Here is a 72,089-nt window from a genome sequence, read left to right as displayed (position 1 = left end):
GTTACCAAAAAAGATATATATATGTTTTGCCTCTTAAATAGTAAATGCTTGAGAACTAATGCTAGCATTACTTTACTAGTCTAAAAATGCAAAGGAAAGAAATGAATATAACTTATGGTCATAGCATCACTGCTTAGGAAGAGGCCAAATGAGACAGAAAAATGCATTTCACTATCGAATAGCCTAAAAACTTTGGTTATTCGTGATAGTTGTGATAGTAAGCAGCTAAAACTAATATTAACCCCGCCATTTTGATTACTATAATCCCAGTCATGTTTTCGATAGGGACTAACAAGATAGTGATATTGCATTTCACATAGTGATATTACATTGCACGAGGATTTTATGGCCTACTACTCAACGAATGTCAAAATTGAAACATTTATTCTCCTTCCATAGTGATGTCAAGGAGTATTTTTTCCTTCCTAGATGTCCAAATTTGTTGGTGTTGAATTGTCTTCTTCACAATATTGTTGGTGATGTATTGTCCTCTTCACAACAACAAATGAAGTGAATATATTTAAGAGAATCCTGCTTTCAATTAATTTCTATCCTTTAAATATATATTGATGTTATTTCTTTTACTAGTTAGGTGAGAAACATTTTATATAATTAAATACAAGGATGGTAGCATTGACTTCATTAATATGTAGTGAGCATATTAAGTTAAATTTGCATTGCGACACATACCATGTTATGTCAACGAGCTAATTTATGCTTGTGGATAAAAATCCACACCCTCATACCTATGAACCCACTTACTTTTATTTTTTATGTTCTTTATCACAACAAGGATGGTAGCATTGACATCCTTAATATGTAGTGAGCATATTAGGTTAAATTTGCATTGTGGTCCATACCATGCTATGTCAAGGAGCTAATTTATGCTTGTGGATAACAATCTACATCCTCATACCTGTGAACCCACTTACTTTTATTTTTTATGTTATTATAATAATTCCATATCTATTGATCCGTAAATTGTCGTGGATATTCCACTGGACCAATTGTCACAACAAATCTAATAATAATATATTCAAATTTTACACTATTACAATTTTATTTAATTTCTATATCTGTAGATTTTACTGTAATTAGTGCATGAATGCGAATGGAAATTATATAAAAAAGTAGAGAATGATAAAATAATATCACACACACATACGACACAAGATATTCTCTCTGTGAAACCTTTCCAGGAGAAAACCTAGCTAGAAGGTGAGGCCACTTCACTCTGTTTCTCTATCTGGAAATATGGATGCATGTACAAAGAAGTATTGCTTGTGGTCCATGGACTTTTACAGTGAATAGATCCTCTCTATGTGCTCTACCTCATATTTCTCCTGTCTATCTTTGCTCAGCTATGGAACAAAATTCTATCGAAAGAATTGAATGCTTATTCCTCCTAGTTGGTCAGTTATAATGCAACCTGATAGCCTACTAGTGGTTAAGTTTGACTACATCAACTCTTAACTAGAGTTAAAATATAGTCTCTTCTAGAATCTTTTACATCACAAACATGCAGCTATTCCCTTTCCATGAATAATGGGGGTCACGCGGCATCCTTCGGAACTATAGGTGTGAAAACAGGAAGTTCAACTTTTGAGTGGCATAACTTTTGCATACGGACTTCGACTGATGCGATTCTTACGTCGTTGGAAAGATATCTGTGTGTAGAATAACATAAAAGGTGTGACACAAAAGAAACAAATTTTTACCCCCAAAAAATGTCATTTGATGCCTCAAAACGCTCCCGGAGGGTTTCCGACCCTGTTTCGCCAAACTAGGTCCTGTCGGTAAAAAAAATCGCATGATTTGGTTTCTCCACATTTTCCACTCCAAATGCATTGAGATGGAGGGAAAACAATATAATGATCTAATTTGGATCACAACTCCTCATTTTTGGAGGCTTTTGGTCCCCAGATTATTTTACTGAATAAGGTGAGGAAATGTTTCCTCCACCTTCTCCCTGGTGTACCATTTAGCTTTGCTTGGAAGTTGTCCCTTCAAACCAATCTACCAAAGGTCATGTTGCCCCTATCTTGTAGTTTTTGACCTCTTTTGAAAAACTGTATCTTCTGTCAACTCTCCTTGAGCGTATGGTTCCAAATCCTCCATAGAAGGTAGGACATGTTCCTCTCCCTGATCTAGCATGGAAGGATCACAAAGTTTCAAATTCTCTACATTCACAACTGAGTAAATGTGCATATATTGTGGTAAACTGAGTTGATAGGAATTATCACCAACCTTTTCCAATATCTCAAAGGGACCATGCCTTAGAGCCTTGATTTTCTTACTAGGCCTCTGGAGCCTCTCCTTGTTCAATTGTAATCATATTCTGTCTCCCGCCTTGAATGTTTTCTCTGTTATGTGTTGATCATGCCTGGCATTATACTTCTCTTGTGACTTCTGTAGTGTTTCTTGTACCTATAGATGGATCCACCTGATCTTCTCTATAAAATTTTCAGCCCTCAAAGCATCGTCTAGAAGATATTTCCTCACTCCTCCTTGCTGCCCATATGCAATATAAAAAGGCGAAGGTGGAAAGTATCCAATACAAATGGGGATTTTCCTGTAGAAGTGTGGACTGCTTTGTTATAAGAATGTTATATATATACCATATTTTCGTCCCAGGTATTCGAATGCTTCTGGTTGTATCCTTTCAGAAGTTGCACCAAAGTCCTGTTGACTACTTCTATCTGCCCATCTATCTGTGGATGGAATGTTGTAGATCTCTTCAAATTTGTGTCCATCCTCTCCCACAATTTAGTCTAGAATGCACTAAGAAACCTTGTGTACCTGTATGAAATTATGCTGCTTTGTATCCCAAAGTGCACCCAGACTTGTTCAAAGAACAAGTTTGTTGCTTCTTATCCATTGATGGTCTTTTTATAGGGCATCAAAACACACATCTTGTTGAACTTGTCAACCACCACGAATAGGTGGTCATGTCCCTTCCTAGTTGTTGGTAACGTCCCACAAATTCCATGGAAATGCTTTCCCAAGGATGAGTAAGTACATGTAAGGGATGATATATATCCTATTTCCTATTGCTAGGCATGATGGTACAAAAAAGCATGCATCCTCTTATGAACCTAGCTACCTTCTCTTACATCTTGGACCAATACAAATACCTCTGTAAGCTAGCCACGGTTTTCCCTACACCAAAGTGCCCTGCAACCTTGGAGGTGTGAGCCTCTCTAATCAGCAATAGACACTCACCTTTAGGAACACATAACTTGTCCAAATTGTATAGTAACCTATCCTAGAGATGGTGGTCAACGGTGTTGTTTCCATTGTGCACATGACTCTGACTCTCCAACTGCTGATACACCTCCTTAAATTCCTCATCTTCTGAATATTCTTCTTTGTATGCATCATAGGTGAATGCTTCATGTGCATAAGAGTCCCCAAATCTTTAATATTTGATGTGGGTGGCCTTGAAAGCTTATCGACCAACTTCCTTTTGTTTCCCTTTTTATACTTGATCACCAAATGAAACTGATGTAAAAACCACATCCACTTGTAATGCCTAGTCTGTTGTAGCTTATTTTGGGCTTGAAAGTATTGTAATGGATGGTGATATGTGTGGATTAATGTTATGAAACCAGCTCATGAAAAGATAGAAAAGATAGATCAACGCCTTAGAATTCAGCCTCTTCGAGGGGGCAACCTCCTTTACATTACATAAATGAACAATTCTTGGATGATTCAAATGACAAAACCTCCTTTCTATATATAGGAGTCTAAGGAGTCACAATATAATCCAACCGACCTAACAATAATAATATAAAGCCACAAAAATAACAATAGAGGGATTCTATGGGCACATTAATAACAATATGGGGGCAATGGGGGCACAACAATATAAATAAGGGGTATAACTACAATAGTAATGGGGTAATCACTAGTATTATAGGGACCCAACATGCCCCTCTCCTTCAAAAAAGTGTTGTCCTCAACGCTTGAGTAGTTTTGGATACTTCTGCATAAAATTCTCATCCTCCCATGTGGAATCTTCAGCGGATAAGTTCTACTTGATAAGGTACTCTGAAATTGATCGATTTCGTAGCTGTCGAGTTCTTGTTTCTATGACTGCTTCCGGTTCCAATATAATTTTTCCTTCCTCATCAAGTTCTGGCAATATTGTTTGAACTGGGAGCTTGTCGCCTATAACCTTCTTTAAGCATGAAACATGGAAAACTGGGTGCAATCGAGAAGCTGCAGGAAGCTCCAATTTGTATGCCATAGTACCAATCTTTTGCAACACCTTGTACGGACCATAATACTTTGGTGATAATTTATTATCCTTCTTAGCTTGCTTAAGGGACATTTGCTTATATGGTTGTAGCCGTAGGAATACCCAATCACCTACATCAAAACTTCTTTCACTGCGATGTTGATCTGCCTGTTGTTTCATTCTATTCTGTGCCAACACGAGGTTATCCTTTAAGAGTTGGAGGACTTGTTGTTGATGTTCGATGTGATGTTCCACTGCCTGAACCTTAGAATTTTCTCTTAAATATGATGTGATGGATGGTGGTTGATACCCATAAAGTGCCATAAATGGGGTCATTTTTGTTGTTGTATGGAAGGAAGTGTTATACCACCATTCAGCCAGAGGCAACCATTTGACCCATTGTGTCTGTTTATCAGATACAAAGCAACGAAGATATCCTTCCAAACATTTGTTTACTATCTCAGTTTGCCCATCAGATTGAGGATGATAAGATGAGCTATGAGCTAACTGAGTACCAAGACAAGAAAATAATTCTGTCCAAAAATTTCCAGTGAAAATGGGATCTCTGTCACTTACAATAATCTTTGGGTTTCCATGTAGCTTTTGAATTGTTTCCATAAATGCAGTAGAAACTGTACTGGCTTTAAATGGATGTGATAATGCACAAAAGTGTGCATACTTGGTAAGTCTGTCAACTACCACCATGATGACACTCTTTCCCTCAGACTTGGGTAAACCTGTGATAAAATCCATTGAAACCTCCTCCCAACGTTGGCTTGGAATGGATAAAGGTTGTAATAGACCCGGTGTCTTAATTGTTTCAACTTTATTTTGTTGGCAAACCAAACATTCTGCCACAAACTTTTGAATATCTGATTTAAGGCCATCCCAAAAAAATTCCTTCTTAACCTTGTTAAAAATCCTGAGTGCCCTCCTAAGGGAGAAGTGTGCAATTCCATAAGAATCTTTTGTTTTAGCTGGGAATTCTTACAGAGGTATAAGCGATCTTTGTACCATAACGAATCATTTTTCCAGCTAAATGTATCAGACGTACTGGAATCTTGTTGTAGCTTTCGAATAAGTGCCCACACTTCTTCGTCATTCTTCCATTCCTCCCTTGCTTCATTTATCCAATCTGGTTGGATAATAGAAATGGCGCACAACAATGCTTCCACATCCTCATCCTTTCTTGAGAGTGCATCTGCCACCACATTTTGCTTCCCTTTTTTGTAGATGATTTCAAAGTCATAACCCAACATCTTTGTGACCCACTTTTGTTGCTCTTCAGAGGATAATCTTTGTTCTAAAAAGTATTTAAGGCTATCATGATCCGTTTTTACCTTGAAGTGTCTTCCCATTAGGTAGGGTCGCCATTTCTTAAGTGCATGGAGTATTGCCAACATTTCCTTCTCATAAATAGCTTTGCTTAAAAACTTTCCCTTGATTGGACGACTTTCAAAAGCAATGGGTCTTTCATCTTGCATTAGAACAGCACCAATTCCATTTCCTGAAGCATCACATTCCACAATAAAGGTTTTTGTGAAGTCCGGTGTAGCTAAGACCGGTGCTTGGCACATTGCCTCTTTAAGATGTTCAAAGGCCTTTGTTGCTTCCGAAGTCCATGAAAATGCATCTTTCTTCAATAATGTTGTTAGAGGTGCTGCTATTCTCCCATAATTCTTAACAAACTTGCGATAATACCCTGTCAACCCAAGAAATCCTCGCAGATGCTTTATGGATGTGGGGATTTTCCATTCCTTAATGGCTTTAATTTTGCTAGGGTCTACCTTAACTCCTTCATGAGATACAATATGACCCAAATATTCCACCTCCTGGACTCCAAAGAAACATTTGGATCTTTTTGCATATAATTGTTTCTCCTCCAATAGTTGTAGCACCCTGTCAACATGTTCAACATGATCCTTCCAAGACTTGTTGTAGATTAGTATATCATCAAAAAATACTAACACAAATTTTCTAAGGAATGGTTTGAAAATTGAATTCATCAAACCTTGAAATGTTGAAGGTGCATTGGTAAGGCCAAAAGGCATGACCAAAAATTCATAATGACCCTCATGAGTTCTAAATGCCGTTTTCGGAATGTCTTCAATCTTCATTCTGATTTGATGATATCCTGAACGAAGATCCAACTTGGTGAAGTAAATTGATCCATGCAATTCATCCAGTAATTCATCAATGACAGGAATGGGGAACTTATCTTTAATAGTGAGCTTGTTGAGCTCCCTATAATCCGGACACATGCGCCATGATCCATCCTTCTTGTGCACCAATACTACTGGAGCGGAGAAAGAACTTTGACTCGGTTGAATTATACCAGCCTCTAGCATTTCTGCAACCATACGTTCAATTTCACTTTTTTGGACATAGGGATATCTGTACGGCCTGATGTTTGGAGGAACACTTCCTGGAATCAGATGAATAGCATGATCATGATCACGCATAGGTGGGAGACCTTTGGGAGTCTCAAATACCTTGGAATGATTGTCCAGGACTTTTTGGAGATCTGGAGAAATAGATGATTCCAATGTGGAAACATCTAGCGAACATAATTGTGCAATTACACCTCTTTGCTCCTTTTTTAGAAGCTTTGTCATACCATTAGAGCTGATTATCTTTCCTGGTTTCCCTGCAATACCCCTTAATTCAACTTCCTTTCCTTCCGTAGAAAATTTGATGAAAAGTTCTTGAAAATTAAAAGCTATTGTACCCAAGGATTGTAGCCATTGGACTCCTAGTACAACATCAGCACCTCCCATTGGAATGGAAAGCATTGGGCTAGTCAATACATATTCTCCCATGGATAGCTTGATATTATGGCACTTTCCAGAGCAATTTATTGTTCCTCCATTTGCAATCATCACTTGACACTCTGGTGCTGGATATAGGAAGCAATTCAATTCTTTTGCTACCCTACAATGAATAAAATTGTGGGTGCTTCCTGAATCAATCAACACTATTACCTTTTTCTTCTTGATTTGTCCTTCTATCTTGATGGTTTGAGGAGTGGTAATTCCCGCCAATGCATTACAAGATATGGTCGGATTTATTTGTTCTTCATCTAGGCTTTGTTCCTGGAGTATATCTTCTTCTTTTGACCTTTCTTGCTCCTTTTCTTCTTCCTCTTCACAATCTATGTAGAATAATTTCTTCTCAGCACACTTATGACCTTTAGTGTATTTGCTATCACAACTGTAACAAAGCCCTTTTGCTCTTTTTTCTTCCAATTGTTGTGGTGTCAACCTTATAGGTTGTGGAAGACTAGGGGCAACAACACTTCCGTCTTTATAGTTGTGAGTGGTATGCTTCCTGGTTGCCATAATTTTGCTTTCCATTTTTCTTGCTAACCTGAATGCCTTCTCTAATGAATCAGGTTCCCAAAGGCGAACATCATGTTGGATATTATCCTTTAAAGACCCTATGAACACATCAATCCTATGCTCCTCTGGAATATCTTTTACCCTTATGTTCAATTTTTGGAACTCCTCAATGTGCTCCATTATTGAACCCTTTTGTTTGAGACTTATCAATTGGCTAAAAAAAGTGTTGCTTTTTGTATCCTCATAATGTGCTATCAATTCTTCCGTAAAAATTGCCCAAGTGATAAATTGTTTACGAGAGCAAAGCCATTGATACCATACAAACTGATTTGGTTCCAAATATAAAGTTGCCATACGTACCTTTTGTGTGTTTTGCACATTATTGAGATCGAAGAATTGCTCCATCTGTAATATCCATGTGGCGGGATCCTTGCCATCAAACTTCCTCATATCGATTTTTGGAATATGGTGGGTCTTCGATCCAACATTAGAGTCTATGGAATCATGATTAACATTTCTTTTGTTCACATCATGAGTTTCCTTTACAACCTTTTCACCATTAGTAAGTATTTCTTGTAGAAAATTTGTCAAATCTGTCTTCAAATCTGCCATGTCTGTCTTCAAATCTGTCCTTAAATCTGTCTTCAGATCATCCATCTTAGCTTCCATGCCCTTTATCTTAGATTCCACACCATTTATCTTAGCATCTGTTAGCTTTTGTGAGCGTGACATTTGTTGCACTTGTTCTTGTAATTTTGATATATCATGTAGCATTTCTTCCTCTTCTTCATGAGTCATGCTAGAGCTTTCAGGTTCCTTACTAGGTGTTTGCATTTTCTTTCCTCGGGGCATCAGTTACCGATAATAATGCTTTACTATGCCCTTTGAATTCCTTCAAACCAAGCTTATGCAAAAGTTAAAAAAAAAAACTACACACCTTTTTTTACTTTGTAGAAGCCTGATATTGAATCTGATGTATCTCTGTAATTTCGAATCATCCAGTTCTGAAATTGTGACCTGTAGTAGCCTTCTATGTCCTCTTTCCAATGCCACTAGTCTGATCCAAATTGGATTCTCCAAGAATGAGTTATGCACAATCTTTCGCAGTGACCTGATTATAGACTAGTTCAGTAGAGAGAACTTGTATGAAGTGCCACATGTCACTGTTTCAACCTTTGACTCTGAAACATATATAAAAGAAAACTACAGTCCGTCCTCTTTCTGTACCTTCTTACGAAATTTCAATCCGATTCTCAGAAAGAAAGTTATGACGATTTTCCCCAGGTCACCTGTTTGGAGTGTAATTCAGGAGTCTGCAAAAAGACCAACTTCCTCAGATCATATCTCCGAAAATATCACGCGAAAAGCTCTGAAATTCAGACCCAAGGTTCAGCACGATTTCTTCTCAAATGGGTTTTTTTTGTGACTTCTGAAACGTCACAGAAAAAAAGTTATAGCGAAAATGCCACGATGACCTGTTTGGAGCAGCGAAACCCTAGAATCCAAAGCTCTGATACCAAATGTTATGAAACCAGCTCAAGAAAAGATAGAAAAGATAGATCAACGCCTTAGAATTCAGCCTCTTCGAGGGGGAAACCTCCTTTACATTACATAAATGAACAATTCTTGGATGATTCAAATGACAAAACCTCCTTTCTATATATAGGAGTCTAAGGAGTCACAATATAATCCAGCCGACCTAACAATAATAATATAAAGCCACAAAAATAACAATAGAGGGATTCTATGGGCACATTAATAACAATATGGGGGCAATGGGGGCACAACAATATAAATAAGGGGTATAACTACAATAGTAATGGGGTAATCACTAGTATTATAGGGACCCAACAATTAATGTATCCTTTCCCATCAGATAATGCTTCCACTTCTTCACAACTCGCACCATGGCATAGATCTCCTTACCATAGGTAGGGTAGTCAAGAACTTCCCCATGAAATACTTCAGAATGGTAGCAAATGAGTCTTCCTCCTTGCATCAAGAAAACTCCCATAACATACCCACTCACATTTGTCTCCTTGGAAGCCTTCTGCTCACGTTTTATCCACTGGAAAATCTTGCCACTTGTTGTTATGGCGTGAAGTAGTGCTGCTACCCCTGAAAACAAGGCTATGAATCTCCTTAGGTATTGTGTTGCCCCAATGAAACTCCTGAACTCATAAACATTAGTAAGCATCGACCATTTCATGATGGCATCCATCTTGGAGGGATCTATCTTCAACTCTCCTCCACTGATCACATACCCTAGATACACGAAATACTGTTGTGCAAACTCCCACTTATTGAGATTTTCTAGCACCTGGTGCTTATTCACTATTTCTAGAACCTACACCAAATGTGAAATATGCTCCTCCCAGGTAGTACTATATACTAGTATATCATCCAAATAGACAATAACAAATGAATCTATAAAAGGGTGCAGTATATCATTCATTAATCTCATAAATGTAGTTGGTGCATTACATAGGCCAAATGGAATAACTAACCATGCATACAAACCTTGCCTGGTTTTGAAGGCGGTCTTCCACATATCTTCTTCTTTGAGTCGAACCTAGGGATATCTAGACTTCAAGTCTAGGTTGGTGAAATAGTTTTCTTGTTGCAACTTATCTATAAGATCATCTATGTTGGGAAAGGGGTATCTGTTCTTGAGCATGATTTTATTCAACACCCTGTAATGTATACACATCCACCAAGTCCCATCCTTCTTTGGCACAATGATGATGAGTGACCCACATGATGATGTACTCGGTTGAATGACACCATGTTCTAGCAGTTGTTGCAACTGTTTCTTCACCTCACTTGCTTCTATAACAAACTACTTCTACAACCTAATATTTATCAATGGGGAGTCTGGCAATAGCTAGATCTCGTGCTCCACTTCTCTCTTAGGTGGTAACCCTTTAGGGTCTCAAAACACATCCTTGTATGCCTATAAAAACTCCTCCAATTGTTGTTTTTGTTTCTTAGTACACCCCTCCAGGGATTCCTTGTCGCTTATTGACTCCTCTTCAGACTAACTTTCTCTTAAAATAAAACATACTTGTTGTTGAACTGATCAATTTCTTGGCTTGGTTGGCACTTACCAGGGAAATTTTCAACTTGCCTTTGTGTGCGTTGATGATGAATGATTTTCCAACCTTGATGAGATAGTGCTAGTTTTCTCTCCTCATGAATATTGGATCACACATGTACAAGTATGGACTCCCAAACATGACTCCACATACATCAAGGGGAACCACATCCAGATCTACTTCATCAATAAAATCAACACTAGTGGCAAATCTAATTTTGCACTATTGTTTTACCTTCAGCTCTACATCCTTATTTACCCATCCTAGTGGATATAGGTTTGGATGATCATGAAATTCCAGCCCCAACTTCTTGAAAAGAGCTTCTTGACTTGTATCTTTATATGGAAGAATTTGGTCATTTCATTCTCTTCTTGTTGTTGAAGGCTACTCAAATCACCTCCTTCTACAATGATGTACAAAGAATCTTCCCATCCATGTCTGAGTTGCTTTCAACTTGGTTTCTTGAATTAGTGGCCATGAGATTCTTCTTCTTATTATCTTTCTTCTTGTTCTTTGGGTTTCGCTCTGGATGCAACTTTCAACACTTCTCCTTTGTATGGCCATCAATTTTGTAGTGGCTGAAGTGGTTGCTAGGATATTTGCAATGGCATGTTGTGGCTTCCATATTTTTATATTTCCCCCACTTTTACTTCTTCTTCCCCTCCTTAGAAGCTTTCTAGTGTTCCTTCTACTTTGATCCACTTTATTGTGCTCTTTTCAAACCTATATTCTCTAGGTATTGTTCCTATACACAAGCCTCGTCCACTGATTTGGGCTTAAACAACTTCACTTTATCACGCAGATGGAAGTGAAAACCCCCCAAATACTTGAGGAGTACATTTGGGTTTTTGGAGAGATACCCAACATTATAGCCATCTTTCTAAATTTTGTGGTGTACTCCTACACGCCTTGGCCTGACTTTTTGTTGAAGTAATGCCACCGGATCCACTAGTCCTCCTCATACCCAATGGGATAAAACTGTGACTTATTGAGGGTTTTGAAATCCTCCCACTTAGTCACTAGATGTTCTCCCTCCAACCTCATGGTTTCTGTGTTGCTCTCCCACAAAGTCAGTGCATGACCCTCTAATTTAAGTTGCATGAATGAGACCTTTTGCCCTTCCTTGGTCTGATGGACGCTGAAATAAAATTCCAATTGTTGCAACTAGTGGTTCAACTTCAAAATGCCAATCACGTTGTGGTACGACTTGATATTGGATTTTTATTGCATTTTGAACAGGGATTGGTTCATGACACTCGAAATGGGTTGATCTTTTCCAGGTTCTTTCTTAGGCTGGTTCTTCTTGCCTTCCCCATCTTCTAATCCCCCTTCTGATTTATCCTTTGCATTCAATTCCCCCATCTTCTCCAAATATCCCCATCTCATTGCTTAGGGCCGCTATGAGGAGGTTTATATTGTGGTTTATATCTACAACTTATTGTTCAACCCGTGAAAACCTCACCTCTACGAGATCATGAGGTTCATTTACAGATTCGTTAGGCATGATTAGGGTTTTACAATTTTTGACCCCACTAACCTAGACCCCCTACAAATATCCACAAATACCCAAAGAAACCTACTATGATACCAAATGATTTGTAAACTTTTGTGGATATTCCACTAGACAGTTTGTCACAACATATCTAATAATAATATATTCAAATATTCAAATTTTACACTATTACAATTTTATTTAATTTCTAGATATGTAGATTTTACTTTAATTAGTGCATGCATGCGAATGGAAATTATACGTAAAAGTAGAGAATGAAAAAATAAGCTCACACGCAGATAGGACACAAGATATGCTATTATGCAACCATCTCACAAAATAGAAGAAAAGAGAGATTAACGACTTCAAAATCAGCATCTTCGAGGGGGAAACCTCCTTTACATTACACAAATGAAAAATTCTTGGATTATTCAAATGAAAAAACATCCTTTCTATATATAGGAGTCTAAGGGGTCACAATATAATCAGAGCCGACATAACAATAATAATGTAAGGGCACAACAATAACAATAGTGGGCTTATATGGAGCACAATAATAATAATATGGGGACAACATGGGCATAACAATAATAATAAGGGGCTACTATGACAATACTATTAAGGGAATACACTAGTATTATAGGAACCTAACATGCCCCTCTCCTTTGAAAAAGCGTTGTCCTCGATGCTTGAGTTGTTCTAGATGATTCTCTATAAAATTCTCATCCTCCCATGTGGAATATTTAGTGGGCAAGTTCTTCCACTTGATGAGATACTTCGAAATTGATCGATTTTGTAGTTGTCGATTTCTTGTTTCTGTGACTGCTTCAGGTTCCAATATGATTTTCCCTTCCTCGTCAAGTTCTGGAAATATTTTTTGAACTGGAAGCTTGTCACCTATAACCTTCTTTAAGCATGAAACATGGAAACTGGGTGCACTCGGGAAGATGCAGGAAGCTTCAATTTGTATGCCATAGTACCAATCTGTTGTAACACCTTGTATGGACCATAATACTTTGGTGATAATTTATTATCCTTATTAGCTTACTTGAGGGACATTTGTTTGTATGGTTGTAGTCATAGAAATACCCAGTCACCTACATCAAAAATTCTTTTGTTGTGATGTTGATCTGCTTGTTGTTTCATTCTATTCAATGCCAAAGTGAGGCTATCCTTTAAGAGTTGGAAAACTTGTTGTTGATGCTCGATGTGATCTTCCACTTCTTGAACCTTATAATTTTCTTTTAAAGATGATGTGATGGACATGGATGATATCCATAAAGTGCCATAAATTGTGTTCATTTTTCCTACAGTACGGAAGGAAGTGTTATACCACCATTCAGCCAAAGGAAACCACTTGAACCAATGTGTTTGTTTATCAAATACAAAGCAACGAATATATTCTTCCAAACATTTGTTCGCTATCTCAGTTTGCCCATCAGATTGAGGATGATAAGATTGGTTATGAGCTAACTAGGTACCCAGACAAGAAAATAATTTTGTCCAAAATCTCCAATGAAAATGGGATCTCTGTCACTTACAATAATGTTTGGGTTTCCATGTAGCTTTTGAATTATTTCCATAAATGCAGTAGCATTTGTAGTGGCTTTAAATGGATGAGATAATGCACAAAAGTGTGCATACTTGGTAAGTATATCAATTACCACCATGATGACACTCTTTCCCTCGGACTTGGGTAAACCTGCAATAAAATCCATTAAAACCTCCTTCCAACATTGACTTGGAATGGATAAAGGTTGTAACAGACCTGGGGTCTTAATTGTCTCAACTTTATTTTGTTGGAAAACCAAACATTTTGCCACAAAATTTTGAATATCAGATTTAAGGCCATCCCAAAAAAATCTTTCTTAACCTGTGGTAAGTTTTTAAAAATCCTAAGTGCCCTCCTAAGGGAGAGGTGTGCAATTCCAGAAGAATCTTTTGTTTCAGTTGGGAATCCTTACAGAGGTATAAGCAATCTTTGTACCATAAAGAATAATTTTTCTAGATAAATGTATCAGATGTACTGGGAATTTGCTGTAACTTTTGAATTAGTGCCTACACTTCTTCATGATTCTTTAATTGATCCTTTGCTTCGTTTATCCAATCTGGTTGGATAATAGAAATTTCACAAAGCAATGCTTCCACATCCTCGTCCTTTCTTGAGAGTGCATCCACAACAACATTTTGCTTCCCTTTTTTGTATATGATTTCAAATTCATAACCCAACATCTTTGTGACCCATTTTTGCTGCTCTTTTGAAGATAATCTTTCTTCTAAAAAGTATTTAAGACTATCATGATACATTTTTACCTTGAAGTATCTTCCCATTAGGTAAGGTTTCCATTTCTTAAGTGCATGTAGTATTGCCAACATTTCATTCTCTTAAACAACTTTGTGTAAATATTTTCCTTTGATTGGATGACTTTCAAAAGTAATGGGTCTTTCTTCTTGCATTAAAACAACGCCAGTTCCATTTATTGAGGCATCACATTCCACAATAAAGGTTTTTGTGATGTCTGGCGTAGCTAAGACCGGTGGTTGGCACATTGTCTCTTTAAGATGTTTAAAGGTCTTCTTTGCTTCTGGAGTCCAAGAAAATGCATCTTTCTTTAGTAATGTTATTAGAGGTGCTGCTATTCTCCTATAATTCTTAAAAAACTTGCAATAATACCCTGTCAACCCGAGAAATCCTCATAGATGCTTTATGGATGTGGGGATTTTCCATTCCTTAATGGCTTTAATTTTTCTATGGTCTACATTAACACCTTCATGAGATATAATATGACCCAAATATTCCACCCCTTGTACTCCAAAGAAACATTTGGAGGTTTTTGCATATAATTGTTTCACCTCCAATAGTTTGAGCACCCTATCAACATGTTGAACATGATCCTTCCAAGACTCGATGTAGATTAGTATATCATCAAAAAATACTAACACAAATTTTCTAAGGAAGGGTTTGAAAATGGAATTCATCAAACTTTGAAATGTAGAAGGTGCATTGGTAAGGCCAAAAGGCATGACCAAAAATTCATAATGACCCTCATGAGTTCTAAATGTTATTTTTGGAATGTCTTTAGTCTTCATTCTGATTTGATGATATCCTGAACGAAGATCCAACTTGGTGAAGTAAATTTCTCCATGTAATTAATTCAATAATCCATCAATGACAAGAATGGGAAATTTATCTTTAATAGTGAGCTTGTTGAGCTCCCTATAATCCGAACACATGCACCATGATCCATCGTTCTTGTGCACAAATACTACTGGACTAGAGAAATAACTTTGACTAGGTTGAATTATACCAACCTCTAGTATTTTTGCAACCATATGTTCAATTTCACTCTTTTGGGCATATGGATATTTGTAAAGGCCTAATGTTTGGAGGAACACTTCCTGGAATGAAATGAATAGCATGATCATGATCATGAATAGGTGGGAGGCATTTAGAGTCTCAAATACCTTAGAATGATTGTCCAAAACTTTTTGGATATCTGGAGAAATAGATAATTTTGATGTGGGAACCTCTAGTAAACATAATTGTGAAATTACACCCCATTTTTATTTCTTTAGGAGCTTTATCATGCTGTTAGAGTTGATTATCTTTCCCAGTTTCCCTACGATACCCCTTAATTCAAATTCCTTTCCTTCCCAAAACAATTTCAAGAAAAGTTCTTAAAAATTAAAAGTTATCGTACCCAAAGATTGTAGCCATTGAACTCCTAGTACAACATCAACACCATCCATTGGAATAGAAAGCATTAAACTATTCAATTCATATTCTCCCATGGATAGCTTGATATTATGGCACTTTCTACAGCAATTTATGGTTCCTCCATTTGCAACCATTACTTGACACTCTGGTGCTAGATATAGGAAGAAATTCAATTCCTTGGCTATCTTACAATGAATAAAATTATGGGTACTACCCGAATCAATCAACAATATTACCTTTTTATTCTTGATATTTCCTTCTATCTTGAGAGTTTTAGGAGTGGTAATTCCTTCCAACGTGTTACAAGGTATGGTCGAATTCATTTCTTCTTTCTCTAGGGTTGGTTCCTAGTGTATATCCTCTTATTTTGATGTTTCTTGTTCCTTTTCTTCCTCCTCTTCGCAATCTATGTAAAATAATTTCTTCTTAGCACACTTATGACCTTTAGTGTATTTTCTATCACAACTGTAATAAAGCCCTTTTGCTCTTTTACCTTCCAATTTCTGAGGTGTCAACCTTATAGGTTATGGAAGGCTAGGAGCAGCAACACTTCCATCTTTATAGTGGTGAGTGGTAGGATTCTTTGTTTGCATAATTTTTCTTTCAGTTTTTCTTGTCAACTTGAATGCCTTCTCCAATGAATTAGGTTCCCAAAGGCGAACCTCATGTTGGATGTTATCCTTTAAAGTCCCTATGAACACATCAATCCTATGCTCCTCTCAAATATATTTCACCCTTATATTCAATTTTTGGAAGTCCTCAATGTGCTCCACCATTTTACCCTTTTGTTTGAGATTTATCAATTGGCTAAAGAAGGTGTTTCTTTTTGTATCCTCATAATGTGCTATCATTTCCTCCATAAATATTGACTAAGTGACAATTTGTTTATGAAAGAAAAGCCATCGATACCATTATATCCTAAGGAATCACAATTAAATGATGATTCAACCACACAACTTGGAGACTAATTCAAAATATGATTAAAATGATGCTTTGTATGGTCGAAACCCACATAAAGAAATGACATAAAACACTCCACAATGGGTGGATACTTCAAAATAGCTCCATAAAATGCCTAAAAAAATGCCTATTAACCTTCAAAATATGCATCAAATGAATTCACATGGCCATACTTCAAGTCAAAATACTTTCATGTAGCATGGGAATGAATTTTCAAGTCATAAAATGGGTCATTAAACCCCCAAAAAACAAAATGACATGAACCTTAGAAGGGAGGATGATTTTCCTTTAGGAGGAATTTTACACAATGTGTCGAGGATGCTTCATTTAGGTGCAACCATTGTTCCTTTTCCACTTTTCTTCCAACATATAACTTGAGTAGGTGAAACAACCTCTATAAAGGTCAAATAAAAACCTTTTTAAGTGGAGGACTTCTCTTCTTAGTTTAATTAATCTTCAAAATATGACTTTGAGTCTTCTTTACAACATGAACTCACTTCCACTGAGTGTCATGTTGTATTAGTGGGTTGACACATCACTTAATAAATGAGTTCCACATAATCAAATTGACATGAAATTATCCCCATTGTTGTTATAGAAGCCCATACATGTGGGTCATCCCACTTTAATGACAAAAATTAGTGTTGAAATGCAAAAAAGAGGAGAGAACTCAAGCATGTGACACATGAAATGTGTAGAGGGGGGACATGTGGATGTAGCTAGCCCATTTGTGCCTCAAAGAATGTGATCAATGCCTAAAAAAATGTGTTATGCCTTGAAAACTATGAGATTGCCTTAGGAAGCATGAAACTAGATGAGCATGAGTAAAATTACCTACAGCAACTCATGATTTAAGATAGGTGTGCTAAAACGTGGGTGTGATAAACTTTAAAAAGTACAATCACATTTAACATAACAATAAATTAAGTGACTCGAGAATATATGGGTAGTCCCTCTGACTTGACCCCAAGCTCCCTCAAGATAGGAGGAAAGTCTATTTATTCTCCTGATACAAAAGAAAAAACAATAAAGTGAGTGAGTAATTGAGGCTCCTGTAAATCATGTACACCATCCCAAGATGCTCCATGCCTACCCAAGACATAAATTTCCAACATGATGGGAGTTACTTCCATTAAGAGTAGTTGACTAAAGAAATAAAACTAAGCACCTTGAGAATGGGTACTGAGAGGACCTACCATGACCATCCACTATAGGAGATCTAGGCCATCGACTAGCCAATGCTTATACATCAAGTCATCAAAGAAGGCAACATAAATATAAATCATCACACATTGAGCTCATTAGCATGGTTATATTGTGTGAGAGAATGTAGGATACAATGTAAAGGGTTTGAGGTGTAAATTGGTCTTGCAATATCTTACCCACCAATACTTTAATGTGGCAATAAAGGTCCATTGTTTGCTAATATTTCGTGTCCCCTTCATTGGAGCTTCCAATGTTTGGGATCCAATTATCTAATTCCTCATCATGGATGGTTTCACACTTGATTTGGACCTTTGCTCCACATTGGCAATTTCATCTCTAATGTGGGAGTGGTGTATGCTCTAAAGAGACATCCATTGATCCTTGAGAATTCCTATCTATATGAGTTCTATAATGACCTGAACTAGCTCACCAATATTAATTATTGGCTCTTCCATTAGGCATGATAATAAACCCAAAGGCTAAGTGAAGAGGAGTAGAGGTTGTAAGCAATAAAAATGAAGAAAGCTTGTGGGCACGTGGGCTTCACTACGAGAGAAATACCTTACCACGTGCATTCATATTGGGGGATATATATTGAGGAAAAACTGACATAATATATTGATCATATAATAGGTGGAAAAGTTTTTTTATATTGGTAGGTATAAAAAATGGAGCTAAAAGTTAGTGACAAAATATAAATGGGTATTAAAAATGTTAATGGAAAAGTGGATACCTACAATATCTAGCATTTAGTGAATCCCCTTTGCTTGTGGGTAAAGAAGAGAGAGAAAGAATTTGTGCTTCCCCCTTCTACCAATAATTGGAATACCAACAACAATACATGCATTAGGAAAATTATAGATCTAAAATAGGCCTCCTAAGAAAAATAATAAAATAATAGCTATAAATTTTTAACGAAAAAAGAAAGGAAACTACCTTTTTATTATATTTCTGGCTTATCTCCTTATAGGTTTACTCAAATTTCAAGTGTAGACACATTTTGGATGCATAATTAAATTCTTCATCCAACGAGTACCCACTCTGCATACTTTTGAGTAGACCGACATAGAAAAAAATTACATGAAAAAACGTGTCCAACACACTTTTTCATGTATTTTCAATTTTTTCAATGTGGATCTACATAGAAGTATGAAAAGTGGGTACTCATTTGATGTTGAATTTAATTTCACATCTGATGGGTGTCTACACTTGACATTTGAGTAAACTTATAAGGGCATAAGTCGAAAATACAATTTAAAAAAGTCATTTTTTCTTTTACCTCCAATATGTATCCTTGGGATGACATCATCATCTTGAATCATATTGGTTCTTTTAAAGTTAGTTTTGATAGTACACTTTTTATTTTGAAGCTCATTTTTTACCTCAAAGTTCCCATAACAAGACTTATAAATTTTATGTAATTGGTTGGTAAATTTTATGGTTTTAAAGACCTATATTAAGAATCCACCTCTTATGTTCATGTAAACTAATCATTTCAGAATTATAATTGGATCACATATACTCAGGCTTGTGGAGGTCCTTTCCTCTCCAAAAAAAATCAAAATTAGACATTATTCCTACTAATTGCCCCATTATTCCTAGCATGTAGTGGATTTGACACATAGTTTCCATAATGCCTTGAGCTGCATAGAGGAGGTGGCTAAATTAGCCAACAAGTGTGTAGTTGGCCTTATGCATAGGGACTTTGGCAACCATATAAAAAGTTTTTCATATATATTTTTTAAATTTATATTTAACAAAAGAATATATTAATTATTTAATTTTTATTTTGTTAGAGAATATTATTATTAAATAATAGCTAAAAGCAAAAATTATTTTATTTTGAATAATATTAACTCAAAAATCCATTTCAAATCAAATGCTTACTTTAACTTAAATAGTATTCACATTAATCTCTCTAACTAAAAAACATTTGTCATTCCTCCCCACCACCAAAACTGTTCAATAATTAGTTTGAAGTCAAAACATTTGTCATTCCTCCCCACCACCAGAACTAATTAATTTGGAGTCATATTGTTGAATTCTTAAATATTTTTCTACTCTTCGATGTTAAACATATGACATAGTATTAGATTAATGGTTGATTACCAATTTTAGTTTTTGGCTTCAATTGAATTTTATATTCTTAAATAACCTACGTTGAAAGTTTTTTTTGGGAGTAAGTTGAAAGTCTTATTATGGAGTTTTGTTTTCATCACATTAAATATTATGGGTTAAAGGACATAGTATTAGATTAATGGTTGATTACCAATTTTAGTTTTTGGTTTCAATTGAATTTTATATACTTAAATAAGCTACGTTGAAAGTTCTTTTATTTTAATTTTGGAGTAAGTTGAAAGTCTTATTATGGAGTTTTGATTTCATCACATTATATATTATGGATTATTTTGTATATACTTAAATAAGCTAAGTTGAAAGTTCTTTTATTTTAATTTTGGAGTAAGTTGAAAGTCTTATTATGGAGTTTTGATTTCACCACATTATATATTATGGGTTATCTTATGATGGGTTTATAAATTTTAAATGTTTTATGGAAAATCTATCAATGTCTTAAATGTTAATTATGGTTCATTAAGTTAAGATTAAACCAAATGTTAATTATTGTTCATTAAGTCAATTAAACTAATATTTTTTAATGTAAATTTGACTTGTTATTTATTTTGACGATGAATGGGTGCACTGTTAAGGTACTCCTTGCGATAGGTCACTGGCTCAAATCCCCTGTGGGTGCTTATCAACTCGAAAAAGAAAATTGATGTTTCTTGAAAGTAATTAAAATATTATTTAAAAATAAAAGTATAATTTTGGTGGAAACTATGTTATTTAAGTATTTTAATTTGATTCTAATTAGTTGAATAATTAGCTATTGTCTTAAAAAAATTAACATAGAAGAGTTAGACAACACTAAATAATTGTATGTTAACCATCCTAGATCCATCTTAACCCCGGATCTATCAAGTGTTGAGAGGGACCAAATCTCTCGAGGCTCGAGAGATTTGATCACTCTAGGCGCTTGATAGATTCAGGGTTAAAATGGATCTAGGCTAGTTATATAATACTATATAATATCTATAATTGTAACTATGTGTCTCTTTCTTATTCTCTCTCTCTCTCTATCTCACCCCCCAAACATATGCTCTCTCTCTCTTTCTCTATCTCACCCCCCAAACATATGCTCTCTCTCTCTTTCTCTATCTCACCCCCCAAACATATGCTCTCTCTCTCTCTCTCTCTCTCTCTCCACCTTTCTCCCTTTGTGTGTTTCTCCTTCCATCCCTCTCCCCCTCCCTCTCTCTCTCTTCCTCTTCCCCTTCACTCTCCTCTCTCTTTCTTCTTTCCTCCCTCTCTCTCCGTCCAACTCCATTGCTCTCTCTCTCTCTTCTCTCTAACTCTGTCACTATCTCTCTTTCTCTCTCTTTCTCTCTCTTCCCTCCATCTTTGTCGCCCCCTCTCTCTCTTCCCCTTCTCTCACTATCTCTCTCCTCTCCTCTTCTCTCTCTTCCCTCCTCTCTCTCAGTCTCTCCCTTTCACTCCCTCTCTCTCTCCCCCATCACTCTCTCTCTCTCTCTTCGCCCTACAACTTTTTCACTATCTCCCTCCCCCTTCTCTCGTCCTCCCTCCAACCCCCCCCTCTCTTAAATTTGATTCCATGATATTGTGTTTAAGAAAGTATCTAAATAAAAAAAACTCAATTGGTTGTAAAATATTAAGCCTATATTTTAGATCAATCATATCAAAGAAAATACAATAATGAAAAACTTAAAACAATCATGCACTATCTTTCCTCTATTATTGTTAGTCAATTTGTTTGCTCTCATGGCTTGGATCCTTAGTTAAGATGGATCTATGTTGGTTTTTAGTAACATTATTTATATTATATATATTTCACATCTTTATATATAAAGTATTCTCATTTTTAATTTTATTGAAACCTTGATTTAATTTATATGAGAATCTTTTTAGTAGTCATGAGGATAGAGGGTTTAGATATATCTTAAAAGTAATGATAACTTTTTTCCTTTTAGATTTAATTAAAAAATGTTATAAAATTAATTAAAATAAAAAATATTTTGATTGTGAAATAATTTATGTTTTTTGGGCGATGGTATTGATAATCCATGATATTGTAACAAAACCTATTTACATGTTAATAATATCCAGGCTAAAGTGGGGAGTGAATATCCATGGTTAAGATTCATGTTATATCGTTGTGATTTTTTTTTTATTGTGAAATAAGTTATTGCTTTGGGGCATGTGGTATTGATAAGCCATGGTATGGTAACAAAGCCTATTCACATGTTAATAAAAAATCAAAATATAACAAATTGACTTTAGCTTTAAATTTTTATGATTAATTGAGCCAAAATTTAAATGTTTAAAGTCATTCGACTTTGTATTACTTTTAACTTTTATTTATTACTTTTAATGTTTTATTTTTTATTTGACAAAGGCTTTTTATTTCAACTTAACGTGGATGAGGGTCTGACTTTCTTATATTTTTTTTAATTGAGGGCCTAGATTGATTCTCAAGGGAATATGCTAATCATATGCTTATTCTTAATGCTTATCAATGATTGTAGTGTATTAAAGAGTTTGTTAGGTTGCAATAAAAAAAAATTGTTTCCTAGGGATTTGAGATTATTCCACTTCTAATAAGTTTCTCCGTGATAAGTTCCTCATTATTATTTATAACATTCATTTATATAAAAGCAAATTTTATTTAGCAAAATGGTTCATTACTTTCAATAAATTTAAAAAAATAGATTCATGCCAAGTGGTTCCCCACCCGCCAATTTCCTAGGGATTTGAGATTATTTCAATTCTAATAAGTTCCTCATTATTATTTATAACGTTCAAATTTATTTATTTATTTATTTATTATTATTATTATTATTATTATTATTATTATTTCCTGAAGTTTAAGTTGACCATAACCTTTTTATACATGGTAATGAGGTAAACATGTGCATTAGTAAGACATTTTTTGGTTATATTTATGAAGTATTCTGCTATATCAACCACATTAATATTTTTAATGTGATTGATGTGATTGTACTAGTTTTAAATTTAGCCGACATATAAATGTTAAATGTTGAACATTTACCCCTACATGGATTGATATTGACATTAGATTAAATTTTAAATGTTAAACATCTACCTTATAATGGATTGTAAATGTTAAATGTTGAACATTTATCCCTACACTGGGTTGATATTGACATTAGATTAATTTTTTTAAAAGTTAAACATCTACCTTATAATGGGTTGTAAATGTTAAATGTTGAACATTTACCCCTACAGATTAAATTTTTTGAAAGTTAAATATCTACCTTATAATGGGTTGTAAATGCTAAATGTTGAACATTTACCCCTACATTGGGCTACACTCGATTGATATTGACATTAGATTAATTTTTCTGAATGTTAAACATCTACTTTATAATGGGTTGTAGAGCGTCCTCTCGTCACAATTAATTAAATATGGCTGGAAATTTTATATTAATTAATTTAATATGTTTAAATATGACTGGAAATTCTATATTAATTAATTTAATATGCTTAATATAATATGGCTTTAATTAATCCAACAAAGCAACATGTAAAGGTTCAAGAGTTTTGCATGAAAGCTAGTGATTTTTGTTTGAAATATACCAAAAATTGTTAAAATGACATATTTGAGTTATTACATATATACAACATAGAATCTAGCTAAAATGATTGGAATGATATATTTGAGTGGTTAAATCTATATAGCTTGGAATTGGCTATTGCTAGAATGACAGATTTGAGTTGTTAAATGTACAACTTGGAATCACTCAAGAATAATTGGAACGACATATTTGTGTTGTTAAATGTTATGAAACTAGCTCAAGAAAAGATAGAAAAGATAGATCAACGCCTTAGAATTCAGCCTCTTCGAGGGGGCAACCTCCTTTACATTACATAAATGAACAATTCTTGGATGATTCAAATGACAAAACCTCCTTTCTATATATAGGAGTCTAAGGAGTCACAATATAATCCAGCCGACCTAACAATAATAATATAAAGCCACAAAAATAACAATAGAGGGATTCTATGGGGCACAATGATAACAATATGGGGGCAATAGGGGCACAACAATATTAATAAGGGGTATAACTACAATAGTAATGGGGTAATCACTAGTATTATAGGGACCCAACATGCCCCTCTCCTTCAAAAAAGTGTTGTCCTCAACGCTTGAGTAGTTCTGGATACTTCTGCATAAAATTCTCATCCTCCCATGTGGAATCTTCAGCGGATAAGTTCTTCCACTTGATAAGATACTCTGAAATTGATCGATTTCGTAGCTGTCGAGTTCTTGTTTCTGTGACTGCTTCCGGTTCCAATATAATTTTTCCTTCCTCGTCAAGTTCTGGCAATATTGTTTGAACTGGGAGCTTGTCGCCTATAACCTTCTTTAAACATGAAACATGGAAAACTGGGTGCAATCGAGAAGCTGCAGGAAGCTCCAATTTGTATGCCATAGTACCAATCTTTTGCAACACCTTGTACGGACCATAATACTTTGGTGATAATTTATTATCCTTCTTAGCTTGCTTGAGGGACATTTGCTTATATGGTTGTAGCCGTAGGAATACCCAATCACCTACATCAAAACTTCTTTCACTGCGATGTTGATCTGCCTGTTGTTTCATTCTATTCTGTGCCAACACGAGGTTATCCTTTAAGAGTTGGAGGACTTGTTGTTGATGTTCGATGTGATGTTCCACTGCCTGAACCTTAGAATTTTCTCTTAAATATGATGTGATGGATGGTGGTTGATACCCATAAAGTGCCATAAATGGGGTCATTTTTGTTGCTGTATGGAAGGAAGTGTTATACCACCATTCAGCCAGAGGCAACCATTTGACCCATTGTGTCTGTTTATCAGATACAAAGCAACGAAGATATCCTTCCAAACATTTGTTTACTATCTCAGTTTGCCCATCAGATTGAGGATGATAAGATGAGCTATGAGCTAACTGAGTACCAAGACAAGAAAATAATTCTGTCCAAAAATTTCCAGTGAAAATGGGATCTCTGTCACTTACAATAATCTTTGGGTTTCCATGTAGCTTTTGAATTGTTTCCATAAATGCAGTAGAAACTGTACTGGCTTTAAATGGATGTGATAATGCACAAAAGTGTGCATACTTGGTAAGTCTGTCAACTACCACCATGATGACACTCTTTCCCTCAGACTTGGGTAAACCTGTGATAAAATCCATTGAAACCTCCTCCCAACGTTGGCTTGGAATGGATAAAGGTTGTAATAGACCCGGTGTCTTAATTGTTTCAACTTTATTTTGTTGGCAAACCAAACATTCCGCCACAAACTTTTGAATATCTGATTTAAGGCCATCCCAAAAAAATTCCTTCTTAACCCTGTGGTAAGTTTTTAAAAATCCTGAGTGCCCTCCTAAGGGAGAAGTGTGCAATTCCATAAGAATCTTTTGTTTTAGCTGGGAATTCTTACAGAGGTATAAGCGATCTTTGTACCATAACGAATCATTTTGCCAGCTAAATGTATCAGACGTACTGGAATCTTGTTGTAGCTTTCGAATAAGTGCCCACACTTCTTCGTCATTCTTCCATTCCTCCCTTGCTTCGTTTATCCAATCTGGTTGGATAATAGAAATGGCGCACAACAATGCTTCCACATCCTCATCCTTTCTTGAGAGTGCATCTGCCACCACATTTTGCTTCCCTTTTTTGTAGATGATTTCAAAGTCATAACCCAACATCTTTGTGACCCACTTTTGTTGCTCTTCAGAGGATAATCTTTGTTCTAAAAAGTATTTAAGGCTATCATGATCCGTTTTTACCTTGAAGTGTCTTCCCATTAGGTAGGGTCGCCATTTCTTAAGTGCATGGAGTATTGCCAACATTTCCTTCTCATAAATAGCTTTGCTTAAAAACTTTCCCTTGATTGGACGACTTTCAAAAGCAATGGGTCTTTCATCTTGCATTAGAACAGCACCAATTCCATTTCCTGAAGCATCACATTCCACAATAAAGGTTTTTGTGAAGTCCGGTGTAGCTAAGACCGGTGCTTGGCACATTGCCTCTTTAAGATGTTCAAAGGCCTTTGTTGCTTCCGGAGTCCATGAAAATGCATCTTTCTTCAATAATGTTGTTAGAGGTGCTGCTATTCTCCCATAATTCTTAACAAACTTGCGATAATACCCTGTCAACCCAAGAAATCCTCGCAGATGCTTTATGGATGTGGGGATTTTCCATTCCTTAATGGCTTTAATTTTGCTAGGGTCTACCTTAACTCCTTCATGAGATACAATATGACCCAAATATTCCACCTCCTGGACTCCAAAGAAACATTTGGATCTTTTTGCATATAATTGTTTCTCCTCCAATAGTTGTAGCACCCTGTCAACATGTTCAACATGATCCTTCCAAGACTTGCTGTAGATTAGTATATCATCAAAAAATACTAACACAAATTTTCTAAGGAATGGTTTGAAAATTGAATTCATCAAACCTTGAAATGTTGAAGGTGCATTGGTAAGGCCAAAAGGCATGACCAAAAATTCATAATGACCCTCATGAGTTCTAAATTTTGTTTTCGGAATGTCTTCAATCTTCATTCTGATTTGATGATATCCTGAACGAAGATCCAACTTGGTGAAGTAAATTGATCCATGCAATTCATCCAGTAATTCATCAATGACAGGAATGGGGAACTTATCTTTAATAGTGAGCTTGTTGAGCTCCCTATAATCCGGACACATGCGCCATGATCCATCCTTCTTGTGCACCAATACTACTGGAGCAGAGAAAGAACTTTGACTCGGTTGAATTATACCAGCCTCTAGCATTTCTGCAACCATACGTTCAATTTCACTCTTTTGGACATAGGGATATCTGTACGGCCTGATGTTTGGAGGAACACTTCCTGGAATCAGATGAATAGCATGATCATGATCACGCATAGGTGGGAGACCTTTGGGAGTCTCAAATACCTTGGAATGATTGTCCAAGACTTTTTGGAGATCTGGAGAAATAGATGATTCCAATGTGGAAACATCTAGCGAACATAATTGTGCAATTACACCTCTTTGCTCCTTTTTTAGAAGCTTTGTCATACCATTAGAGCTGATTATCTTTCCTGGTTTCCCTGCAATACCCCTTAATTCAACTTCCTTTCCTTCCGTAGAAAATTTGATGAAAAGTTCTTGAAAATTAAAAGCTATTGTACCCAAGGATTGTAGCCATTGGACTCCTAGTACAACATCAGCACCTCCCATTGGAATGGAAAGCATTGGGCTAGTCAATACATATTCTCCCATGGATAGCTTGATATTATGGCACTTTCCAGAGCAATTTATTGTTCCTCCATTTGCAATCATCACTTGACACTCTGGTGCTGGATATAGGAAGCAATTCAATTCTTTTGCTACCCTACAATGAATAAAATTGTGGGTGCTTCCTGAATCAATCAACACTATTACCTTTTTCTTCTTGATTTGTCCTTCTATCTTGATGGTTTGAGGAGTGGTAATTCCCGCCAATGCATTACAAGATATGGTCGGATTTATTTGTTCTTCATATAGGCTTTGTTCCTGGAGTATATCCTCTTCTTTTGACCTTTCTCGCTCCTTTTCTTCTTCCTCTTCACAATCTATGTAGAATAATTTCTTCTCAGCCTTAGTGTATTTGCTATCACAACTGTAACAAAGCCATTTTGCTCTTTTTTCTTCCAATTGTTGTGGTGTCAACCTTATAGGTTGTGGAAGACTAGGGGCAACAACGCTTCCGTCTTTATAGTTGTGAGTGGTATGCTTCCTGGTTGCCATAATTTTGTTTTCCATTTTTCTTGCTAACCTGAATGCCTTTTCTAATGAATCAGGTTCCCAAAGGCGAACATCATGTTGGATATTATCCTTTAAAGACCCTATGAACACATCAATCCTATGCTCCTCTGGAATATCTTTTACCCTTATGTTCAATTTTTGGAACTCCTCAATGTGCTCCATTATTGAACCCTTTTGTTTGAGACTTATCAATTGGCTAAAAAAAGTGTTGCTTTTTGTATCCTCATAATGTGCTATCAATTCTTCCGTAAAAATTGCCCAAGTGATAAATTGTTTACGAGAGCAAAGCCATTGATACCATACAAACTGATTTGGTTCCAAATATAAAGTTGCCATACGTACCTTTTGTGTGTTTTGCACATTATTGAGATCGAAGAATTGCTCCATCTGTAATATCCATGTGGCGGGATCCTTGCCATCAAACTTCCTCATATCGATTTTTGGAATATGGTGAGTCTTCGATCTAACATTAGAGTCTATGATATCATGATTAACATTTTTTTTGTTCGCATCATGAGTTTCCTTTACTACCTTTTTACCATTAGTAAGTATTTCTTGTAGAAAATTTGTCAAATCTATCTTCATACTTGTCATGCCTATCTTCAAGTTTGTGTTCAAATCTATCTTCAATTCTTCCATGTCTGTCTTCAATTATGTCTTCCAATCATCCATCTTAGCTTCCACGCCCTTTATCTTAGATTCCATGCCATTTATCTTAGCTTCTGTTAGCTTTTGTGAGCGTGACATTTGTTGCACTTGTTCTTGTAATTTTGATATATCATGTAGCATTTCTTCCTCTTCTTCATGAGTCATGCTAGAGCTTTCAGGTTCCTTACTAGGTGTTTGCATTTTCTTTCCTCAGGGCATCAGTTACCGATAATAATTCCTTCAAAATAATTTTTAAACCGATCTTAAGAAAAAATTTAAGAAAATCTACACACCTTTTTTCACTTTGTAGGAGCTCGATATTGCCTCTGATGTATCTCTATGCTTTTCGATCATCTATTTCTGAATTTGTGACCTGAAGTAGCCCTCTGTGTCCTCTTTCCAATGCCACAAGTTTGACCCAAATTGGATTCTCCAAGGAAGAGTTATGTGAAATCTCCCACAGTGACTTGATTATAGACTAGTTCAGTAGAGTGAACTTGTACGACGTGGCACGAGTCACTGTTTCGACCTTTGGATCTGAAAAATGCATACAAGAAACTAGAGTCTGTCCTCTTTCTGTACCTTCTTACTAAATTTCAATCCGATCCCCAGAGAGAAAGTTATGACGATTTTCCCCAGGTCACCTGTTTGGAATGTAATTCAGGAGTCTGCAAAAAGACCAACTTCCTCAGATCATATCTCTGCAAATATAGCGCGAAAAAGCTCTGAAATTCGGACCCGAGGTTCAGCGCAATTTCTTCTCAAATGGGTTTTTTTTGCAACTTCTGAAACGTCGTAGAAAAAAAGTTATAGAGAAAATGCCACGATGACCTGTTTGGAGCAGTGAAACCCTAGAATCCAAAGCTCTGATACCAAATGTTATGAAACCAGCTCAAGAAAAGATAGAAAAGATAGATCAACGCCTTAGAATTCAGCCTCTTCGAGGGGGCAACCTCCTTTACATTACATAAATGAACAATTCTTGGATGATTCAAATGACAAAACCTCCTTTCTATATATAGGAGTCTAAGGAGTCACAATATAATCCAGTTGACCTAACAATAATAATATAAAGCCACAAAAATAACAATAGAGGGATTCTATGGGGCACATTAATAACAATATGGGGGCAATAGGGGCACAACAATATTAATAAGGGGTATAACTACAATAGTAATGGGGTAATCACTAGTATTATAGGGACCCAACATTAAATCTCTTCAGCATGATCTGTAAAAAATGATTGGAATAACATAGTTGTTAAATCTTTACAGCCTGGAATTAATCAATTTTATTTGGAATTACGTATGTGACTTGTTACATTTGTACAACTTTGAATCCGCCAAAAAAAGGGTTGGCCTGACATATTTGAGTTGTTAAATATATATTGTGTGTGATTGGTCAAAAAATGTTAATAGCATATTTGAGTTGTTAAATCTATACAGATAGAGTGTCCCAAGAAATTTGGGATGCTTTAATCCTTTTTATGCATTAGAATACACATTTCAAATAATGCAAAATAATGATTTCACCCTTATCAATTTTTTGGAAAACACACACACACACACATATAAGAGTGGTCTAATGAGCCTATAATTTTACTTGGAAAATAGTGGGAACATTTCTGCATGGCAAATTTTTTGGGAAATCTATATTACAGTTGTCAGAGTTTTGGGTGCCTCAAAAGTGGTGCCCAAAAGTTTTTAATGGCGCTGAATTCATTTCCACCATAAAAAAATGATTTAAACACTTTTACTGTCAAATATTTTGAAAAGGAAAATGACCAGATTTCAATGAAAAATAACTTTTCACAAATTTTCCAGGGTTGAAAATCTATGTTACAGCGGTCAAGCTTCAAAATTTTGGGTGCCTCAAAAGTGGTGCCTAAAATTTTTTGATAGTGCTGAATCCATTTCCACCATAAAAAAAATGATTTAAACACTCTTACCCCGATATTTTGAAAAGGAAAATGACCATTCCAGTGACAAATGACTTTTCACTAACTTTCCAAGAAAAATGTGACTTTGGTAAATGATACTATTTATATACTTGTCACTAAATACAATTTTCATATCTTAACTTCAAAAATATATATAATACAAGCTGACTCATTTTTTATTAAAATATATAATAAATCCTATTTAACTAAAATCAAACCAATTTTCAGAAAACATTTACTTTATTAAATTAAAGTCAAACCAATTCTCAAAAAACATTTACTTTATTAATGCTGCTATAATGTAAAAATGATTATTATAATAATGTTTGATATCACATTTCCATAACAAAACAATTTTCAAAAAACATTTACTTTATTAATGCTACTATAATGGAAAAATGATTATTACAATAGTATTTCATATCATTTTTCCATTTATCATTATATTTGACATCAGTTTTCCATTTATCATTATTTTTCCGATATTTAATGCATAATTATCTAAAATACTTTAAAGTGATTTCGATCGTCGCAGACGTAAAATAAAAAGGGTCGCATTCATCCTGTTTGAGTTGGTCAGTCTCACTCTCACATGGGTAATACCTTGTCCAATGCAATTGGTTTTGGCTACCCTTTTCCACGAAAGTACCTCGACACCAGATTTGTTTATGGCTTCCCTTTCCCACGAAAGTACCTCAACACCAAACTCTGACACCATGTTCGCCCCTGGACAAATTAGGAGTGCAACCCAGGACCTCCATGTTGGCCCCTGGACAAATTAGGAGTGCAACCCAGGACCTGCTTTATTTGGAAATGTCATTCAATAACAACACTTTGGCTCCCCTTTTCTACAAATGTGCCTCAACATCTAATCCTGACACCATGTTTGCCACTGGACAAAGTTCGGAAGGAAACCCAACCCTGACATCAGGTTTGCGACTGGACAAAGTTCGGGAGGAAACCCACCACGATCCCCGACCTTGAGTCAATTGTAGATTCTCTGAATATTCGAGGAATCGGATCATGGGCGCGGTCAAAAAAAATTAAACAACACCTATGTCTATCACATTCCCGATTCCCAAATATTAGGAATCTGCAATCGACTTAAAAATGGCCCACCATTATAAACATAAAATCCTATTTCGAAGACTTATTTCGACCACACTCTGGATTAAGAGGACATTTTGTATTAGGTTTTTTTGGTTATGGTATTTATTAAGTAATAAGTTAATAATAAGTTTATTGATTTTACATTTTTGTGGTTTATTAAATATTACTTTATCTTTTTTATAAACAAGATGTAATTAATTTTTTCACTTAATTATATGCTTTTTTAATATTAAATTGTAGATTATCTATTTAACAAAATATTTAACTGAATAATTATTAACTAAATAAGTTTATTGATAGAAATGCTTTAGGGGTTTTTCAGAGCGCTGAATCCATATATGTAGTAAAAAAAAACCAGTTTTAATAACAAAAATCAAGATTTCACCACAAATTTTTCTGCTAAATTCCTGCCAAAAAATCAACAGAAAACTTCAAAAAATAACATAAAAAACCACTCCATTAAATATCTTATATAAAATTTATTTATAAAAATTTAATAATCCTAATAAAAAATAACCCAAAATTATATATATATATATATTATTATTATTCCTTAAAATGCCACACTTTGAAACTTTTTAAACATTGAAAACTACTAACATAATTTTTTTTTGCATATTAAAAATCAAAACCATAACCTTCTCTAAATAAACCAAGCTTGCTTCCCTTTAAACTACACTTTAATTGAAACTCTCTAAATATTTAAAACCGCTTTCAACCCAACTTTTTTGCATAACCAACCAAACTACTATCCTAACCAAACCAAGCTCCTGCTCCATTTTGATGTGTTTTTCCACCCAGCAAACCAAACCAAACTCCTGCCCCATTTTGATATGTATTTCCAGCCAAGTGTTAAATCTATTTATTTATCTTTACTTTATAATAAAAAATATAAAACCAATAATATCAAAGTGTCATGAAAAAAAAGAGAGGATAAAACCAATACTATCAAAGTGTCATATGCTTCTCCAACAGGGTTAAATCTATTTATTTATTTCTATATATTAGTTCATACCAAGAGCAAACCAAAAATTTCCATCAATGTGTTAGATCCATTTATTTATATCTGCTGGTCAATACCAAAAAGGACCAACTGTTTCCACCCTTAAGGCTATTCTGTTTTCTGCTACCTTCAAGAAATATTTTCACTCGAGGCCACGTAAAAATTCACTTTGTTATATCATTGATGATTACATTGCAATTAGGTTGTGGCTTAGTGGTTTTGATAAAGTGTTCCAGTAAAAAGAGTTGAGGTTCAAAGCTCAGCAGGTGCAGTGAATGCTTTCAGATAAGAACAGTGACATCCAGGGCAGCAAATTCTGTGCTTTCAGATTAGAACAGATAGATCCGCGACACTCTAATGGAAACCGTCCTGGAATAAAATTCAACACCCAATCTAATGGAAACCGTCCTGGAATAAGATTCAACACCCAATTGACATGGAGTAGGATTGAAATTGGCAATTTAAACAACTTGCCATTTGACACCATCAAAAATGTTTTTATTGTGCAGGGATTTCTTAACTACATGAAGATCTTGCGTTCAAGGAGGATGACTCTAACAATTCTCCATGATATCAGTGGCATCATATGGTCTTTGTTTCTAGATAGAAGATGTACAGCATATGTCACCCGTTTTGAGACACAATCTCCATACATTTGAAACGTCATTGGACTGTTCAGAATGACACTTCTTCTTGGTCAACCTGGTGCTGGCAAAACAACATTGCTAACAACACTGGCTGGAAACCCTGATCGTGATCTGAAAGTAAGTTTAGAATCTATTCTAATAAAACAATACTGTAAGAATTGCAATCCAAATTTTAAATAAGCAGTTTCGACATTATACTTTACTATAGAATGTGCCTAGTTTTTATATTGTTCGTATTTTGTTTCAAGTAAGTAATTTTATTTCTTACAGAAAAATTGTTTCCTTTTGCTTTTACAGGTCACCAGAACTGTAACGTACAATGGGCACTCATTAAATGAATTTGTGCCTCAAAGAACATCTGCTTATATTAGCCAGCACGACTTGCACCTTGCAGAGATCACAGTAAGGGAAACAATGGATTTCTCAGCGCGTTGTCAAGGTGTAGGAGCAAAATACGGTGAGTGTTTGTTTAGTTTTCTCCCGAGATCACACCCATTTCACTCTGAATATTGACCACCTGTTTATGCATTGCTTTCCAGAGCTGCTGCAAGAACTTTTAAGACGTGAAAAGCAAGCCGGCATCAAACCGGATTTTGATGTTGATATTTTCATGAAGGTAGGCATTTCTGCTAATGAGTGGTGCTATTCAGTGCTTCGATTAATTCTTGATGACCCTTGTCTCATCCATGGGGTTTTGGTTTGATGCAAGAGTTGGGTGTTTAGTATCACGATTCAAATTTCAAATCCTGACAGACATGTTTTGCCCTTGGTGGGCTTTTCTTGTTTGTTCAAGCTGGTGAACAATATATATATATATATATATATAGAGTTATATTTTCATTAATGGGTGGTAGTATATATTACTTGTTTGCTGGTGGGTATTAATGGAGAGATAGTTCTATATTAGTTATTAGTGGAGAGATAGCTCAAATATATATGGGTTGCAGTCAATAATTTACTCGATTAAATATGACCAATGACATATACTATCAACTGACATTAATGGACAGATAACTCCATATATATTAATTGCAGTAGCTGTATTTTCCCTGCTGAAACAGGCCCAAGAAAAACTTTCATTTATTGTGGAACATATTTTTTCTTATTGATGCAGGAAACTTCCATTGAGGGACAACGGACTAGCCTTGTCACGGACTATGTGTTAAAGGTTATTCTTCAAAAACTTTTGGATAAAAATGCATTAGGATTTTAAGGCATGCAGATTATTCACATATGTTGCCGTGTCTTTGATTTCTTCCAGATTCTGGGCTTGGACATTTGTGCAGACACCATTGTTGGAAATCAGATGCGCCGTGGAATCTCTGGAGGCCAGAGGAAGAGAGTTACCACAGGTGGTCTAAACAGGAATAGTTCTTTGGCAGCACTGTAAATTTGCATTTGCATGATATGGTAGTGCCAAAGCAATTATCTGATTGTTTGATAAGATCTGTGCAGGAGAAATGTTGGTCGGTCGTGCAAGAGCTTTTTTCATGGATGAAATTTCAACAGGATTGGACAGTGCTACGACTTTCCAGATTATCAAGTGTTTCCGCCAAATTATCCATCTCTTGGATGCGACAATGTTGATCTCTCTTCTACAACCTGCCCCTGAAACATATGAGCTATTTGATGATATCATCCTACTGTCTGAAGGAGAGGTGGTTTATCAAGGACCTCGAGAATCTGTTCTTGATTTCTTCGAGTCCATGGGCTTCAAGTGCCCAGACAGAAAAGCGGTTGCTGATTTCTTACAGGAAGTAAGTATCATTTCTGGTACAATTATGTTTTGTCTGGTGGTTTCAGAGTACTAGTTGCAAACTACCATCTTGATCTCAAAGCCAAAATATTTACAGAATTTTCACAGATGAAATGTCTGGACTCTATAGCTTGATAATCTTTGTGAGCTCTGGCTCACCATGGTTCCTTTTTATCCATTCACGACATTGGTGATTAAATGGATTGTTTAAATCTTCGTCGAAAATATAGCTCGTTAAATTTCACTGAATTAATTACATTTGCGGTGGAGCGACTTGAATGTTACAGGTGACCTCGAGAAAAGATCAAGAGCAGTATTGGGCACTTGAAGGCTAACCATACCGTTACGTATCTGTCAAACAATTTGCAGAGGCCTCTCATTCATTTCATGTTGGCAAGGATCTTTCAGAAGAGTTATCACGGCCATATGATAGAAAAAAGAGCCATCCCGCTGCTCTTACATCTTCTAAGTATGGTGTCAGTAAAATGAACATATTCAAAGCCTGCTTCGCCAGAGAATGGATGCTTATATAGAGAAATTTTTTTGTATATATATTCAAAACAGGACAGGTGAGTTGGGACCCAAATTATGAGGAGTGCCATTTTTAATTCACTTATTGGAGAAAAGAAGTATGAATGCTGACAAACAAATTTGCAGATTGTAGTTGTAGGGATACTCAAAATGACCATGTTTTTCCGCACGGAAATGCATCAGCGAAATATTGATGATGGAAACCTGTACATGGGAGCTCTTTTCTTTGGACTCATCGATGTAATGTTCAATGGTTTCCCAGAATTATCGATGACAGTTAGCCGCCTTCCAGTTTTCTACAAGCAAAGAGACTTTCCGTTTTATCCATGTTGGGCTTTTGCTTTACCAACATGGATAGTGAGAATTCCACTCTCTGTGGTAGAAGCAGCCATTTGGGTTTGTGTTACATACTATGTTATCGGTTTTGCACCAGAGGCCGAGAGGTAATTCTTTTAGCCTCTGTACCTCAATGAATTTCTATATCCTAATTTCATTAAACATGGATAGAAGCATAAGAAATCTTACAGGTTAATTAATCGGTTGATGTATGAATGGGTCTATGAATGGAAACAAAGTCTAACATTTTCTGCCTCCAAATTAGCCCTATCAGAAAAGAAAATTAAAGCAGGCACGTCAAAATTGTTTGCATTGTCAGAACACTGAAATATGCAACAAATAATCAAGGAGATTGCCTTTATTGTTGCAGGTTCCTTAAGCAGTTCTTCGTCCTCTTTGTGATCCATCAAATGTCGTTGGCACTTTTTAAATTCATAGCCGCATTGGGTCGGAACATGATTGTCTCACAAACATTTGGATCATTTGCTTTGCTTATTGTGTTTGTTCTTGGAGGATTTGTGGTATCAAGAGGTATGTGACAATATAGCATATGCAAAAATAATATTTACTCCAAAGAAAAATACTTTATGGCAATCTTGGGTTACAAGAAATGCTTGACTTTATGGCAATCCATAGCTGTGAATGAATTTCTGGCTCCCAGATGGGACAAAGTACGTGTTATCATGTCCTGATTGAGTGTTCTACCATCATAATCTAGGAAAGAAATATTGAGTATTGCCTTTCATCTCAACAATTAATCTTTGTGCAGCCTGTCAATAAAAGCTCCAATGAAACAATTGGACGTGCAGTATTAGAATCTCGTGGAATATTTGCTGAAGATAAATTTTATTGGATTGGCATTGGAGCATCAATCGGGTTTTCTGTACTTTTCAACATTCTCTTCATTGTTGCTTTAGCGTATCTCAACCGTAAGTCTGGCATCCTATTATAAGATTTGGTTTGTGCTACTGTTTCTCTCACATTCAAATTTTATACAAAGAGTGACATATCGTAAAATCCGCTCCGATTACAGCTTTAGGGCATTCACAGGCTGTTATATATGAAGATGCTATTGAAGAGAAGCAAGCAAACAGAACTGCTGAAAGCAACCATTCTGTTCAACTGACATCTAAAAGAAGGTCCAGTGGTAAGGCATGAGCTCTTCAGAAATAATTTTAGTAATGTGAATATTTTAATCTATTGCTCACAGCTTGAAGTGCATTGTAAATGGAGAGGATGCTGATTGTAACTGATTAGAATCTTGCAATTGACAACGAAGTGAGAAACTTGAATGAACTACATAACTTCTCTGTAACACCTTGTCTCAGACAACTGAGTGAGAGACATTGGAAAACCTTTGTGCTGATCTTAAATTAGAATCAAAAGCACTGTTTTTATGTTTTTCTTGAAAGAAAAGATGAAAGTACTGAACTATAAAGATTGCAATCTATAAAACTATATAACCTAGTCACATCCAAAGCTTTGAAAGTATATGAGAAAAACATGCACTATTCTTTCATAGATTTAATAATTTTGTCAGTCATGTTTACTTGTTAGACAGGAGATAATCTAACCTCTAAAGACAATTCTACACCCGATGGAGAAGTCAGTGTCACTCATGTCTCGACACAACATAAGAAAGGAATGATCCTTCCTTTCAGGCCATTGTCGATGGCTTTTGAGAAACATAAACTATTATGTTGACATGCCACCGGTATGTGTATCTACAAATCATTCAACTGAATTGGGAATCTGCCAGTAGTTTGACATACCCAAGTTCTCTTCAGTGGAATCTCTGGAACTAATGTTTAGTTTCGTAACAAGAGATGAAAAGTGAAGGGTTGGGTCACGACAGGCTACAACTCCTTTCCAATGTAAGTGGATCCTTCCTTTCCAATGTAAGTGGATCCTTTAGACCAGGGTTATTTACAGCCCTGATGGGAGTCAGCGGTGCTGGAAAAACTACCCTAATGGATGTCTTGGCTGGAAGAAAAACAGGGGGCTATATAGAAGGGAATATAAGCATCTCTGGATTCCCTATGAAGCAAGAAACCTTTGCTCGCATCTCAGGGTACTGTGAACAAAATGATATCCACTCTCCAAATGCCACAGTGTTTGAATCTGATGTAAAAGCATGAGACTTGGAGGGAAAATCTTCAAACTTATTCCAAAAATCCAAAAAAATCTACAGGGAAAGGAGTGGGGTCTTTTAGCCAGCAATTTCCATGCTTTTCTAGTTTAAGATAGGGATAGAATTAAGACTAAAATCATTCTGTAATAATCACTTATGGATAAGCGATAATAAGTTTTTATGTGTGATTGCTTTAAATCACTCTATGTAAAAGGCATGATTTTGTATGGATAAGAATCGAGAGGGCTTATCTATTATTTATAAAATGAAATAACTGGACGCTCAGAGTGAGAGAGTGCCCAGAAGCATTATTATTTGAAAATAGAACCCTCTGTGCATTTGATGTTATGGTTCTCTGTTAACTGTAATTTGTATTTGTATCTGGTTGCGATTCTTGCTTTCTGAAGGTTGTCAATGGTGATTTGGATCAGTTTTTCCTCTTAACATTGGTGTCAAGCTTGTTAATTGTGTTTTCCCTTACATTGGCACATCTATTTCCTCTTACACGCATTATTGAGCTTCCAACTGGAAACTTTGTTTTACAAAGAGAATTCGTGAAATTACTTAGTCGTAGCAGAGTTCTAGACTTAAAATTTTAAAAGTTCTGGTTCATTCCCGTGTCGAGTCCGAACCAAGATCACATCACAGTGCCACAAGTGGAGTGGGAAGGACCTTGGAACCGCCGAAGTCCGAAACCCCGACAACCCAAAACCGAAACAATAGAGAAGAGTTAAAAGGATATCGGGTCCGCGATTGTTATTGCATAGCTAGATTGGAGTGGAAGGAGCCTTGCCTTGGGAGCATTGGAGTCGGCGATTGTGACCTCTGATAACACTACGTGTTATCGCATCAGAGGAGGGGGCTTGGAAAGGCGATTATAGATCGTCGATAGTGTTAAATGCATTCAAATGCATAGTTTGAAATTGAAAGCGTCGATAGTTAATTCTTTAGAATTAACAATATAGTGATATTAAAGAGCTGATAGTGTATTATGTTCCTTTGGAACGGAAAAGCCACGACTGTGTATTGTGTTGCTCTATTCCTTTGGAACGAGGAAAAGCTGCGACTGTGTTCATTGCGTTTTAAACGCATTATCACTTGTTTTAAAGCAACGATAGTCTGTCTTTATAATTCCTATGGAATTGTAGTCCCAAGGAAGAAAACAGGCCTATTGCATTAAAGCGCCGATAAGAAAGGTTGGAGTGGATCAGATGAAAACTCATGAAGCTGTTAATAGATGACTGATACACCTGTTGAAGAAGAAAGAGGAATTTAGCCAAAAATTGAAGAAATTATATCAGGCTTCAGCCATTTGACCATATTGCCTGCACCCAGGCCACCATTAGTGGTATCAAAGTAGCCAACTGACATTGGATTGAATCTTAGAAGCAAGAGAAGGAAAGTTACTATGGCTTTCAGATTTGGAAGAGAACGAGGATGTGGTGGAAGAGGACGGCCTGTTTCAAACGCTAAAGCAATGGAAGCTGTGCAACAGATGCAAGCTAGATTGGATGCATTAACAACAGGCAAGAACATAGATGATGGAGATGTTAGTGAACTTGAGGTTGAAGCTGCAGAGGAGGAAGATGTAGCAGTTACTTCTGAGATGAGGTTCTTTCAGTCAGTGTTGAGATCCACAGCTAGGCCAAAGATCGAGGTTCTAATATATGAAGGAGGACTGAATCCAGAAGAATTGATAGATTAGATTAATGGCATGGAGAAATTCTTCGACTATGAAGAAACATAAGATGAGAAGAAAGTAAAGTTTGCTGTCACAAAGGTAAAAGGCCATGCAACACTTTGGTGGGATGGTGTGCAGGCAGAAAGAAAGAGACTTGACAAGCAACCTATCAAGAATTGGAGCAGGATGGTAGCAAAGCTAAGAGGTAAGTTTCTACCAAGCAATTACCAGCAAACCTTGTTCAGACAGATGCAGAATCTTAGACAGAGGTCTTTGATAGTGAAAAAATACACAGAGGAATTCTATAAGGTAAGCATAAGAGCTGGAGAAGCCCAAGGTACAGATGAGAAGGTGGCTAGATATGTGAATGGACTTAGGATGGACATTCAAGATGAGATAAGTCTACTGTCTCCTAAAACAGTAGAGGAAGCTTATCAGATAACACTGAAAGCTGAAGAAAAACTCATGAGGAAGCAGTCTACCAGAGGGAGAGGTACTTTCCGAGGAAGGGGAAGTCAAGGTGGTAGAGGAAGATCTACAACACCTAATGATGGAGCTAGTAGTAGCTCAACCCAGCATGTACCCACAGGAGGTGATGCAAGAGGCAGAGGGAATTTTTCTAGAGGAAGAGGAGGCAGAGGAATAGGAAGAGAAATAAGATGTTACAGATGTAACAAGCTGGGACACAGAGCTTTTGAGTGCCAAGAGAATGCAGAAACAAATCATAGGAATACCATTGTTGCTCAAGCTGAGGGAGAAGAAACAACAACAACAGTGACAAAAGAAGAAAATATACCAAAGAGAGGAGAATCTTTGGTAGTTAATAAAGTTTTGCTCAAACCAGCAAAGGAGATAGTTGAACCATCACAAAGAAAGACTTTATTCAGGACAGTGTGTAAGGTCCAAGGGAAATGTTGCCAGATGATCATTGATAGTGGCAACACTGATAATTTGGTTTCTATAGAAGTGGTGGAGAAATTGAAGTTGAAGACAATGAAACATCCAACACCTTATAAGGTGTCATGGTTGCAAAAGGGACATCAACTGTTAATGAATGAACAGTTTGAAGTAGAATTTCAGTGGGGCAATTATAAAGATAAAATTGTATATGATGTGATGCCAATGGATGTGTGTCACATATTGCTTGGAAGACCTTGGCAATATGACAGAGGAGCCATGCATGACGGAAAAATAAACACCTACAAGTTTGGAAAGGATGGTGTCAATCATACATTGTTGCCTTTGCAAGAAGAAGATGTGCCAGGAAAGAAGACTGATCCAAAAACTCTGTTACTAGGAGGAAAGGAATACTTGAAGCAAATTGAAGAGAATGAGGTAATTTTTCTATAATTTGCAAGCCCAAGGTAATAATGACTTCTACTAACATTTCTGATTTACCCATTAAAAGTCAAGAAATGTTGGAGAAATATTGTGATATTATTGTTGATGATTTTCCAAATGAGTTGCCATCTATTAGAAGAATTAGCCATCATATAGATTTGATCCTTGGAGCAAGTCTACCTAACAAAGTAGTTTATAGAATGAATCCTACAGAAAATGAAGAGGTTAGGAAGCAGGTGCAAGAATTGCTTGACAAAGGGCTGATCAGAGAAAGCTTGAGTCCTTATGCAGTGCCAACAGTGTTGAGTCGAAAGAAAGATGGAGGCTTTTGAATGTGTACAGATTCAAGAGCCATCAATAAAATCACAATCAGGTACATATTTCCTTTGCCTAGAATTGAAGATTTAATGGATTGCTTGAGTGGAGTAAACTATTTTTCAAAACTAGATCTTAAAAGTGGGTATCATCAGATAAGGATAAGAGAAGGGGATGAGTGGAAAACCGTTTTTAAGACAAATGAGGGACTATATGAATGAAGAGTAATGCCTTTTGGGTTTTCAAATGCACCAAGTACATTCATGAGACTCATAAATGAAGTTTTAAAGATTTTATTGGTAAATTTGTAATAGTACATCTGGACGATATATTAGTTTACAGCAGGTCTAAGGAGGAGCATATGAGGCATTTGAACTATGTCTTACAAAGGCGACAACAAGAGAAATTGTTGCTGAATTTGAAGAAGTGTTCTTTAATGAAATAAGAGCTAGTGTAGTTGGGTTTTGTTATTTCTGTTGAAGGGTTGAAGATGGATCCAGATAAGATCAAGGCAATCATGGAGTGGCCTTCACCCAAGAGTGTTTTTGAGGTAAAAAGTTTTCATGGTCTTGCTAGCTTTTATAGAAAATTCATCAAGAATTTTAGTAAGATTAATGCACCTATTATTGAGACCATAAAGAAGGACAAACAACCATTTTGATGGACTGCTGAAGCAGAAAAGAATTTTCAGTTGTTAAAGAACAAAATCACTAAAAATCCCATTTTGAATTTACTTAATTTTAGTAAGCCTTTTCAAGTGAAGTGTGATGCCAGCGGAGAAGCAATTGGAGGTGTTTTAAGTCAGGAAGATAGACCAATAGCTTATTTTAGTGAAAAGCTAAATGATTCCAAAAAGAAGTATTCTTCTTATGATAAGGAGTTCTATGCAGTTGTGCAATCATTGAAGAAATGGGGGCATTATCTAATGTCAAAAAATTACATCCTTTATTTAGATAACCATGCACTACAGTTTATAATGCAGCAACCAAAGGTTAGCCAGAAACATGCCAAATGGGTAGAGTATCTTCAAGGTTTCCATTTTGTTTTGAAGCATATAAACGGTCAATCAAACAAAGTTGCAGATGCCTTAAGTAGGAGGAATGTATTATTTCAAGAGAGTCAAATCCAAGTGTTGGGTTTTGATTTTCTTAAAGAATTGCATGAAACAGATTTAGATTTTAAAGAGGCATTTGAGGCTTGTAAAAATCCTATTTTGATGGATAGGAGTAGATGGTTGGATTACTTCTTACAAGATGGATTATTGTTTAAGAAAAATCAGCTATGCATACCAAACTGTTCAATGAGAGAGAATTTAATCAAAGAAAAACACAGTGGAGGACTTGCAGGACATGTTGGCATAGAGAAGACTTTTGAACAGTTGAACATATTTTATTTCTGGCCGAAAATAAAATCTGAAGTGGAGAAGTATGTGAAAACATGCAAAGTCTGTCAACATGCAAAGGGAAGGAGCCAAAACACAGGTTTATATATTCCATTACCAATTTCAGATAAGCCTTGGGATATGGTAAGTATGGATTTTGTTTTGGGCTTACCAAAGACTCAAAAAGGTAATGATTCAATTTTGTTGTAGTGGACAGATTTTCAAAAATGGCACATTTTATTCCATGTTATAAGACTAGTGATGCTTCTCACATTGCTAATTTTTTTTTCAAAGAGGTTGTAAAATTGCATGGGTTGCCTAAAAGTATTGTCTCAGACAGGGATTCCAAATTTGTTGGACATTTCTGGAGGACACTAGGAAGAAATTGGGAACTAAATTAAGTTTCAGTTCTGCCTATCATCCACAAACTGATGGACACATTGAAGTTGTGAATAGGAGTTTGGGCAATCTTTTAAGGAGTCTTACTATAGAACATCCAAAGCAATGGATCAAGTGTCAACACAAGATGATATGCATATAATGACTCACTTAACAGGAGTACATGACAGAGTCCATTCCATATTGTTTATGGAATGCATCCAAGAGGAGTATCTGAGTTAAGAAACTTGGGAAAAGAAGAGATGAGAAGTGTAGAGGGTGAAGATTTTGCTTCAAAAATGCAAGCAATACATGAACAAGTGAAACAGCCACTGTAGGATAGAAACATCAAGTACAAGACCAGAGCAGACATGAGAAGAAGAGAGGTGAACTTTGAAGTTGGAGATCTAGTTTTAGCACATATCAGAAAAGAGAGGTTTCCAAAGAGGGAGTATAACAAATTGAAGTTCAAAAAAATTGGACCATGCAGAGTGTTGAGAAAATTTTCTGCAAATTCCTATGAGATTGAGTTACCCCCTGATGTTGGAATATCACCAATTTTTAATGTTGTAGACTTGTACAAATATGAAAGTGAAACTACAAATGATACAACACAAGATCAACAGACACAAGAGATTGACTGGGTAAAACAGTTACCCACAACAAAGAATTTGCAGCCAGAAAGAATTCTGGACAAGAAGATGTTTAAGGAAACAAGGGGACAACAACATTTCCAGTATTTGGTAAAATGGAAGGATCAGCCAACCGTTGAAGCTACCTGGGTTACAAAAGACATGCTACAGAAACTCGATAGTTCTGTAGATGAACTCATGGACAAGAGCCCATGAAGAATTTTGTCCTCAGGAGTCTGATGCAGGAGCATGAGACTTGGAGGGAAAATCTTCAAACTTATTCCAAAAATCCAAAAAATCTACAGGCAAAGGAGTGGGGTCTTTTAGCCAGCAATTTCCATGCTTTTCTAGTTTAAGATAGGGATAGAATTAAGAATAAAAGAATTCTATAATAATCACTTATGGATAAGCAATAATAAGTTTTTATGTGTGATTGCTTTAAATCACTTTATGTAAAAGGCATGCTTTTGTATGGATAAGAACCGAGAGGGCTTATCTATTATCTATAAAATGAAATAACGGGACACGCACAGTGAGAGAGTGCCAGAAGCATTATTATCTGAAAATAGAACCCTCTCTGTGCATCTGATGTTATGGTTCTCTGTTAACTGTAATTTGTATTTGTATCTGGTTGTGATTCTTGCTTTCTGAACATTGTCAATGGTGATTTGGATCAATTTTTCCTCTTAACATTGGTGTTAAGCTTGTTAATTGTGTTTTCCCTTACATCATCACATCTATTTCCTCTTACACGCATTGTTGATCTTCCAAGCGGAAACTTTGTTTTACATAGAGAATTCATGAAATTACTTAGTCGCAACAGAGTTTTGGACTTAAAATTTTATAAGTTCTGGTTCATTCCCATATCGGGTTCGAACTAAGATCGCATCGCAGTGCCACAAGTGGAGTGGGAAGGACCTTGGAACCACCGAAGTCTTAAACCCCGACAGCCCGAAACCGAAGCACTATAGTGAAGAGTTAAAAGGATATTGGGTCCGCGATTGTTATCGCATTGCCAGATCGGAGTGGAAGGAGCCTAGCCTTGGGAGCATTGGAGTCGCCGATTGCGACCTCCAATAACACTACGTGTTATTGCGTCGGAGGAGGGGGCTTGGAAGGGCGATTATAGATCGCCGATAGTGTTAAATGCATTCAAATGCATAGTTTGGAATTGAAAGCACCGATAGTTAATTCTTTAGAATTAACAATATAGTGATATTAAAGTGCTAATAGTGTATTCTGTTCCTTTGGAACAGAAAAGCCGCGACTGTGTATTGTGTTGCTCTGTTCCTTTGGAACGAGGAAAAGTTGCGACAGTGTTCATTGCGTTTTAAACGCATTATCACTTGTTTTAAAGCAATGATAGTCTGTCTTTATAATTCCTATGGAATTATAGTCCCAAGGAAGAAAACAGGCCTATTGCATTAAAGCGCCAATAAGAAAGGTTGGAGTGGATCAGAGGAAAACTCATGAAGCTGTTAATAGATCACTGATACACGTGTTGAAGAAGAAAGAGGAATTCAGTCGGAAATTGAAGAAATTATATCAGGCTTCGGCCGTTTGACCATATCGCCTGCACCGAGGCCACCAGAATCACTCGTGTATTCTACATGGCTCCGTCTTCCTTGCAAGGTCGATGAGAAAACTAGAATGGTTGGTCTAAATTTGTCCCCTTTGCATGCAGTTCTTCAGAGTGAAGATATTTCTTATTAATGAGACTCTGCAAGCAGCTTTTACTCACAGATTTTTGCTGTTACGATAACTACAGTTGTTTGTGACAGAAGTCATGGAGCTCGTAGAGCTCACTCCTATGAGAGATGCTCTTGTAGGGCTTCCTGGAGTGACAGGTATTTCTACATAGCAAAGGAAGAGACTTACCATAACCGTGGAACTAGTTGCCAACCCTTCTATATTCTTCATGGATGAGCCAACTTCAGGACTAGATGCCTGTGCTGCGGCAATTGTTATGCGTACTATTCACAACAAAGTCAATACAGGTCGAGCTGTTATTTGTACCATTCATCAGCCCAACATTGATATCTTTGAAGCTTTTGATGAGGTGAATTCAAACACTTTCATGATCAATCTATGCAATGTGAAACAAAAGGCCTACTCTATGTTTATTTGTTTGGCTTAAGTAAAATGAAGGGTTGCAAAGGGCTAGAACAAGTCAGGGAATATTTGCTAAATTTTCAATTTTATTGGTTTGCTAAACTGCAGCTCTAGCTCCTAAAAAGGGGTGGCCAAACCATCTATGCGGGTCCTTTGGGTCATTATTCTCATAAACTCATTGAGTATTTTGAGGTATAACTGATTTTTTATTCCGTGTTTTATAAGCTATTTAATAATCGATTACGCTTGTCATTATCAATCCACGATTGGAAAGAATGATCTTGTCCGATTCTTGGTTATTTGACTAGGTTGTTCCAGGAATACCACAGATTAGCGAAGGATACAATCCAGCGACATGGGCACTGGAAGTGAGTTCCATAGCTGCTGAGGAAAAACTTGGTGTAGAGTTCACTGAGATCTACAGAAAATTGGCACACTATGAGTATGTCTAACATAATTGTAGGAATTTGTTTGAGAACTTAGAGCTTTTTTTATTGTGCATCTCTAATTTTGTTACCCTATCATCCGTAACATAATTTCTCCCAAGAAACTGTAGTATTTTTAAAATCCTTATTTGACAGTTATGTTGTTCTGCTTTCAAATGGAATCAAGCCCTTATTCAAGAGCTAAGCACCCCTGCAGGATTTGAGTTTTCCAACACAGTATGCACAGTGCTTCAAGGTTCAGTGTGTGGCATGCCTTTGGAAGCAACATTGGTCATATTGGAGGAATCCACACTATAATGTTGTGCATTTTTTCTTCACTACAGTGGTTTCCCTACTGTTTGGGACCATCTTTTGGGACCTTGGAACAAAGAGGTTGGGCACTCTTTTGACAGGCATAATAGACTTATTTGCAAAACTAGTCCCATCTCAATTTGACATTTAGTTTTCTCTATCATTGATTAGTTTATTATCTATTACATATTTGAGTCAACAGAGTCATTGAGCATACTGAGAAATCAGTCTGACATATGCCTTCCAAGTGAACTTTATAGCCTTTACTTGTTCCCTTGAAAACTATTTTGTTGTTCTCTGTGAAAAGAGTAAATTGTGTGCTCTCTTAACGCCTTTTGCCTCAACTGCTCAATGTTGTCTAAGTATTCTTCGACGTTCTTTTACAGAGGTAAACAGCAAGATCTAATGAATATTATGGGATCAATGTACAGTGCTGAACTTTTCCTTGGTGTTAGCAATTCATCGAGTGTCCAGCCAGTTGTCGAGGTTGAACGAACTGTCTTTTACAGAGAAAAGGCCGCTGGAAGGTATTCAACCCTCCCTTATGCCCTTGCACAGGTAATCTAAATGTCAGCAGCTAGTGAGATTATAGTTTTGTTATGCAGATCAAATTGACCGAATGACCATCCTTGTTATCACTACAGGTGGCAATTGAGGTGCCCTATGTTCTGGTACAGTCTGTAATCTATGCCATCTTGGTCTATTCTATGATTTCTTTCGAGTGGACAGCTGTTAAATTCTTCTGGTTCCTCTTCTTCATGTTTTTCACTTTTCTATACTATACCTATTATGGGATGATGTCGGTAGCCTTGACCCTAAGTTACCATATTGCTGCAATCATTTCATCAGCTTTTTATTCTGGATGGAATCTCTTCTGTGGTTTCATTATTCCTTGACCTGTAAGGCCATATTTTCAACTCTTGATCTGTCCATCAATTTTTCCTTCCAGCAACTATTTGAATTTCAATCTAGACTGCAATTAACAATGCCCCTGTTGAGTGGTCCTAATACATTCAATTTTCTGGTTATGTTTTGAAAACAGAAAATGCACGTATGGTGGAGACGGTACACCTGGGCAACCCCTGTTTTTTGGACGCTCTATGGTCTGATTGCTTCAAAGTTGGGTGATGTAGAAACAGAGATGGAGAAAACAGAGGGGAAAGTGAAGGTGGCCAGATTCATAAAATCTTATTTTGGGATGAGACACGACTTTTTGGGAATTGTAGCACTGGTGCTCGTTTGTATCCCTGTTGTCTTTGCTTTGTTGTTTGCCCTGGCCATCAAATACCTCAACTTCCAAAAAAGATAGAAATCACCTCACATGCTCATCAGATATTTTTTATGTTATTTTTCTTTGATAAGGCTGCGTTAGCTGAAGGGTATACAGGCAACCACATGAATCAGTTACATTGATATGAATCTGTGTCATTGAAAACCTTCGTTCTTTATGATTATGCTGTTGTAACCAATGCCATCTTTCGTTTTCGAATTGTTAGTAGGATGTTATCTTATAGCCTGGCTGTTCCTATAAACACAGCAACATGGTCCAAGATATGTTGTTCTGTGAGAGTAACCTGAAATATTTGACTCCACTAATAACTTTGCAATATCACACTGGTTATACGTTATTTTCATAGACTCATTACTCATTTAATATTAGATAGTCTTTCAACTGAGAGCATCTTAGGAATAACCCTATCGATCCATCTTTATCGTAATTGATGCATTCCATTCAAAATTAGATTCAGATTCGTCATACAAACGAAAATTACATTATTATACATCCAGTTTAATATCTAATATCCGGTTTCTTCAATTTTGTTAAACTGTTCAATATCTTATTTTAAATTTTGTTAAATTTTATTTCATTTTAAAAAGAAACGTTGAATTCCACTTATCCGAATTTAATATCTGGTTTCAAATTTTAAAAGTGGTGTAAATAATTTCATATTATGACAGGGTACACAACTTGAATATTTATAATAAATTACCCTGAACATTATGGGTACAAATGCCTTATAAGACTAACAACACAACTTCAAGTACATAATATTATACACTTTTTCAAGACCACTACAAAACAGCATAGACTTACTTACAATTAAGATGTGTGACTCATAACTTCTTCTCATCTGAATTGCTACTTGGCGGAGATGACTCAACGAATGAGGAATGGTTTATGGAGGTCTTTCATGTCCATCGAATTTTTGCACAGCCTGGAAACTAGTCTGGTTCTACTGCATTCAATTCCATGGTGAACGAATGCAAGAACAATCTGGTTCAAATAAGTGGTAGGTTAACTTACCCAAATATTGGTTTTGCATCCATTCATGTCAAAGTTTTGTTAGATGCTGCAGCTTATAAGTTGTGCATTTTAAGTTTATTTTCAAGATGTTCGGGAGTCTATCCCATAAATTCACACAAACTTTCACTTTATTTCACTTTATTGTCTATCATCTTTCAAATGTTGCTTCAACCTCTATCCTCTAGTATCATTATTATTAAAAAAAATTGTCCTTATCATGCAAATAAATACTCTATTGTTGAAATGGTCAATTCCAAGGCAAACTAATTTGTTACAATAGTCGGCTAGAGTAATGTCACTTCAATTACAAATGACAAAATAAACAGTGTTCCACGAGGACGCGTCCCCCAAGGTCAGGGGTGTGCACCTCTCGCACCCCACGTACCTGGGACAGAGGGACATCTGGGGAAACGTTTCGGGGACACGACTCCCCAAAAGGGTGTCCCCCCTCAAAATGGGCTATGCGTCCCCCTTAAATTTGCTTGTAAACAATGATTTATGACAACAGAAACCTAGTATTTGATCATATTGCCCTACTAATGCTATGCAATTCATGGTAATGTTACCATGAAGGGTTGATTTCATTTTCATCCTTTTACTTAAATTTTTAACATTACCATGAAATGACTCAGGATGTTTGAGAGTGGTTCCGACCTCTTTGGATTTCATATGCAGAAAGTAGAATTTTAGATCTCACTCAAAATCCAGCAGACTTAACAATTTTTCAAGAATTTAGGATTCGATGGATTGCAATGTTTCCATTGCATTTTGTCATGTACAAGGGTATGGAATTAGTATTTAATCAAGAGCACCAAGCCCTCTGTGTACTTTAGAGTGACTGTTAGACTCATCACTCCACTGTTTTTGAGTTTATTTATATCAAAATACTATTCCAGTCTTTAGATTTTAGTGTCTATTATAGTCTATTTTGCTTAGTACTAATTAGATTTTAGAATGATGAATGATGAATTTTAATTTTAAATCAATTTAGAATCTAAAATGATGAATGATGAATTTAATTTTTAAATCAATGAAGATTCTAGAATGGTGAATAATGAATGATGAATATGTATCAAAGTATTTCATTATTGAATCTCATGGTCTATGGATGAATCATTTATGTATTAGTAAGGATGATGAGTATGGATCAATGTATTTCATTACTCAATTCAATTATGTATGTATCATTGTATTTATGCTTTCATTATTGAATATAAATTTGAAATATATATATATATATATATATATATATATATATATATATATTAAAAAAACTATATACCCTGACATCCTCCGTCCCCCCTAAATTTCCCCGAAATTTGAGGGTACTCCCACACGTCCCCCTTGTGCGTCTCCTCGCACCCGCGTCTCCTCATCCCAGAGTCTTGGTGGAACATTGATAAGAACACGTTCGTCTCAAAAAATGGCAGAAAAGTGAATATTTTCAGAAGATCCATTGGTCTTAGGTGTTAAATTTCTTAATTGTTTGAGTCTTCTCTTGCATTCGACAGCAAGGAAATAAAAGAGTCGGAGTGTTGGCATGGAGAAGACTGTGCAGAGCAGTGTTGAACATCGACTGTGCTGGAACGTTGAAGATAACATTGAAGGAGGGTTAAAAGCAGGGCAAGCTTGAAGAAGAAGGAGGCCGTGAGAAGGTTGAATTGCTGAAGGCTATGAGAGGTCAAGTTGAATTGTTGCTCAGAGGTCGCGTGAAGGCCAATTTTTGCTCAGAGGTCGAGAGAAGGGTTTATTTATGGATGGAGAGGTCGATTGAGTTCGACTATGCCGAGGCCGATTTGGATGAATAGGTAGATCGGATCACTGTTGCCTATGTAAAGCTTTCGGTTGTGTAAAGATTTGAACTAGTGCAGAGTGAGCGCGAGAGTGTGTACAACTGCAGACCGGACTTGGAGGTGTTATTCCATATCCATAATGAGGGGTCTGCGTTGACATTTGTTGAGCACAAGCGCAATAGTTTCTTTGATTTATGTTTAGAGCGTTGAGATCCGAGGTGCACTTGTTAGGACCTGTGGTCCGTGCGACGGGTAGGGCGACTCCACCATGTGAAGGACGTGCGAAATATGAAATGAAACGAGCCAAGAAATGAGTTTATAAGGTGTTGGACGAGTTGGGAGGGCCGACCCTCCTCTTGGGCGAGACAACACATGTTGAATGAGTCGGCTTGGTGGTGAGCTCCAATATTGTAGCAATAATGCTACAACTCCTGGGGCTTCCTGTCTCTCATTTTATCAACCCAGTAGTTCGTACAAACTTGGAAGCGACGGTGCTATATGCACAAGTACTAGCTCTTGTCGCAGCTGTCACTTGGTCAGCTGGCACAAGTCTGCTAGGGCTCAAGCCAACTTTTGTAGGCTCTCAGAAGAAGCTTGCTAATTGATGGACGAAAGCTATTCTCAAAGGAAAACTACTCTACTTGACAAAATGGACTGAAAGCAAATCAAAGCATGTAAACCTAGGAAACCCTAATTTAACTAGTCTACCCTCTACAATGCAAGAAATGTGAATGAAACTTCTACCAATGCTGCTGTTACCTCTAATAAGTGCAAATGCATGGATCTAAACTACTTGCATCATGAAAGATATGTTTTTGTATTTTTCCCTTAAGTGTGTGGAATGATTGTGATTTTGTGCTAACTAGGGTTTGATTGTGCAGATGGGATGGAGAAGGAAGGAAAGCGTGGGACAGGTTGGGGAGGCTAGGAGAGGTCCCTAGGGATCCTTAGCATCCATCCACAGAGGTTCCTCGCATTCAGAAGCTCGGCAACCGAGTGAGTGGCCTCCTACAGGAAGTCTGCAGGGGATCCTACAGGATACTCTGGTTTCTACAGGATGTCTACAAACGGCTACAGGATGACCTACCGTGAGTGTTTGGCGTGATGGAGGAGTGATGAAATGGTAGGGGGAGATGTGTAAGGTAGGAATGAGGCTGGTGATGGCTATAGAAGTGGAGGAATAGGATAGGGAGTGAATGTAGGGAGTAAGTTGGAAGATAGAGGGCTAGGTCAATGAAAGGGCTAGAGAATGGAAGTACGTGAGGAGTGAAAGACTTTGGGAGATGACAGAGTGGAGCAGAGGTCAAAGATGTGTTTGCATGTGTGATCAAGATGGAGGACGAAGTAATGGAATGAGAGAAAGCAGTGTAAATGGAACAAATGCTTGTGACTATCACTAAACCAAAAATGCATTAACTTAGACTACCTGTGCTTATAAATTCAATGAACAGCAATCTAAACGCGAAGGAGAATGTGCATGAAGCTGTGGTAAAGGAGTGTGGTGCAGGTGTGAATCATGTGGAAGCATCTAACATAACGTGACTGTGTTTGCAGCAATCATGGAACAAAGAAATGCGTATTTTTGGTGGCTAGTCATGGACTGCACTCCAATCCCAGATGAGACGGCAGTGAGCCTTAACAACCTTTTTGTTGGAGCTCCAATCGATTATATCTATCCTCTGCTACACTAAGCAAGTGGAAACAAAGTCATCATAAGCAACTCCTATCTAACTCATGAAAAAGACCAACTTAACAACCTGTAATTCGAATTGCATGTGCAAATGAAAAGCTCAAAGTGCTGAAATGAAATGGAAACAACACTACAGCAGAGGGGATCTATGGCTCTCAGGTTGGGCCCTAACCTGAGAGCTATAGTCTCCTTAAGGAAACTCAGAACTAGATCAGAATCTGCCTTCTTTATTCATAATCTGATATCATGCCAAATTGGCTTACAAAAAGGAACAAAAACTGAGCTGTGCTCGAAAATTACAATAGCAAGACGAGAGTTTCAACAACCTATCCAAGGCTAAGGCCTCTACACTTATACAAAAACGATGATCCAACAAGTGTCCTTGATTTTAGGAGCTCGGCTGTCCAACTAGAGTTTAACTGCTGATCCTGTAGGACGGTCATAACTGCTGTTCCTATAGAGCAGTTTATAACTGCTGTTCCTGTAGAACAGCTGGCTGCTTCTAAGCTCGGAGGGGAGATGGATTGGAGCTCGGAGTTCTTGGTGGGAATCACGAGGAATGTCCCCAAGACCGTGGACATCCTCTCCTAAAAGTCAGCAGTGCCACCTCATTGTCTCCTTGTCTCCTTTTCGTTGTCTTTTGCTCCCTTTTAATGCCAAAACCTGGAATCACAATGCATTAGTCACGTAGATAGAGTGCCTACCCTTCTTCCTACAAACAACATGAATAAACTAAGAAATGCATGCATAAGCAGTAAAAAATGAATGGTTTGAGCAAGTAGAATAGGCCAAAATGAGCCCAAATTGTACCAAAATTGGGGCTCATCATCACCCCCCAGCTGAACCATTTGCTCATCCTTGAGCAACCTTGCTCCTGCTCCTTGTCCTTGGCCGAGGACTCGGGACCGGAACAGGCTCTTTCTTTTCTGCTTTTGATGGCCCTGCCTTCTCTGCCCCTGGTGGTGACGAGGGTGATGCTTCCTTCCCCTTTCCTATTTCCTTGAGTCGGGCTTCGGAAGGCGACTGGCCTATCTTTCGTGTCCAGGAAGTTATTTTTGGGCTCCCCTTTTCGGGGGTAGCTGATGTTTTAGAGGGGGTCCTTGCACTGGGTGAAGTAGGGACATCCCCTGAAGTGGTTTGGCTGCTGGGTGGAGGCTGTGGCTTGCCCGCGGTCATCCTCTTGCTTCTCCTGGCTTCAGGTGGTAGAGGGGTCTCCCTCTCCCTTTTCTCTTTCGGTTTTGGAGGTGTGCTGAGGGCAGCCAGTGCCGCTGCTGCCTCCTTTTCGAGAATGCCAGCCTTCTCTTTCCTGTGTTTTGCTCTCTCAGAGCTCCTTGTAGAGGGCCGCTCCTTTTTAGATTTCGGGCTTCCTATGGAAGACCCTGCTTTGCCCGCTTCCGGGCCTCCTGTAGAAGATTTTTTCTTTGTCTTCGGACTCTCTATAGGAGGCTGTTTCTCAATGACCTTCAGGCCTCTTGTAGAAGCCCCTCTTTCCAATCTCGGGCTTCTTGTAGAAGCCCCTGTCTCTGTCTTCGGGCTTCCTGTAGAAGCCTGTGGTTGCACTTTTGGGCTTCCTGTAGAAGCCTTTGTCTCCGTTTTTGGGCCTCCTGTAGAAGCCTGTTCTCCAACGATTTTCGGGCTTCCTGTAGAAGCCTTGGTCGTTGCTCTTGGGCTTCCTGTAGAAGCCTGCTCCTTACTGATCTTTGGGCTTCCTGTAGAAGCCTTTGTCTTTGTTTTCGGGCTTCCTGTAGAAGCCTGTGTTTGTGTTTTCGGGCTTCCTGTAGAAGCCTGTGTTTGTGTTTTCGGGCTTCCTGTAGAAGTCAGTTTTTGCGTTCCTGCAGATGCAACTCTCACCACCTTTTCTTGCTTGGTTGCATGGATTTTGCTTTTGGCTTTGACTGCAGGAGCTGACGAGGTGCTTGGGCTGGCAGGGACCACCTCAGTTTAGACTGCCCTGCTTTTCAACCTCTTTTCCCTTGCTGACAGGATGGGGGTGTCCTCTTTTGCTCTGTCATCCTTTCCCTCCTCCTTCTCCTTTCGTTCTTTCTTCTGTGTTGGAGTCGGGACCTTTTGGCTTTTCCCTTTCTTACTCTCGGCTATTGGCTCTTCTTCTTCACCGCTAGAGGATTCCGTTTCTTCAAGCAACATTTTTATGTTCCCTTCTTTTGTTAAATTCCTAAATGATTCCCATGCGAGGGGGACTTTATATGAGTGGAGAGCATCCTCCACAAGAAGCTTGACTAGCCCATGGTGGGCTACCTGATCAGGGATGCCCTGTCTTAGCTTTGTAGCACACTCCATTAGGGACTGCAGGAGATAATAAGGGATGCTTAGTTTTTTCTCTACAGGAAGGTCAATTCCGTGTCTTAACTCAGTGAGGAGCCGGAAGTGATATGCATACACGATACTGAACCGGCCTTCACAAGTAATATATTTCATAATGTGCAAACTGACTTCGTTCCATGGTGGTGACAGGCTGGTCCTCCTCACCCCGTTTTTATCCTCAGAGAATTCTTCCTCAGGTGGGAAGAACTCCTTCTTTGCTTGCTGGCTCTGCTTCCGCTCTTCTTTATCCCACGACAGACCCATGGGCAGTTCTGTGATTCGACTTATATGCTCTGGGGTGAGTTGGAGGCTGAGACCTCTGAAGCTTACTGTGGCCAGTGTCTGGGACTTAGGCTGCAGAGCCTGCAAGAATTCCTCGGCTACTTCATCATCGTAGCCCTGTAGTTTATCACAAAAAGGCATCCATTGTGCTCTAGTGAAGAGCTCAACCACTGCCGGATTTCTTCTTAGTGTATTTGAATCAGTGGGCTCTCGCCTGATAAACCCACCAGGCATGATGAACACAGTGGTTTTGACCAAAGGCGGTAGATACAAAGGAAATTCGGTCTTATAGACAGAGCATGCAATGAATTCACAGACCACAGTCTAATTATACTGCTATCCTGTAGAAGCGATAGTATAGGCACGGCAATCCAATATTTTTTTATGACCAGACTGTGAATAATGACCTTGCCACCTTTGAAAGCCAATTGCGGAAGGAGTTTCAGGGTTACCTCTTTTCTGCCACCTTTTCTTACGTGAAGACTTCACCTTCCTGTAGAGCTGCGTTCCTGTAGAAACTGCTTCCTGTAGGACTGCGTTCCTGTAGAAACTGTTCCTGTAGGAGCAGTGTGCAAACCTTGGGGAGGACTGCAATTGGACTGCGGTTGAGGTGCGCTTCACTGGTGTTCAGTCGGCCGAAAGCTTGGTGTATCAACATGCAGAGGTATTCAGAAGAGTTACTCAAGTTTTGAAGTGGAGGTGGATGGATATACGTGCACAATCTAGCCGATTAGATTTTGAATCGGCGCAGCTCGTGGCGCGGAGGGTGAGCTGTCCCTGCCGGACCGTTGGGTGACGTCACCCATCATCCGCCTGCACATTCACTTGCTGCTGCATTCATTCCCACAGATCTGCCGCCGCCCTTTTCGGTTAAACTCGTTTCTCGGTTGACGGGACTGATCTTCACGTGCGTGCTGCGTGTTCCCTTTGTCGTGGCTGCCACCCATCATCTGACTATCCCTTCACTAGCCAACGTGGCCAGTCAACTGGCCTTACGGCCGCTCAACCATTCATTTCTACGCCATGCAAACAAATCAAAGTAATACTCATGCGATTTGATGGAAGGAAGGATTAGAACACTTACCTGCGCGCGTCTGCACATGATTTCCAGTTTTTGGACGACGGATCTACCTGCTGCCTGTGGCTTACACAGTCCCGGAGGCTTGTGGTTACAGGATGCTGGCGCTGTAGTGGACGCTTTGGTTGCATGCGCCCGTGTGTTGGTTGCAGATGGCTGGGCGATGAATGGTATCCACTCCTGCAGGTTTGACTGCTACAGGATTCCCGCGGGGTGCCTTGTAACAGTCTCACCTCCTTGGGTGCATGCTACTTGACAATGGAGATGACCTGCTAATCACGCTCCCGAAGCTTCTGATGCTCGACATGGACGTGGTATGAGCTCTCGGTGTTCATTTTTCTCTGACAACTGATTTTTCCACGAGAACTCATTGATCTGGTTTGCTGGTGCAGGGATCTTAGTTGCATGGTGACGAGGATGGTGGAGCAAGGTATCAGCGTCGTGCATGGGCCCAAAAGAGGCTTGCATGCGTCCACACCAACCCGTAGTCATCAGATCTGCTCATGAAACGCATTCTGGCTCGTTCTGAGCTTCTACAGGAAGTTTCCTGTAGAGGTACAGAGCTTCCTGTAGACAGGCAGCTCTTCCTGTAGAAATTTGCACCTTCCTGTAGAAAAACTGTGCCTTCCTGTAGAAAGACAGCAGTTTCCTGTAGAAGATTCAAACCATGATAAAATTGCACATACCTTGAAAAACATAAGCGTTCTTGGAGGAGGAGCTTGTGAGGTGTCCTGGCTGCATGAGAAGGACCTTTGACTTTGACTTGAGAGGCTTCCTCTCCTCCATAGAACACCTGCAATCTGCATGCAAATTTCACATAATGACTTATTGATCTTGTTTTTTTCTTTTTGTTTTTTTCTTCTTTTTTTTTGAAAGATAGCAGGGGTGCCTCAATGAGGTTTTCACCCTTACCACCTGCCTTAAGCGCCTCAGAGAGGTTTTCACTCAAGGATCTTTATTTTTTTTTTTTTTTTTTTTTTGAAAGATAGCAGGGGCGCCTCAGATGAGGTTTTCACCCCTACCACCTGCCTTGGGCGCCTCAGGAAGGTTTTCACCCAAGGATCTTTATTATTTCTTTCTCTTTTTTTTTTAGATTCTTCAGGGTGTGCCCAAAGTAGGGGCAGGACCCTTCTCTATGACCAATACCGCTTTCTCCATAGTTTTGATGAACTCTTGTCTTGAGGGAGGCTTCCTGTAGATCTTCAATCGATGCCCATTGACAAGCATGGGAATGGCTTCCTCATCAATGGTTCGAATGAGGACAGATCCATTGTCATGACACTTTTCTACTGAATATGGTCCTAGCCATCTGGTTCTCAACTTCCCCTTGAAATCTTTGTATCTGGAATCATACAACAAAGCCCAATCTCCCGGCTGAAATTGCTTGTCATGGAGATGTTGGTCATGCCACACCTTCCTCTGAAGTTGAACCACTTCTGAGTGAAGGAGGGCCTGCATGCGGTGCTCATCCAGTCCATTCAGCTGCAATAACCTTTCTTGCTGTGCATGGCTGAGATCTAGGTCCAGCTGAGCTGCCATCCTCAAAGTGTTATACTCAAACTCAATGGACAGCAAAGCTTTCTTCCCATAGACCAGCTCATAAGGTGTGAAGCCGGTGGTGGTCTTCCAAGTGGTGTTGTAAGCCCATGTGGCTTCAACCAGGCGATCTGCCCAGTCCTTTCTGCTGCTGCTCACCACTTTAGTCAAGATCCCTTCTAATGCTCTATTGGTGACTTCCACCTGCCCATTTGCTTGAGGATGATAGGGGGTGGAAGTCCTATGCTTGATCTTGTGATGAGCTAGTAGATCTTCAACCAAGTTGGATGTGAACTGGCTCCCTTGATCGGTCACCAGCTCTCTTGGGTAGCCAAACTTGTAGAAGATGTTCTCTCTTAAGAACTCGACCACCTTCTCTTCTGTTGCTGCTTTGATTGCTTTAGTCTTTGCCCACTTTGTCAAGTAGTCAGTACACACAATGATGTAGGATCTCTGCCTCGAAGAGGGATTGATTGGACCCACAAAGTCCATGCCCCACTTCTCAAATGGCTCAAGAGTCCCTTGAGGTTGGAGAGGCATCTCATCCCTTTGGGTCGGTTTCCCCATTCTTTGGCATTGGTCACACTGGCTGACATATCTTCTGACATCTTAATGAAGTGTGGGCCAATAGTAGCCTGCTTGCAGGATCTTGAAGGCAGTTCTCTTTGCTGCAAAATGTCCTCCACAAGGCCCGTCATGACAGGTGAGGAGGATGTTGAAGACTTCCTCCTCCCTTACACAACGCCTTAATATCTGATCGGGGCCAAGCTTGAACAGGTTGCCCCCGATCCAAGTAAATGAGGCACTCTTTCTGATGATTTTGCTCTTCTCTTTTGAAGAGAGGTGCGGAGGGAACTGAGCTGAAACAAGGTAGTTTGCTATATCAGCAAACCATGGAGAGAGTACTGAGATAGCAAACAGATGCTCATCAGGCATCTGGTCATCCACCGTCCCATCTTCATCTGCAGACAAATCCAATCTAGACAAGAAGTCAGCAACAACATTTTCTCTTCCTGGTTTATCAACAATGGTTAGATCAAACTGCTGCAATAAAAGTAACCATCTAATAATACGAGCATTCACATCGGGTTTATTCATCAAATATCTAATAGCAGCATGGTCAGTATGTACAAAAGTCTGGTAACCAGTAATATAATGTCGGAACTTGTTCAGTGCATGGACCACAGCTAAGAATTCCTTCTCGGTTACAGTGTAATTCAGCTCTGCTTTGGACAAGTTTTTGCTAACGAAGTAAATGGCATATGGAAGTTTTTGCTCAACTTGTCCTAAGGCTGCACCTATGGCTTTGTTCAAGGCATCAGTGTGGATGTGGAAAGGTAGGGCCCAGTTTGGACCTCTCAAGATTGGTGCTGACACCAACTTGTCCTTTAACTCATTCAAACTCCTCTGACAATCGTCAGTCCACTTAAACTCCACATCTTTTACCAACAGACCAAACAATGGTGAGGCTAACTTGCTGAAGTCCTTAATGAATCTCCGGTAGTATCCTGCTAATCCCAAGAAACTCCGGACATCCCTTACTTTTTGAGGAGGTGGAACCCTCTTGATGAGAGCAATTTTGTTAGGATCCACCTGCAATCCTTGGGAAGAAATGGTATGGCCTAGCACGGTCCCTTCAGTCATTAGGAATTCACATTTTTCAGGGCTGAGGGACAAGTTCATCTCGATGCATTTGGTTAGGACTTTCCCCAGGTTGGACAATGCTTCCTGGAAGTTGGCCCCATAAGAAGTAAAGTCATCCATGTATATTTCCACTGCATCATGGACCAACTCCGAGAAGATGCTCAAGACAGCTCTCTGAAAAGTAGCAGGAGCATTGCATAGCCCAAAGGGAAGGACTCGGTAGGCAAAGGTACCCCAAGGACAAGTGAAGGTGGTCTTATCTTGGTCTTCCGGGCTGATTTGGATTTGATTGTACCCGCTAAACCCATCCAGGAAAGAGAAGAACTTCTTTCCTGCCAGTCCATCCAACACTTGATCTATGAAAGGTAGAGGGAAATGGTCTTTTTTGGTAGCTTTGTTCAGCTCACGGTAATCTACACAGATCCTCCACTTCCCATTCTTCTTGGGAACCAACACTAGAGGGGACACCCATTCACTATCTGAGATGGGGTAGATGAATCCGGCATCCAACAGTTTCTGCAATTCTTCCTTGACAATGTCCTTAAGGGCTGGATTCATTCTCCTCTGGGGTTGCCTAACTGGTTTACAATCCTCTTTGATGTATATATGATGGGTACAGACCGAGGGATGGACTCCTTTCATCTCCTTATAGCTCCAAGCAAAAGCATCTAAGTGGCTGGCCAATAGGCTACACAACTCCTTCTCCTGGGAAGGAGATAGGGAGGAGCTGATCTTTAATGCTCTCTCAGGGCCGAACTCCACACTTTTGACTCTGGGAGTGACAGGGCTGGTTGTACAAAGGTCCACTAAGGTGCTAGCTTGGGCATCCTCCACCAACTTCTCTAAAGATAGTGCACTGGAAGGTGGATTCTGGATCAGGGTCTCAATCAAATCATCCTCGGTTGGGGGATTTCTTCTAGTGGTATCTAGGGTACACAGAGGTGCTGAATACACCTCGTCTTCTTCTCCTTCCTCCAACCAGAGTGGTAAATCATGCTCTAAAGAAGGTTGGGCAGGAGGGTATAAGACTAGTTGCTTGGACATGGGACCATTTTTGATGGTCATGTTTCCTGCCCGACAACTTATGTAAGCATCTGCAGTAGCTAACCAAGGCCTTCCCAAGATGAGAGGATATCCAGTAAGCTTGGCCTTTGGTTGTAGAACCAGGAAGTCTGCAGGGTATTCCCAAGAATCGATAGAGACCAAGACATCCTCCACAATCCCTTCGGGAGTCACGGTGGAGCGATCTGCTAATTGCAGTACTGTCGAGGTCTTCCTCAAGGAATCCTGAAGATTGAGTTTAAGCATGGTATCCCTGGTCATCACATTGATGGCCGCCCCCAGATCAATCAAGGTGTGGGGGATAATGGTGCCATTGATGTGAACATCTACTACAGGACTTCCAGGATCTAGGTACTTTGGGCAGATGACTTGTCCTAGCATAAGGTCAGACAGCTGTCCTATGACATTGATAGTTGAGGCATCTTTCTTCCGTCTGCTTGGGTGTTTGAAACACTTCTCCTTAACCAGCTTGTTATATATTGGCACATCCTTGATGGCTTGGAGAAGTGGGATTTTTACACACAACTGCTTGAGCTCACCCAAAAGCTCATCTTCTTCTGGGTTAGGTTGTGTGGTGGCTGTTAGTCTCTCAGGAAAGGGTGGAATAGGCTTTGGTTCACTCTCCTGATGGTTTTCCTCATCCTCTGGGGGAGGAGGTTGGCGATCTGGAAGAGTCTTTCCAGATCTAAGATTGATCTCCTGGATCTCCACAGCATAGGTAGGGCATGAGGTCTCCCCAGTATATACCTGCTGAGCCTGTCTATTGTTGGGGTTCAGGTTCGGTTGAGCAGGCATCTGAGGTTGCCTTGGAGGAGCAGGAGGTAAAGGCTGAGGTTGAACTGGTGGTGGAGGCAAAATGGCAGGAGGAGTGTTGTATTGGGGCCTCCACCCCGACTGAGGAGCACTCCATTGAGGCTGCGACTGGGTATGTGAGTGATATGGATGAGAAGTAGGTTGAGTAGGGTACTGAGGTGGATAAGACCATGGAGGAGGCATGGACCAAGAAGGATGAGCAGGGGGACCCCAGGAAGGCATGGGAGTCGAGTGGTTGGTGTTGTAATAAGCTTGAGATGCCCCTTGCATCCCCTGCTGATAAGGTCTAGATCCTTGAGGCCTCCTTTGGTTGATGAAGTAGAGAGGTTCAGTGGGGGCTTCGGTTCCTTGGTACATGGCTTTAAACCCAGGTAAGGTTGGACACTGATTTGTTGGGTGGTCCTCCTCACAAACGAAACACACTTCAACCGAATGCAATGGACATTCGTTCTTAGGGTGTCTTCTGGTGCACCTAGGACAGAAGACAGCCAAGGCTCTCTCAGCTTCTTCTTTCTTCTACTGGATCCTGAATGTGTCCAGCTGCATGGAAATGGTCTGTCTCACCTCACTCTTAAGATCTTCTAATTGGTTTGTAAACTCATGTTTGGAGAAAGGGACACCGGTGGAGAGGAGATTTCCTCTACCTCGTTTTCTAGCTGCCCTGGAATGATTTCGAAACACAGTCTTGATGTCCTCATAAGGTAGTTGGTAAATGTCCCCCCCAGCTAACATGTGAAGGGTGTCTAAGAGATCTTCAGGGACTCCTCGGAGTAGAACCAACTTGAGGGATTCAGGGTCAAGTGTGCACCTGGCCCGTTTATAGCTAAGTTGGAACCTCTCCTCATAATCCTCTAAAGACTCATCATTCCCCATGGTCATTCGAAAGATCTCTCCCTTGGTTTCCTTGGACCTACAATAATCCCTATACTTGGTATTGAAGGCTTGCTGCATCTGAGCCCAAGTAGCGATGCTATTCCCAGGTAATCCCATGAACTAGCGTAGTGCTGCATCCTTAAGAGTGGAAGGGAAAAGCTTCAGCTTTTGCTCATCTTCAGTATAGTCATAGGTTCTACAAAGGACAGCAAACTCAAACAAGAAGGTATCAGGATCCTCAGTGGTCAGTCCATGGAAGTGAGGCAAGGCGGAGGGGCTAATGTTTTTCATTTTCATATCTCCATTGGTCTCTCGGATGGGGAAAGCTCCTTCTATTCTCTCATCTTCTCTCCTATTATCAGCCATGGCTTCAGATGGAGTGGTCTCTAACTCTTCTTCTTCTATAGGGTCTTGGTATATCTCAGGACGTTCACCTATAGGTTCCTCTGGGTCACTGTCACCAAAGAAGAGAGAAGGGTGACTCAGTGATGTGGTGGGGGTGTTTGGTAGGAATTTGCCTGATCTATCTCGGTTCCTATGAGGCATGAAATGGAAAGGACTTTTCTTTTTTGAGTGCTTTTGCTTTTTCTTTGGTACCTGCAAAACTGAAACAAAGTGATCTACAACTAACTATATTGCTCAAATGAAATTGCAGAATTGGAAAGCTAATCTAGGAAAGCAAGAAAAATTACTCTAGGAAAGCAAGAAATATTAGTCTAGGAAAGCACGAAATATTAATCTAGGAAAGCAGGAAATGCTAATCTAGGAAACCAGGAAATGCTATTCTAGGAAAGCAGGAAATGCTAAGCTACTTTTGCAGAATGGAAATGAAATAAACTACTGAGCAGAAGTAAGAGTACGAAAGTAGAAGAAAAGCAACAATTACTAATACTCTGACGCTTCCCCGGCAATGGCGCCAAAAAGATGGTGAGCTCCAGTATTGTAGCAATAATGCTACAACTCCTGGGGCTTCCTGTCTCTCATTTTATCAACCCGGTAGTTCGTACAAACTTGGAAGCGACGGTGCTATATGCACAAGTACTAGCTCTTGTCGCAGCTGTCACTTGGTCAGCTGGCACAAGTCCGCTAGGGCTCAAGCCAACTTCTATAGGCTCTCAGAAGAAGCTTGCTAATTGATGGACGAAAGCTATTCTCAAAGGAAAACTACTCTACTTGACAAAATGGACTGAAAGCAAATCAAAGCATGTAAACCTAGGAAACCCTAATTTAACTAGTCTACCCTCTACAATGCAAGAAATGTGAATGAAACTTCTACCAATGCTGCTGTTACCTCTAATAAGTGCAAATGCATGGATCTAAACTACTTGCATCATGAAAGATATGTTTTTGTATTTTTCCCTTAAGTGTGTGGAATGATTGTGATTTTGTGCTAACTAGGGTTTGATTGTACAGATGGGATGGAGAAGGAAGGAAAGCGTGGGACAGGTTGGGGAGGCTAGGAGAGGTCCCTAGGGATCCTTAGCATCCATCCACAGAGGTTCCTCGCATTCAGAAGCTCGGCAACCGAGTGAGTGGCCTCCTACAGGAAGTCTGCAGGGGATCCTACAGGATACTCTGGTTTCTACAGGATGTCTACAAACGGCTACAGGATGACCTACCGTGAGTGTTTGGCGTGATGGAGGAGTGATGAAATGGTAGGGGGAGATGTGTAAGGTAGGAATGAGGCTGGTGATGGCTGTAGAAGTGGAGGAATAGGATAGGGAGTGAATGTAGGGAGTAAGTTGGAAGATAGAGGGCTAGGTCAATGAAAGGGCTAGAGAATGGAAGTACGTGAGGAGTGAAAGACTTTGGGAGATGACAGAGTGGAGCAGAGGTCAAAGATGTGTTTGCATGTGTGATCAAGATGGAGGACGAAGTAATGGAATGAGAGAAAGCAGTGTAAATGGAACAAATGCTTGTGACTATCACCAAACCAAAAATGCATTAACTTAGACTACCTGTGCTTATAAATTCAATGAACAGCAATCTAAACGCGAAGGAGAATGTGCATGAAGCTGTGGTAAAGGAGTGTGGTGTAGGTGTGAATCATGTGGAAGCATCTAACATAACGTGACTGTGTTTGCAGCAATCATGGAACAAAGAAATGCGTATTTTTGGTGGCTAGTCATGGACTGCACTCCAATCCCAGATGAGACGGCAGTGAGCCTTAACAACCTTTTTGTTGGAGCTCCAATCGATTATATCTATCCTCTGCTACACTAAGAAAGTGGAAACAAAGTCATCATAAGCAACTCCTATCTAACTCATGAAAAAGACCAACTTAACAACCTGTAATTCGAATTGCATGTGCAAATGAAAAGCTCAAAGTGCTGAAATGAAATGGAAAAAACACTACAGCAGAGGGGATCTATGGCTCTCAGGTTGGGCCCTAACCTGAGAGCTATAGTCTCCTTAAGAAAACTCAGAACTAGATCAGAATCTGCCTTCTTTATTCATAATCTGATATCATGCCAAATTGGCTTACAAAAAGGAACAAAAACTGAGCTGTGCTCGAAAATTACAATAGCAAGACGAGAGTTTCAACAACCTATCCAAGGCTAAGGCCTCTACACTTATACAAAAACGATGATCCAACAAGTGTCCTTGATTTTAGGAGCTCGGCTGTCCAACTAGAGTTTAACTGCTGATCCTGTAGGACGGTCATAACTGTTGTTCCTGTAGAGCAGTTTATAACTGCTGTTCCTGTAGAACAGCTGGCTGCTTCTAAGCTCGGAGGGGAGATGGATTGGAGCTCGGAGTTCTTGGTGGGAATCACGAGGAATGTCCCCAAGACCGTGGACATCCTCTCCTAAAAGTCAACAGTGCCACCTCATTGTCTCCTTGTCTCCTTTTCGTTGTCTTTTGCTCCCTTTTAATGCCAAAACCTGGAATCACAATGCATTAGTCATGTAGATAGAGTGCCTACCCTTCTTCCTACAAACAACATGAATAAACTAAGAAATGCATGCATAAGCAGTAAAAATTGAATGGTTTGAGCAAGTAGAATAGGCCAAAATGAGCCCAAATTGTACCAAAATTGGGGCTCATCACTTGGGCGTTTGGTGTGGGTCGGCTGGGTGACATAACCCGCCACCGGCCTGTATATTGGAGGGCGTTTGGAGGCAAACGACCATCATTGGATCACACGAATTTGAACAAGGAGTTCTGCAGTGCATGGATGAGCCCGCACGACGGGTGGAACTCGGGTGTAAAACTCGTTCAAGAAAGTCGTTCGAGAATTCGTTCAAGAAGTCATTCGAGAAAGTCGTTCGAGAAGTCGTTCAAGGAAGTCGTTCGGGAATTCGTTCGAAAGGTCGTTCGAGAAAGTTGTTCGAGAATTCGTTCAAGAAGTTGTTTGAGGAAATCGTTCGAAAGGTCGTTCGAGAAGTCATTTAGGAAAGTTGTTCAGAAAATTCGTTCGGGCAGCACTCGGGCGAGGTCGTTCGGGCGACCTGGGTGAGGTCGTGTGGTGACCCGGGTGAGGTCGTTCGGGCGACCTGGGCGAGGTCGTGTGGCGACCCGGGTGAGGTCGTTCGGGCGAATCGGGTGAAGTCGTGTGGCGACCCGGGTGAGGTCGTTCGGGCGAGCCAGGTGAAGTCGTGTGGCAACTCGGGTGAACGAGATGGTGAACGGGTGGACGTGAAGATGGGTGAGGGCGCGCCGTGCACGCCGAAATGAAAAATCGTGCGGATGGGTGACAGGGTGAGGGCGCGTCGTGCATGACGAAACGGTGGAAACGGTGAAGTGTTGAGATTTTGAATGAATGTGTGACTTGTGCGGAGGCGCCCATGTGTGGCGACTTGGTTACGACGAGGCGCGCCCAAGTTGGGCAAACAACACGATCGTGCAACGAGGTGAACGAAGGGTTGGTGAGTCGTGCAGCGACCGTGCGGAGGTGTTGATGAGCTGGGCAACCGAGTTTGCCGAAGTTGAAAATTGGCTAAGTGTAAATTTGGGGTTTCCTAAGATTTAACTTGTACTTTGTAAAAGTGAAGATTGTATAATATATTGATTCGAGCGGACTCATATTGCAGGGAGTTGCCCCTCCCTTTATACTGTTGTGCATTTCTCTTGTATAACGTTGTTTATGTGAATGTTATGGGCTTTCACTTGTATAAAGGAACACATTAATAATACTTGGTAACGAAAATAAAACTAAGTATGGAATGTTAGGCGTAGTCTACAATCGTAAGTATTGGTGAAAAGAAAACGATTGGTAGTGCCGCACTTCGCTATAAGGGGTTGAAAGACTACCGCATGTGTAGGGGCGTGACAGGTGGTATCAGAGCTAGTGCCAGGGAGCTAGTGCTGGTGTTGAAGCGTTGAAGCTGATACACACCTGCGCTTCGTGGTAGGTGGTATCAAAACTAGTGCCGGGGAGCTGGTGAATTGAATCAAGGAGCTGATTCTACGAAGACTGAAGACTTGGAAGGAGCTCAAGTTTTGCAGGTGACGGGTGGAATATCAGGGTGATTTAGGTGAATGGTGAAATAGGTTTAGTAGAGGAGAAGCTTCGTGCTTGGGCCAAGCTGAACGACAAGGCATGGCAGGTTTGAAAGAGTGCGAAGGGAAGCTCTTGCTTACCTTATACAGGTTGAAGCAGATGAAAGAAGAGAATCCCCGGATTTGAGATAAGCTTGAAGTCTTGGAAAAGAATGTTGAAGACGAACTTCTTCAACTTGGTTGGACAATGGAGCAAGATGAAGTTGCAAATTGTGCTAACAAGGAAGAGGAAGCCGTGATGATTGAGGATGTTGCAGACATGAAAACGATGGAGGATGAACTTGAGATTGATCAAGTTGGGCCAGGATCGTGCATTTTGCAGACATGGATGAATGAGGATACTCACATCGAGGAGCCTAATGATGATGATGAAGTAAGTATTGATACTTGTGTTTCAGTTGAGCATTTGGTAGATGAACCATATGTAGGGAAGGGCAAAGCCAGTTTGCTGATGCTAGGGAGGATCTTACCATAGATTTCTACGATGAGACCTTGTATGGAGAGGCAAGGGTTGTTGATTGTTGCAGGACTTGTTGGGGTTGTTTGTGACCTTATGGTAGAAGGTACAAAGGCCCGTGACAAGGGAGGAACATGATGATCGTTGTGGGTGAATGGGTCATGCTTTAGCCACATGGAGAATTGGCTAAGTGCCCGGCATGACTCATGTACAGATTGGAGGAGGGCACACACTTGAGGTATGATGATGCTTGGGTGGACTTCTCATGGCCGAGACCAAGAGATAGTCTTGGTGGAACCTTTAGTGGGGGCAGCTATGATGGAGGGACTTGTGATGATGATGATATGGTTGGGTGACCGAGTTCACTAGACCGAAGATTGCAGACTTGGATGAGGATGAATGATTGTTGTGATGGGTCTACTTGGTTGGACTACATGGGCAACTTAGTCATGGACATCAGGTTGGAAACATGGAGCATGGCAGTCTTATGCAGGGACATTGTGCAAGAGCACTTGTAGAGATGTCATTTATGGGCATCCAATGAGGAGTGCCAAGGCAGAGATGTTGTGCAGGTGGATTTGCTGGTGTGACTTTTAGGGAGACTTCATATATAGTGGACTTGGAGGATCTAATGCATTGAGGAGCTGAGGTTAGAGACTTTGATGCAGGATGGGGTGCATACTTTCAAGTGCATATATGGGAATGGCTTGAAAGAGTGACTTGATGTGGAGGATCGATATGAGACACTTTGGAGTGATGGAGTTACAACGACGATGATGCCTTGGTGGCAACGCTTGGGCATGGGTTGAGCCAAGGCTTAACCACTTTTGGCACATGGGAGCTGATTGATCTATGATCATGGGCAGCACATGGGAGATGAGACAGGTGTATACTTGTTTCTATGACAGACTTGAGGGATGGCACATTGCAGATATGATGGAGGTTGCTTCATGGTTCTGGATGTGGCACATCGAGAGTTGGAGTTGATGAGATGGTCTCTTCATATTGAGGAGGCACACATATGGATGATAATGTTGGGATAGATGTGGCTGATTTCAGGCAGCACATTGGTACCAAACATCATGGACAACATGTTGCAGATGAGATGAGGACTACTTCATGGACCTGAGCATGGCTTACACTTATATGGAGATGGATTCTTGATCGATTTGAGGATGTGACGAGATGTTCTGAGAAACAGCTGATGATGTCATGAGGATGTTCACTCTCATGGTTTGAGCGTGACAGTTGGACTGATTACCTGACTAGTTCAAACATGGGGTCCGGAAGTGTACAGAGATGTGTTAGCATTTGTTGGAGTATCATGGCAGCAGTTCACACGAGGACGACACATGACGGGGTCGACACGAGATGTTGCAGTGGGCATGTAGCTTGAGATGGAGGGACCAGCCTTCGACGATGGGGAGCTGCATGTGGAGATTGTGATAGGGTGGTTGATGATCATGGATTGAGATGATTTCTGATGTATGACATACTGATGGGGTGTATACCTTGGTATGGTGATCTTGGTGAGATGGTTGCTGGGATGAGATATTGTCGAGGACAAAAATGACTTCCAGTGGGGGAGGATGTTAGAACCTGCAGTCTGTGCAACGGGCAGGGCGACTCCACCATGTGAAGGACGTGCGAAATATGAAACCAAAAGAGCCAAGAAATGACTTTATAAAATGTTGGATGAGTTGGGCGGGCCGACCCTCCTCTTGGGCGAGATAAAACATGTTGAATGAGTTAGCTTGGGCGTTTGGTGTGGGTCGGCCGGGTGACATAACCCGCCACCTGCCTGTATATATTGGAGGGCGTTTGGAGGCAAACGACCATCATTGGATCACACGAGTTCGAACAAGGAGTTCTGCAGTGTGTGGATGAGCCCGCACGGCGGGTGGAACTCGGGTGTAAAACTTGTTCAAGAAAGTCATTCGAGGAAGTCGTTCAGGAATTCGTTCGAAAGGTTGTTCGAGAAAGTCGTTCGAGAAGTTGTTCGAGGAAGTCGTTCGAGAATTCATTCGAAAGGTCATTCGAGAAGTCGTTCAGGAAAGTCGTTCAGAAAAGTTGTTCAGGCAGAACTCGGGCGAGGTCATTCGGGCGACCTAGGTGAGGTTGTGTGGTGACTCGGGTGAGGTCGTTTGGGCGACCCGGGTGAGGTTGCTCGGGTGAACCAGGTGAAGTCGTGTGGTGACTCGGGTGAGGTCGCTCGGGTGAGCCGGATGAAGTCGTGTGGCAACTTGGGTGAACGAGTTGGTGAACGGGTTGACGTGCGGACGGGTGAGGGCACGCCGTGCACGCCGAAACGAAGAATCATGCGGATGGGCGACCGGGTGAGGGCGCGCCATGCATGACGAAATGGTGGAAATGGTGAAGTGTTGAGATTGTGAACGGAGATGTGACTTGTGCGGAGGCGCCCATGTGTGGTGACTTGGTTACGACGAGGCACATCCAAGTTGGGAAAACAACACGATCATGCGACGAGGTGAACGAAGGGTTGGTGAGTTGCGTGACGACTGTGCGGAGGTGTCGACGAGCTGGGCAACCGAGTTTGCCGAAGTTGAAAATTGGCTATGTGTAAATTTGGGGTTTCCCAAGATTTAACTTGTACTTTGTAAAAGTGAAGATTGTATAATATATTGATTCGGGCAGACTCATATTGCAGGGAGTTGCCCCTCCCTTTATACTGTTGTGCATTTCTCTTGTATAATGTTGTTTATGTGAATGTTATGGGCTTTCACTTGTATAAAGGAACACATTAATAATACTTGGTAACGAAAATAAAACTAAGTATGGAATGTTAGGGGTAGTCTATAATCGTAAGTATTGGTGAAAAGAAAACGATTGGTAGTGCGGCACCTCACTATAAGCGGTTGAAAGACTACCGCAGGTGTAGCGGCGTGACAGCACTAGTCCTGTGACATGTTGGAGCAGAGTCTTTTACTGTTTAAAATCGTTACATATTAGAAAAACTATATTTACTAATGTGTAAATGTGGTTGATATGTGAGGATAAGTATATATGAAGTATGTATACAATTATAAGCGGATAAGTATATATATGAAGTATATATACAATCACAATTACCAATGTGATTGATATAAGCTGATAGGCTTATATCAACCATATTAATAATTATTATGTATATTTTTTTAAAGACTATCTATTTATAATTATTAATAACTATATAAATTGTTGAATTATTAATAACTATATAATTATTATGTGTATTTTTTTAAGACCATCTATTTATATATTTAATTCGGTAAATGATTTAAGGTTTTGATTTTGTAATATACATTTATTTAGTATTCCATATTAGTATATATATATTCTTCCTTATTAGATCATTCATTTGTGTTTTTATTTTAGATAGGCTATTAATAGGTCAAGGTCTTGTGAGTTAATTCTTACATTTTATGTCTATGATATTAATAATAAATGAAACTTTCTTGCATAATAACTTGTTAACTATTTATTGATATATCTATATTAAATTAGGAAGGTATATTTTTACATATCTTTCCATACTATATTATTGATGTATTGTTTTTGCTTTATAATTATTTCACAATGTAAAAAATCATTTAATTGGAATTCTTATTAGCAATTTTGAGGTAGCCAAAAAACTAACTTCCTTAATGATTTACTAAATGTTTATATATTTTTATTTATAATTGGACAACTAATTTATTAATTTTCTAAAATTGTGTATACGAATTTTACTTTTATTCAAATGCTCCTAATATATATAACAATAATTTTGATAATAATCATAACATTAATAACTTTTCTTCTCCCTCTGTCCAGTCAAGTTGGCCAGTCAAATTTAACTATTTCTTAGACAAAATAGTTGTTTCCTAGTCAAACATAGTCGTTGGAAGATCTGCTCTCCCTATTTAACCTATAGTCATGATCTGGTTCTTCAACTTGTCATGACGATAAACCACACTCGTTGGTTCGAAACGCGTCGACAAAAATACTATAATGTGATTTCCGAAAATTCTTCTCATTAAACTATATAAATAATAACAACAATATTCTTATATATTTATATATTTATGATTATTATATTATATGTTAAAATAATATTAAGTTACTGTATAATATATTTAATATTATTTAATTTTAAATTATATAATATAATTTAAATATCTAATAATAATAATAATAAACCATAAAAATTTAATAAGAATAATTATTTAATAATAACAATAATTATTTTAGTAAATGTGATTGATATATCTATAAGGCTTCATTTATATATATGACAAAAAAAAAATTATTATTATTTTTTATAAAAGGTAAATAAATAATTATTTATTTTATTAACAGAAAATTAATTTTTAATATTGTTTTTACAAAAAAATATAAATATTTTTATTTTATTTTATTTTATAAGTTATAATAATATTTATAATAATAATTAATAAATAATAGTTAATTAAATAATTATTGTTAAACAATAATAATATTTTTTAATTAATTATTATTAAATAATAATAATAATATTAATTAATTAAATAAAAATAAAAATAAAAATAAAAATTATTTTTAGATAATAATAATTAATTTTTTCTCATTGTGATGTTGGACTATGATTTATCGTGATTGGCCATGGTTGATTTTCATATTTAGACAATATTTGTCATAAAGCGACATTTGAGCATGGTTGACCATAGTTAGCTATGATTCACCATGTTTGACCCAAAGGAAAAACCATTGAGATTAATACTAAAAACCTAAGAAGTATAAACTTAAGGGAATAATATTAAACTCTAGGAATATGAACCCTTAGATCAAAAACCCGAAGGCACTGATATTATAAACGAAAGGGAATAATAAACCCAATGGATACAAAATATAAACCCAACGTATATAAACCCTAACATAAATATTATAAACCCTAAAATAAGCATGGTTGACCATGGTTGATTTCCATATAGATACAATCCTTATCACAATGCAATGTTGGACCATGGTTGACCATGATTGATTTTCATATTGAGACAATATTTGTTAGAACATGACGTTGGACCATGGTTGACCATGGTTGATTTCCATATCCATATGGTTTGACCATGGTTGAACATGGTTAGCTATGATTGACCATGCTTGACCATTAT

At 38.5% G+C, this 72,089-nt stretch overlaps 1 pseudogene; it reads left to right on the top strand.

The window, feature by feature from the left end:
- Window positions 1–32,899: 32,899 nt before the first annotated feature.
- LOC149261832 (ABC transporter G family member 35-like) lies at window positions 32,900–47,911 on the top strand (annotated as a pseudogene).
- The last annotated feature ends 24,178 nt before the right edge of the window (window positions 47,912–72,089 follow it).

This window comes from Pinus tabuliformis, chromosome 6 (genome assembly GCF_031772625.1).
Source record: "Pinus tabuliformis cultivar Carrire ecotype Pingquan chromosome 6, CPIR1, whole genome shotgun sequence".
Lineage (NCBI taxonomy): Eukaryota > Viridiplantae > Streptophyta > Pinopsida > Pinales > Pinaceae > Pinus > Pinus tabuliformis.
The sequence above is the reverse complement of the archived record's forward strand: the minus strand, read 5'-3'. Positions and strand labels throughout refer to the sequence as shown.